This window comes from Camelus bactrianus, chromosome 21 (assembly GCF_048773025.1).
Source record: "Camelus bactrianus isolate YW-2024 breed Bactrian camel chromosome 21, ASM4877302v1, whole genome shotgun sequence".
NCBI classification, from domain to species: domain Eukaryota; kingdom Metazoa; phylum Chordata; class Mammalia; order Artiodactyla; family Camelidae; genus Camelus; species Camelus bactrianus.
This window is the reverse complement of record NC_133559.1, coordinates 11,942,645-12,014,453: the sequence shown is the minus strand read 5'-3', so window position 1 is coordinate 12,014,453 and position 71,809 is coordinate 11,942,645. Positions and strand designations below refer to the sequence as shown.

Genomic DNA, 71,809 nt, shown 5'->3' with positions numbered 1-71,809 from the left:
AAATTCAAAATATGTATCCAGCACACAGTTTTCAACAAATATTGTGTGTACGGAAATACCCATTTGTTTGATGTTCCATTATGTTCTAATCTATCAATCAGCCAGAATAGCCATCAAAAGTTCCACTGGTTTTTCTTTCCCTCTGTAGAGTCCCTCTGCCTAGATGATATCTGATTCTCACCTTGGTCCCAGACTCAGCAAATTCCCCAAGGGAAGAGAACAGCTAGCAATCTCAGCTTACCTGAGACTATTCACCTCTATAATTTTAGTTCATCTAGTCCTCTTTGCCTCACAGCACTCTAATAACTTTTTAAAGTGTTAAATTTACAGTTTATAGTATTATATAAACTATATATGATTTATATATTATATTTATATTAAAGTACTATACATATTATATATAGTACTAAATATTGTATTATGTGTGTATTTTTAAGTGTTCTTTTTTTTTTCATTTGTTGTAGTGAGCAAGATGGTGTGTCATTTCCCACCACAATAAACTCTGAAGCAGAGGTATTTTAGTTATTATTTAAATAAATAATATATGCACACATTACAAAATTTAAAAGGGCAAAGAGTAAAATGTAAGTGTCTCTAACAACCTTTCTTTCAGCAAGGCAGTTATCACCAGAAGCTATTATAGTTACTAGCATATTCTGTATCCTTTCAGATATAGGGTAGGTATGGATGCATCCATGAGATAATTCCTCTTTTGAGGGAATATTTATGTTTTCTTCTGCATTAGAAAGTCTAATATCCAAGTTTCTCCCCTTGTGTCAAAGGCTGTTTGCCAAGATATGTTAAAAGAATGGCAGCTAGCGTCAGTGTAACGATTCACGTTAGAACATACTTCTCTATGGTTTCATCATTTAGTCTCCAGAACTGTAAGCAATATATTTCTGCTGTTTAACCACCACCCAGTCCGTGGTATTTTGTTAATAGCAGCCCAAACAGACTAAGACAAGCAGCAAGGGGAAGTTCCACATGAAGATGGAACCTTAGTAAAACAACAGTATGAGATTTTAAAGAGACACAAACCACAGAGATGGGGAGAGCAAGGGAACAGAGGCTATCAGTTTGGGGAAACCAGTCAAGTACAGTGCAGGGTAGCCTGTCTCAAGATACTGCCCTCTCCAGAGTGAATAAATAACTTGTAAAAGTCAGTGGTACTGTCACTTTCTTGACAAGATCCATGTTGCATAAGTGAATCGAGCATAAATTAATCTATGTTTTAGTGACAGACATCTGGATTGCCTCCCATTCTCACTGTCACACCCAATCCTGTCCTGAATATCCTGATACAAGTCTCCTAATAGACCTAGGTGTTAGTTTCTCTGTGCTGTTTAGCCGGGAGGATTGCTGGGTCATAGAGTATACAGTTTCTTAAGTACTTCCAGGCTGCTTTCCATATGCTGTATCTGTTCGAACTCCTACCCACAAGTCATGAGCATTCCCATTTCTCTATATTTTGGCCAAGACGTATTAACTATTTAATGTTTCCCTATCAAAGATGTAAAGTGGTATCTCACTGTTTTGTTTTCATTTCTCAGATTACTAATGAGGTTCACCATCTCTTCGTATTTTTAGCCGCCTAGCTTTCCCCTTCTGTGAACTGGCTAGTCACATTCTTTGACTGTTTTTCCCTATTGGTTTCCAGTTCGGTTGTTTATTATTACTGTGGTTGCTAATTTCAGAAGTTCCTCATATGTCCATTATATTTCAATTTTAAAAGAAAGAAGTTCTTTGTATATTCTAGAATCTAGATATTAATACCTTATTTAGATATTGTAAATATCTTGTCCCTATCTGTTACTGTTAACTTTGCCCATGAAGAGCCTTGTTGAAGTCTTTCATATCAATTTGCTTAGATTCACGTATTTTTTCCCTCTGTGCTTTGGGCTTCTAGGATCTTATATTAAAAAAATTTTTTCCCACCCCAAGGTAACAAAAACATTGTTCTACATATTCTCCTATTAACTCTATAGTTTAATCTTTCACTTTTTGATATTTAATCTATTGGAAATTTGTAATTGTGTGAGTTAGAATCCAATTTCATTTTTATAGCATACAGTAAGTCACTTTTCCCAAGATTACTTACTAAACAACTCATTAATTCATAATGCCATCTCTATCATATGCCAAATTCCCATTTGCTCTTGGGTCTGTTTCTAGATTCTTTATTCTGTTCCATGAGTCGCCTTGCCTTTTCTTGTGTCAGTACTATTCAGTTTTTATTACTATGGCTTTCTATTATCTTTTGATAGTAAGTACAGTGAGTCTTCACTCATTCTTCTTTTACAAAATTGCCTTAATTATCCATAGACTTATGCATTCACATAAATTTTAAAATCAAGTTATCAGGTTATAAAACCCACCCTGTTGGTATATTGATATTGTGTGGATTTTGTAGGAAAATTTGGGGGAAACTGTCATCTTTATAATACCAGGTTACCTCATTTGTGACTAATGTAGATATCATCAGTTAACTAGTTCTCCTTTTGTCCTTCAGTAATTTTAAATATTTCTCCATACAAAGATTATGTGCATTTGTTTTATGGTTTGTTCCTAAGGACTTTATGATTTTATTCTATTGTGAATGATGTATTATATTCTCTTATATTTCCTAGGTGATTACTGCTGATGTAGTGGAACAGTATTGATTTTTATATGTTGATTTTGTAGCCAACAACCTTTTTGAACTCTCTTATTCTAATAGTTCATTGACTCTGCCTCATTTCCTATGTAGTAAATCAAAACAACTGTGCCTCTTTGAGAGGCTGTATAGCATCCTGGTTAAGAGAGTGAAATCTGGAAGCCATAAAAGCTCATTTCAAAACTGGAGTTAACTTCTCTACTTCCTCTCCAGATTACAAATTTAATATGTAGGGGTTTTTTCCCAGAGACTATAACTCTTCTACTGAAAACTAGTTTTATAACATTCTTTGCCACCTCATCACCATCACCAGCATCCACACCGCAAAGAAATCTTTTGCCCATTGTCTCCTACTGCCAAACCCTTAAATTACATAAGTATCAGAGTCATGAGAAGGAGCATGTGATGGAAGATATTAAGCAATGGGATAGCCAAGTGTCAGGGACACAGTCAAGTTTAAAAGGAAGTGGGGACATGACAGACATGAGAGGCTCTAAGAGCCAAGAAAATTTTGGTCACTCAGCTCAGAGTGGGGCAGGAACTTCAGCTTCCTATTGGAGGATTGCCACCACCTCTGCCCAGCTCTATACCAGTGTCACTGTGTACTCAGTGAAATAGCTCCCCCCAAGGCGTTGCTTTAGGGAGAAACCCGAGTGAGAAATAGTGATGGGTAGGAGATGAAGAGTGATTCTCCTGAGCCAGATAAAGTGTGACAGGGTGAACTCCAGGCATCTCCCACCCCTCAGGACTCCCCCAGAGTCCCACAGACCACTGAGGTCAGATGCGTGAAAGCTGCCTTCTCAGAAAACTGACGGTTGGGAAAGGTACTGGCACAGTCTCTTCAGTTCCTGGCAGGGAGAGGAGAGTCAGAGATGAGCCCACACTGAAAAGTGGCCTCTAAGGGTATGACGGGAGGGTCTTTGTGTGCTGGGCTACCCTGGGTCTCATCTGACCTCACATAGTGGAAACTACTCAGAGGAAACTCCTTTAGAGTAGATCCTCTCCTAACGTCCACTCCAGTTTCTAAAAGTTTGTATCATTCTTCCCCACTCCCTGTCACACTGTGGTCTCTCCCTCTGTAGAGGATGCTTGGGGGTTGCCACTTCAGCATTTCCACCTCCTTTTCCCCTCTTAGGAATACCCTAAATTTGTCAGCCATAGAGTTTAAGTGGGGTTAATTCTACCCGTGACTTGCGGCGTAGGCTCTGATTGGCTTACACTAATAAGCACCTCCCAGCCCCTTTAGAGTACAATTACTGTTCAGTAATGAGTTCTGTGAGAAATGAACACTTTTTCCTGCTAGATATGGACAAGGAAACCTGTAGTCCAAGTTGCTGATGGTGGTATTTTGAGAACATGGGTAGATAGCCTACGTAGGAATGGAGTCCACATTGAGTAAGAATGATCAAGAGAAACTGGAGTTTTTTGAGCCTTGTATGAAAACTTGCCTGGAGCCCAGATTTACCTAGGGCTGTGAGGCAATATTTCCCCTTTATTATTAAGCCGATTTATGAACTTTCTGTTAAAGTGACTTGACCTGATAGACTCTCTACTTTCCACTGAGAATTCAGTCCATTAGCCATTTCTTTTCTTTTTTTTTTTTAAATTGAGTTATAGTCAGTTTACAATGTTGTGTCAATTTCTGGTGTACAGCACAAATCTTCAGTCATACGTGAATATACATATATTCATTTTCATATTCTTCTTCACCATGAGCTACTACAAGATACTGAATATATTTCCTTGTGCTATACAGTATAAACGTGTTTACCTATTTTATATATACCAATCAGTATCTGCAAATCTCAAAATCCCAGATTATTCCTTCCTACCCCCTCCCCCTGGCAACCACAAGTCTGTATTCTATGTCTGTGAGTCTGTTTCTGTTTTATATATAAGTTCATTTGTCTTTTTTTTTTTTTTTTTAGATTCCACATATGAGTGATATTATATGATATTTCTCTTTCTCTTTCTGGCTTACTTCACTTAGAATGACATTTCCAGGGACATCCATGTTGCTGCCATTAGCCATTTCTGATGTCTTTTCACATTCCACATATCCTCAACCCATAGCCATCTAATCTCCTGGTGCTCTCACACTTCTGGTCCCAGCTCCTTAACCCTCCTTCTCCTTTGCTTATTTTATCCCACAGCTACTTTCTCTCTAGGCTCTTGCCAGATTAGAGTTTCTGGAGCAGTCAGCCAACACAGTGTCATTCTAGTCCCCTAGCCATTGTATCACCCAACAACAGGAAATTCTCCACTGCTCTTTTGGCAATTCTCCCACCTTTCTCTTAATTTCCTGATGCCTTTCTCCCATGGCATCCCCAAACTGTTTCTACTCCTTACTCCCCAGATAATTCAACCCCCCACACCATTGAGAAGATGAGGTCACTTAACCTCAGCTGTCTTTTTACACAAGGTATTTTAGGGTCCACAGAGATTTCTTGAACCCCTCCAGGCACATTCTCTCACTCTAGCCTCTATAATCTTTAGATCTCCACTCTCTTTCCTGCTTCCTCAAATTATAAGGTATAGTTCTGATAAGACCAGATAAAACTTGAGACTATCAGGGTCACAGACTCTTTTTTGATGTTTAACATTAATTGGCTGTTCCATCTTTTATTTTAAATGTTTTCCTTTTTAAAAAAGTTTTTTTTAATGGGGGATTAATTTTAGGTTTATTTATTTGTTTTTATTTTTACTTTTTATACAGAAGTACTGGGAATTGAACCCAGGACGTTGTGCATACCAGGTTTGCACTCTACCACTGAGCTATACTCTCTCCCCACCACCATCTTAAGCAAGTCAGATTTTCTTAGCTCAGTCTCATTATCTTGAAACATTTAAAACATCTTTAATACTTCCCTCATAGCTGTGTTATAAAAACTAATTAAATGTGAGAAAGTATGAAAGTACTAAAAAGGGGAAATCTCAGTTCTTCTATGTAGGGAAAAACCCAGTTCTTCCCCACTGTACGTTTCATTCCCTGTGAGTCTCCTTTACTTCTTACACAGCACTTCATTCTGGTCACCAAATGCTTGGAGATATTCCCCCACACCAAGCAGTTCTCTGTTTGACACTGTGTAGTGTCAGAATTGCATTAAATTGTAGGACACCCAGCTGATGTCACAGACAGAGAATTGGTGTGGGGGCGACCTCCACACATTTGGTGACCAGAGTAAAGTGTTTGTGTGAGTAATAAAGGAGACTTAGTTTCAAAAGAAAGACACAGGAAAGAAAAAACTGAGGTTTTTCAAAATTGCAGTTGGTGTAAGTGAAGTGGGAATTGCTAGAACCGCCCTGGCTCATGGAAACGTGGTCTGGGAAGGGAAAGGATGAGTGGGTGGTGAATGAGGAACTTTTGGTCCTTGGATGGCTACCTAGTCACTCATGGAATTAAACTGCAGCTGCACTTCAGTTACTAAAGGTAAAAGTTACCAATGGAATTTAGAGATGGGGATAAGCCTAACTACTGAGGAGCTGGCTTATTGAATATGTAAGGAAATGCATAAGAAGAAGAAGCATGCTAAACACACGGTCTCTTGGTGATTATTATCTGTAATAGCTAAAATAAAGTGCTGGTTCGGACCTTGATGCTCATCCAACTTCAGATTTGGGTTGGTCTGAGTTTTAGTCACTAGCTTCAAAGCTGCCCACAAAGGGAAAATTTTTTCCAGGGCAACAGAAAGTACCTTTAAGGTCTCTGGTTAGCAAGAAGGTAGTCAGTGTGGAGGGAGGGCAAAACCAAAGCTGAAACCAGGGGGTATAGTGTGAAGGGTTTGTCTCAGATCAGTGTCATCAGCTTCCTGAAGAACCTTTACTAAAATGGATAGTGAGAATGGCTAGTTTAGGGGCTCTGTCTTTGGTTTTGAATATGGCAGAATGGAAGAGGATGTTTTTGTTGATACAGCACCCACAGCTTAGTATTAAACAATCACAGATGACAATGCATGATCCAGGCACAGCAGAGGTTATTCCTGAGGGAACAGCCAGCCTGAGAATAGGGACTGCCCAACTTCCCCTACAAATGCTAAATGGGGCACCCCAGGTAAAGAAGTTGGTATGCTTCACACGTAAGCCATGCATGACTGATTTTATGATGACAGGGATATTCACATGCTGAATAATGCCTGTTTACCTAGGTTATGGTAAATTCTGTAATTAAGGTGGCCCCTGTTGCATGGACACTCCATGTAACGTTACTTCTGCAAAACTGAACACGAGTTCAAGAAGCCTTATCAGATTTGCTGCCTCAGCTTCCTCTTGTGGGTCCTACTGAAATCAAGGACAATAAGTAATTAAAAAGCCAAAGAACTCTACAGCTCTCTTCAGCAGGGTGGAAATCTTTAGATGGTTATTGAAAAATGAGACGAATATGGCCATTGATGATTTTGAAACAAAGGTGTTGATGCAGCACTGAAGAAGATTGGGTGGATCAGTGGGACCCATGCTGGTCTCCCAACATTAAAAGGCCCCAAATGAGTCTGCTCCATTTACCCCAGTTTGGAGGAATTTTAAAAGCTGGAAGGCAAAGATTTTGTTGAGAAACCCCACTCAGAATTGCCTGGGACTGTAGTCAGGCAGATCAATCAAGTTAAAAACTGATGAAAAGGACCAGAGTCCCTTGGCTCAACCATTCACTGGGGACCTAAAGCCTTTTGCACACAAGTCAGGGGTGGAAAACAGAAGTTTCCAGGACCCTTTGATATGGAGCCCCATGCACTAGGGGACCAAAACTTACTGGTGAACCCTGACCTGGGCTACAACTAGATTGAGAGAACATAAAAGTGTGAGCACTGATAAGATTATGAAAGTGGGAATGTTTAAACAAGTTTTATGTAAACATTCTATGTAGTATTGTAAAACAGAAGGTATGTAAGTCCACCCTTCAAGCAATGCTAATTAGACAGGCTAAATAGGATTGAGAAAGATTGCCCAAGCCCACACAGCATAGAATAGGAGCTGGAGTGCAGTAGCCCTGTGTGGAATGTAGCCTGGGGCTTTATGAGAAGAGCCTGTGAGTGCCTCCCAGTAACAATTGCTGGTCCTTTGGACTAGAGAATTTCCATTTGAGGGGCATTTATCACCTTGCTATCAGACACTAATTGAGGTTATCCCTATGACTAAAGGACATAAAAATGATCCTGAGACCTGAAATACAATCAATGTCTTGGGTGATGTCAGAGAAGTGCTCTAATGTGTTCCATAATAATATAGAAATGGTTTATACAGGATCATGCTGCCTGGGGAATGCAAGCGTAATTGAGCAGGATCCTATGGAGCTTTCCTGGGACAGAACCCCCCACCGACACCCCTAATGTCCTCCGCCTGCCTCTTGTTTGTAGAAAAACTTTAGCTTGCTCTACCTGCCCTGAGTTCCAAAGAATGAATTTAATCAGAGAAGTGAAAAAATGCAGAAACAAAGGAAAACAGTCAAACAAGATAAAATTATAATAATTTAGCCATTATACAAAGTCAAGGACTTTAATTCCTTCTTAAGTGCTATAGATAATATTCTGAACCATATCCTTTGAGCTGTTTTGCAGCTACTGATACTCCCACTGGGTGAAAGAAGTTAACTGCATGCTGACCACAAGCATGTAGACCCCAGACCGGTTGGAACCAGAACTGGGTGACTCCCAATTACCTCACCACCAACCAATCAGAAAAATATCCACAAGCTGATCACACACCCTATAACCCTCTCCCTCACCCAGTCTTTAAAAACCTTTCCCTGAAAGCCATCGGGGAGTTCAGGTCTTCAGAGCTTTAGCTGCCTGGACTTCTTGCTTGATGCCCTGAAATGAATGCTGCACTATCCTTCACCACAACCTGATGTCAGGAGATTGGCTTTACTGTGCTTGGGCAAGTGGACCCAAGTTTGGTTTGGTAACACAAGGTACTCACAAGCAAGGAGCTTCTGTTCCCTTAGGACTGACTCTGGGACTGCGTGAAGAGTTGTTAGATTCTATTGTCACTTGGGCAGTGACAACAAACAGCTCTTAACCCACCAACAAAGAGTTGCTTGGTTTCTGGACAGTAGTTCCATGGTGAGTGGACAATATCTTGTTTGGAAGGTCATACTCTGATCAAAGAAGGTGAAAAACAAATCATTCTGGTTATTACAAGCTCCTTTTCTAGCAGTAATGGAAGAACTGAACAGTGGAAAAAGCCCCTATGTTTGAGTCTGACTCATGGGCAGTGGCCAATGACCTGGCCATATGGTCAGCTAGAAGGGTAATAAAAACCTGGCTTATTAGCAGGATGCCCATATGGGACACAGCCCTAGGAAAATTTGAGCAATGCATTAAAGTAGGACATGTTGCCCATCAGAACTCCCTTCCAGGTTCAGAAGGTGATTGGAATCAACAAGCAGATATTTCTTTGTGCTCCATTGATATGACCACCCTGGTTCTTGAAATGAGTGGATATGAGGGTACCAGAGCATTGCAGAGATGGACTCAATCTGGACAAGTCCTCTTGCATCCTCTGAGGCACGCAACACCAATCAGAGCTGCCCTATCTGTCAAAAGAGAGGCAGAGACTGCTGATGACTATGTGACAATTTCCTGGTGGGAAGGCCCTGATCATAGCTGGCAAGTGAGACTGATGCTGGTATCCCTGGGGGGGCTACAGTGACACTAGACTAGACTTTGCTTACTCAGTGGTAGATGTGAATGCTAAGAATACTATGAAAGACCTGGAACAGAAGATATTGCATCAGTTTAGATGGCTGACTGTCATTTCTTTAGACTAAGAAATACAATTTACAGCCTATAATATCCAACAATGGACAGAGAGATATCCTTCTCAGAATACTAGTTTGACAGAGAACTGAAACGGGCAACTAAAACATTGGTTGTCTAGAACAGGGGGAAATAAAGGCACAAAGGGCTGACTTGAACACACCCGTGTGTGTGCTTACACTCAAAATGAGAAAGACTAAAGTAGTGTCCCTACTAGATGGATTTCTCTGTTTTTCTGGTGGATCTGAGGGGTGGGGTGGGGAAGGATGCTAGTATTCATTCTTCTTCACATCATCTCAACTTTTTTTTTCCCTCCTACATGATGCAGTGGTCACAGGACCAGGGCTACAACTAGAGCTGAAAACAAGGATAATACCTAAGCAAAACCTGAAACTGTTTCTGATCTTCATGTCAGAATTCCTAAGGGCCTGGTGGGGCAGGATGTGCCTTCACCCCCTCTGACAAAATTGGGACTAACAATGAAAGCATCTGTATTGCCTGGTGGTTGGTAAAGACAGCCCACTAGTTCTGTACCCTATGTAACTTCATCTGAATAGAAGTGGACTGAGGGGGACACACTTGCTAGACTAGTATTACTGCCTGCAATCTAGACCAGCACAGTGACTGAACCTACTATCGCTTCCAAAGGTGAAAGAGTTTGGGTATAATTGGAGAGAAGGAGGAATGGTTGTAGCTAACAGTAAGGTAATGAATGAATGAGTTATGTGATATGGAAAATCCAATATTACATTAACCCCTCAAAAGAGGCTCAGAACAGGAAGTGATAATTGTCTCTTAGCTTAATTCTATCAGATGCCTGAAAGGGTGAAGCCATATGCTTGCTGGGACCACTCTTTCTTTTGAAACCTGAGTGGCCTTGCCTCAGGAGACAATCTTATACAGCATGATGATGGACTGGAATGATTATTGCTTAGGACTCTAGTAATATGTCAGTATCTTTGGACTTATGTATCATTTTTCTGTAAGGGGTCTGTGGCCAGAGACCAGGGGGTGATGGGCTGTGAGGGAATAGAAAATATATATGTTGGTCTTTGCTCCTTGTTCCTGGCACAGAATGCCTAAAACCCTTGTCATTCCCGAAATGCTAAGAGCACTAGGACCATCTTTTTTCTAAAGAGGAGACTCTGAGTGGGCTCCTGGATGACTGCTAGTTGGAGGCTGGTCACGAGAAAGTCCAAGCCATGATTAAAAGCTTGGAATTTTCAGTGCCATCTCCCATCCCATCAGAGAGGGGAGAGGGCTGAAAATGGAGTTACTGATTGATCATGCCTACTCTATGAAGCCTCCATAAAATTCCAAAAGTATTTGGAGTTTGGAGATCTTCCAGGTTGGCAAATATATCCACACCAGGAGGATGATATACCCCAACTCCACCAGGATAGAAGCTCCTGCACCAGGGAACCTCCTTGCACTATGCATCTCTTTATCTGGCTGTTCATCCAGATCTTTTATCATATCCTTTAATAAATTATTGTAAGTAAGTGCTGCCCTGAGTTCTGTGAGCCACTCTAGCAAATTAATCCAATCTGACAGGAGGATCATTGGAACTTCCAACCCATAGCCAGAGGGTCAGATGTTCAGGTGGTAACAGGCTGGAGACTGGCATTTGAAGGAGATGGAGGCACTCTTGTAGTACTGAAATTTTAAACTGTGAATTAAATTGTAGGGCACCCAGTTGGTGTCAGAGACTGAATTTCTTGGTGTGGAGAAAAACCTCCACAAACTTGGTGACCAGAAGTGAAGTGTTTGTGTGAGACTCACAGGGAAGAGGTACCAAGGAGTAAACTGAGCTTTCCCATTACAAGTGCCTCCTAAACTAAGTGCCGGGCAAAAATAAGGTGTATTTTTATTGTTTCACATGTGAGCTAGTTTTCCTTATCTTATGCGAGTTGTCACCTAAGTCTCTTCCTACCTGTAGTTACTGCACCATTTTTCTCCAGTCCTGATGCAGGGGACACGCCAGCGGGTGACTTGACCTCAGGGCAGCCCCCAGTCCCCGCCAAGCGTTCCTCCGGGACCTGCAGGATGGGAAAACTGCACCAGGAGCATTTGAGGAAGCCTGGATCCCTGACCCACAGACTCAGGTTTTTCAACAGCAACGACACTGGCTGGAGCCCTTCTTGTGCTGGAAGTTTTCCGAGGAGGCAGTATCTAGTTCACTGTGTGCTTGTGGCCACGATGAGGGGTGCGCGTTCGGGCCTTGCCCGCTACCTCCAGGGGCGTGCGTGAGACTGACTGGGCGGTGGTTGACACACCTCGGTTCTTTGGTTACAGGCCAGGGAATACGGTGAGGAGCTGGTATGTTTCAAGGGTAATTTTTGAGAATCCACTCAGCAGTAAGTTTCCGTAGTGTAGTGGTTATCACGTTCGCCTCACACGCGAAAGGTCCCCGGTTCGAAACCGGGCGGAAACAGCAATTGTGCTTTTTCTGCTGGTTGGGCGCTGACATCCATCCCCCAGGTAGTTGCTGATTTGGCTTTGCCAGAACTGTGAGATGTGTTCAGCGGGAAAGTTTGCAGCCAATCGGCCAGTTCAGTTTTTGTTACGTTTTCTGACACTGGAAAGGGAAAGCACTCTTGGCTGCTCAATGAATGAAGTCATGGTTCTGATCTGGATCAGGTCAGACCCTTTTTCAAGCTCTGCTCAGGCTCCAGCCTCTTCAGGTAAGACTGAGACAGGCCATCTCCTGCAGTTAATTTGCAAACCTGTATCAAGACCTAATCCTGTGCCTGACAGTATCTCGTTGATGGCGGGTATCTTTACCCTATAGTCCAGAGGAATGAACAGAACATAGTTGCGGAGCCAGTGTCACAAGTCACTCTCCTCTATCACCCCACCAAACCTGTCTTTACTCCTTCTTTTCTCAACCTAAGTTGCCCTCATGAATTCAGTCCTCAATTGGCAGTTATGGAGATTCTTCATTGCTCCTTCCTCTGAGTTTCCCCACAGGGAATCCTAAAGCCCTTGGTTCTAAGCCAGGTGGAAACCATGTATATTTTCTTTTAATTAAACGTTATTTTCACAATCCCTCACGCCCCGCCACGCCATGGGCAGTTTGCACTGACACTTCTCCAAAGAAGACAGACAGCAAATAATCACATTTAAAGATGTTCCACATCATTAATCATTAGGGAAATGCAAATTTAAAACACAATGAGATATCACTACGCACGTATTAGAACACCTACCATACCAGATTGTCCAGGATGTGCAGGAACTGGAACACTCATATACTACTGGGAGGAACGTAAAATGTTACATCCACTTTGGAACACAGCTTAGAAGTTTCTTTGAAAGTTAAACTACTATAATATGACTTAGCCATTCTAATCCTAGATATTTCCAAGAGAAAATTGAGTGTATGCCCATTGAAAGACTTGTACATGAATGTTCATAGTAGCTTTATTTGTATAACCTAACGCTGGAAACAACCCAAAGGCCACTCAACAGGTGAAGATAAATTATGATTACATTCATACAATTCTGGGCAAAAGAAGTCCAATCAGAAAAAGAGTGTTATATGACTCTATTTATATAAAATTGTAGAAGACGAAAACGATAATGACAGAAAGCCGATCAGTGATTACTTGGTAGGGGGAAGGAGAACGGCAGGCAATAAGGATTAGAAAGGGAAAATTGGGAGGACAATGGATATGTTCACTATCTTAACAGTGGCAGGGCTGCATTATGACTTTCATTGGCCCTAGACACTTTGACCTTTAATGCGACCCTTCATAAAAAATAATTGTTAAATACTAAAATTTTTTAAATTAAAAATTTATATTTATTAATATAGTTTGTTTATATTAAATATAATATATAATTGAATATATAGAATATATGATTACATACTGTATAATTTAAATATATAATTTGTTAATAGAATATTTTACAGCTGCATTGGTATAAAGATGAATGTATTAATATTATATAAAATGTGTAAAATTTTATTTTATTTTGAATTTAAAACAATTTTTTTAAACATTAAAGCATTTTGAATTGAAAATAAAACATTTTTTTATGTGTGCCTAATGGGCAAGTTGGCTCTTCCATTTGAGGATGATTTCACAGATGTATACATGTGTCAAAACTTAGTAAATTATACATTTTAAATATGTACAATTTACTGTATGCCAATTATGCCTTAATACAGCTGTTAAAAATTATTTTAGTATTTCTCAGAAAAAAAATAAACACGTTTGAAGTCTGTTCTGGATACTCACATAAATACATATTTTTAAGTTTCTTATTAAAATTTGAAACTAAAAGTATGAAACTAAAATATTCAGACTGAATAATTTTGGGGTGGCCCTCAGGTATAGTATTAATCTCAATTCATTGTCCTTTATCCACATGGATGGATGCAAGACTCTTCTCTTGCTTTATTTATTTTTGTCTTAGTTTATTATTTTCTTTTATCCTTATTCCATACTTCCACCCCCTCTCTAATATGTTTGATTTATATTTTGAATTTGTATGTATCCTTGTAGACTGTGTAGCTGTTTTTTGTGTAATTGTTTCCTAATTCTTCATGTAAGTTTTTCACTCAGCACTGTGACTTTATGGTCTAACCATGTCACTGTGTGCACATTTAGTCCTTAGTTTCTAACTGCTGTAAATAACTTCATAGTGGGCACCACTCATTTTACTTTTCTTTCCTCCATGATGAATACTAGGTTGTCACCCACTATGAGCTATGACAAACAAAACATTTCTTTATTAAACAAATATTTACAGAGTACCTACTAAGTGCCAGGTACTGTTCTAACATCTAGGGATTCATTAATGACAAATAGAAGCAAAAACAAATCCCTGCCTGCATGGAGTTTACATTCCAGTGGGTGAGACAGATGGTAACAAGATAAAATATATAGTAAGTTTGATGATAATAAGTACTAAAGAGAAATAAAGAGAGCAGCAGGATATTAAATGTGTGGGATGTGTGTGTGAAATTTGAGATAGTGTGGCCAAGGAAGAGCCCCTGAGAAAATAACTGAGTTAAAACCTGAAAGAAGTGAGAGAACTAGCCATGTAGATATCCGGAGAACAAGCTTCCAGGCTGTGGGGCAGCAAGTGCAAAGGTCCTGCAACAGGAGCTAGTTGTTATAGTCCAGAAATGGCAAGAAGACCAGTGTACCTGGGTCAGAATGAGCTAGGAGGAGGTAAAGTGCCTTGTGGGACATTGTAAAGAATTTCATTTTCACTGCATGAAATGGGAGTCTGGGAAATGCATTTCCCTGCAATGCAGAATAGGGCAGAGAATGAATCTAAGGGCAAAAATGCAAATAACCAGCACAACATGGAGCCCATTGATGGTATGGAAGAGAGAAAATACAGCCAAATAGCAACAGGGAAGGAATAACTATAGCTCCCATGATGGCCCTGTTTTCTTCTCTCTTTCTTTTTTTTTTAAATTAAGGCAGGACTTACTTCTTTTTTAGAGGGGGAGGGAAGGTATTAGGTTTATTTATTTGGTGAAGGTACTGGGGATTGAACCCAGGACCTGGAGCATGGTAGGCATGTACCCTACCACTGAGCTACACCTTCCCCTTCTTCTCTAGCTTGAGCCCAAAGTGGTTGATTCCTCTCCCTCACCCTGACCTTGTCCCAGACCAACTACTCTAGCACTCCTAGGTTACCCATCCACTAGCTCCTTTCTGAGTAGATGCCAGTAACCTAGGCAGTGGGGAGGAAGGGCATGGGCAAATTCCTCAGAACTCTGTGACCTTGAAAAGAGTTTATTCCAGTTGGTCAGAGTAATTCAGGGTTTTATGGAGAGCACAAAGAAATAGGGTGATAGGCCCGCCCCACCCAGACTGGCCAGGATCTTCCAGTCTGATCTTCAATGGGACACAAAAGGGAAATCCAGGGGCAGGGAAATAGGCCTTGTTTACAAGAGCAAGACCATGGCTTTCCACGGAGGTTGTGAGGTAAATTTCAGTAAGCATTGGCCCTGAGCTTAGTCAGCGTTTCCCTAAGGTGTTCTTATCACCGTACTCCCTTCCTTGCTGTCATGCAGAGCCCAGGCTGCTGTCATCCCAGGTCTGAGGAATGTATGATGAGCCTTCTGAAGAATTTCAGGATAGAATCAGAGACTTGCCTAAGAAATTAAAAAAAAGAAAAAAAAAAAAAAAAAGAAAAAGGTGGGGGAAGAAGAAAGAAAGAAAAAAAAAAGGCTGGGTCACCTGCACTTTGGGCCTGAAACAAGTAGTCTGCACAACTATTTCCTATTTGGAGAGGCCCCCCGGGGATTTCCCATTGATCCAAAAGCATCCTTGGCTTTCAAAGAGGCCTCTGCACAGGCCAGTAATTCGACCCAGGCTTAGGGACTCAGGTGAGAGCTACACACACTGCTGGGGAAACAGGGTCCATCCAGCTGAGTCAGGAATCTCAGCCATCACCATTTTGCCGAACTTCAGTAAGAATACTGAACAAACTTTCCCCTTTGTTTGGAAAGTAACAGCCAATGTGTGGCAAGGACTGGAAAGGCATCTATAATTCCCATGGTTGGGCCATCTGCCTACACTGGCTAAAAACTGGAAGTGCTTTAGACCCCAGCCGTAGTAGGAGTTTTTAATCATTTTTCATCTTGCATAGCATTCTGCTTTTGGACTTGTTCAAAGACTTCAAGATACATTAATTGAAAAGGACTCAGGTGCAGAGCACTGTGTAAAATATGTAATATTTGGGTAAGGAGAAACGGAGGAAATATATTTATGCACATATAGATATGTGTATACATGTTAAGATTATCTAGGAAAGGCAGACAAGAAGCTGTAACCATGCTTGCTTGTGAGAAAAGTAATGGGACATTGAGGGTAGGGCCGGAAAGGAAACTTAATTTTCCTTGTATACACTTTGTCAAAAGTTCAGAAACAGCAGAAGTAAAACCAATGAATTACCAAAGTAGTAATTAGTAAAAGTTTATTGTGCACACACCAAAAAGACAGTTTACACACCAGAAGCTCTCAAATGAAAACATGGAGGAAGTCTCAGGGGTATACAATCATTCCTCCATATCCGAGGGGGATTGGTTCCTGGCCTCCCTCAAGGACCAAAATCCTTGAATGCTCAAGTCCCTTATATAAAATGGTGTAGTATTTGCATCTAACCTACCCCCATTCTTCTGTATACTTTACACCATCTCTAGATTACTTATAGTATCTAAAACAATGTAAATGATTTGTAAATAGTAGTAAATAAAATGTAAATGCCATGTAAATAGCTGCTGGTTTGTGGCAAATTCAAGTTTTGCTTTATGGAATTTTCCAGAATTTTTTTCACCAAATATTTTGATCTTTGGTTAGTTTAGTCCAAGAATACAAAACCCATGGATACGCAAATAAGCAGCTTATATTAGTGAGGAGTCAGTGACTATTCTTAACAGTGATTGGCTACAACATTAGAATTTTCTTAAATGACAGGCAATTGGTTAGTGGTTACCTCATACCAATTTTGGGGAACAGTTTAAGTTTTGTTTATGACTTCCAGAGGCATAAGCCAGAAGTGACCCAGGTCAAGTTACTCTCCCTGGTCTTGCAAAATAAGCTAAATTAAGCTTTGCTTGCATAATTAAACTGATTTTGCCTGCTCAGGGAATTTTCAAGCCAGTCTTCATTTGTTTTTGCTTTTTTGTAATTTCCTCTTTTTTTCCAATTCCTTTTATTGAGGTATAATTGATATAGAGCACTGTGTAAGTTTAAGGTGTACACCATAATAATGTGACTTATTATATACATCATGAAATGATTACCACAGTAAGTTTAGTGAATATCCATCCTCTCACGTAGATACAAAATAAGAGAAGATTTAAAAAAAAATTTCCTTTGTGATAAGAATTCTTAGGATTTACTTGACTATAACATAGAGCAGTGTTAATAATATTTATTATATTGTACATTATATCCCTCATACTTATTTATCTTATGACTGGCAGTTTGTAGTTTTGACTACCCTTATCCAGTTTTCCCTCTTCCCAGCCCCTACCTCTGGTAACCACAAATCTAACCTTTTTCTATGAAGTTTTTTTTTTTTTTTGAGGGGGAGGCAATTAGGTTTATTTATTTATTTATTTTAATGGAGGTACCAGGGATTGAACCCAGAACCTCATGCATGCTAAGCATGCACTCTACCACTGAGCTATACCCTCCCCTTTCTGTGAGTGTATTTTTTAAGTATAATTGACCTACAACACTATGTTAGTTCCAGATGCACAACATAGTGACTCAACAGTTCTATACATTTCAAAATGATCACCAGGATAAGTCTATTTACCATCCGTCACCATACGAAGATATTGCATTATTATTGATTATATTCCCCATACTGTATATTTCATACCTCTGACTAATTTCCTTTGTAACTAGAAATTTGTATCTTTTAACCTCCCTCACCTATTTCTCTCCTCCTCCCACCCCCTCCCCTCTGGCAACCACCTGTTCTTTGTATTAACAACCTAATTATTGTGTCAATTTATTTTTATTACTTTTATATATTACCTATTCAAAAACTATCAAATGGTTTTTTTCCCAAATGTTTTTAAGATGAAAAAAATGTCATCAAGACTAAATAGAAATAGAGGTATGTGAGCTAACTTTAAGTGAAAATGTCAGTGCAACACAACCTGGAGGGGGCAGAAGACTTCAAGCATGGTAAAGACATTCAACATGAGGAGAAAAGAGCAGTCTAGTTAGGTAAAGGCAAGATTACAGATTTTCATCCCAAAGACAAGGAAGATACGGACTTTAAGGAAATGAGAAAAACGTGCATTTCTCCAAAATTAATTCGTCACATGACGATTTCTCCTTCTTACTCTTGGGGGCGTCCAGGCTGCAGCTAACCCTCCCTTCCTCTTTCTCCGCAAGCTCCGAGGGCCAGCAGCTGGGCAGCGCGTGAGTCACACTGAGACGCCCAGGGATCCCAGAAAGACCTGGGATTCGGGGCCCTGGGCCAGGCTCGCTGACGGTGGACAGCCCGTTCCGGGACACGAACCCTGCACATAGGCCAATGTTGTAGGCCTAACGGTACAACCCCAGAATCCAAATCCAAGGCCGGAAGCCTGAGGCCTGGAAAAGAGGCTGGCCAGGGTTTCCCGAAGTCTGAGGAGGCCCGTTGGGCCCCTGAACCCCGCCCGCCGTCAAGCCACCGCCCGGCCCCGCCTCTCGCCCGCGCCCCGCGCCGTCCTCCTTCCCTCCTCCGCCGTCAAGCCGGCGCCCCGCCCCGCCACCGCCCAGCGCCTTTTCCTGACCCTGCCTCCCCAAGCCGTCAAGCCTGGGGACAGCCCAGTCCCCGTTCCCGTCTGGGCCCGCTAAGATCGAGAGGCTTCCCGCAAGTCAGGCCTGAGTCAGGACCGGAAGGCGGGGAAGGGTTGATCGGTTCCCGACAGTGAGAGCAACACGACACGGTTCTGGCCACACATCGGTGGGAGGGAAGTGGAGCACAAAGCAGGCAGCCTCCTTTTGGCGTCCCCAGTTCGGCCCCAGGATGTGGAAATGACTAGGTCTTGTCCTTGCTCGAGGGGAGCGGCGATCCTGTAGACCTGAACACCTCACAGTTGTGTGCGTGTTCCAGCCGGATCTCGTTCACTCCAGCTGGTCTGTACTAGAAAAGAGTCTTAGTCTAAAGTCATAAAATTAGAGAAGAAATTTGAATTGAGGTGGGATATAGGAAGATTAAGTTTGATTTTGCTACTCAAGTTTTGGACTTGTATCTATCCATCATCTGAGTGCTTGCTGTGACTTAACACTCAAGGTGGGCCAAATGATCAATTGAGACTTTATGCCCAGCTGACTTGCTCTCCATTTCCTTTGCTCTTACCTTGGTTCAGTCTACCATCACCCCTCACCTAAACAACTGCAGAAGACTCCTTATGAGTTTCTGTGCATCTACAGTTGTCATCTTCCAGTACATTCTCCATTTATGTATCTTCAAGTTACATATTTAAACACCAAATCCTAAAGATTCCTTTAATATTTACCAAAAAAAAATTTACCTAACTTTCTTGTTAGAGATTTTGCTATAATATATTTAGATCCCTAAAGCTAAAAAGTAAGTTAGAGACCAACTCTTTCATTTTAAGGATGAGGAAACTGAGTTTCATAGAAGCTAAACAAATTGCTCAAAGGCATACTGGTTAGTAATTGGAGTAGATGGAACATGACTTCCTAATCTAGTGATCTCTTTACCTTTCAAGGGAAGAGGGAAAGCATATAATAATAATAATAATAATAATAATAATAATAATAATAATAATAATAATAATAATAAATAATTAATAATAATAATACCTTACGTTTTTGTAACCCATATTTATACTTAAAAAAATCTGATTTTATCTTTGCAAAACCCTGTGAAGTAACAGAATAGATGTCATTATCCTTCATTTGTAAAATTAAGACAATGAAATACTGAAAGGCTTGGTGACTTGTCCAAGGCCATACGTAGTTATTAATAGAACTGTACCTAAGAATAAGTCTTCAGGCTACTCTTTCAAGGTTTTAAGCTTTTTTTCTTTTTTAAAAAATATTTTTATTACAAAAGAAATGTGTGCTTGTTGTAACCAATCACAACAGAAATGTACAATGAAACTTTCTTAAGCAAGAATGACAAAACAAATGGAGAAGCCATGAAGGAAAAGACATATTTAACTATCTTTTAAAAGATACCATAAATAAAGTAGAAAAACTAGAAACATGCTCCGAGAAATAATTTCAACACATACGGCTGATAAAGTGTATCTCTAATACACAAAGAGTGCCTACAAATTGATAAGAAAAAGAAATACACCAACAGAAAAGTGAGCCAAAGATATGAATAGGCAATTAATTAAAAAAAGGAATTCACTGTAGCCAATAAACATATGAAAAGATGTTGGTAGTCAAGAAACCAAAAATTAAAATAATAGTAATATATCATTTTCACTCATCAGATTGATAAAAAGAAAAAAGAGTAATAGTATTCAGGGACTAAAAGGATGGGAGAAAATGGCACTTTTGTATCTTGCTGGTGGGAATATAAATTACTGTATATTTTAAAAAGTAACCTGGCAGTATATACTAAAGATAAAAATACATGTTCACTTTTATCCAGCAACTCCACTTTTAAGCATACTGAAAAAAAAAAAAATCAGACAGAAGGCCAAATGTATAAAATGTACAAAGATGTCTGTTATAATATTGTGGTAGCAAAAAAGTGGAAATATTTTGAATGCCCATCAACAGGGTAATGACTGAATAAATGTCTCCACTATGGGATGTTAGGCAGCTATTTAAAAGAATGAGATAAATTTATACATACTTTGTGGTTCTGTTTTCTCCAGTATTTGTGTTTCCTTTTGGCTATTGAGCCTCTGAACCTACTTCCTCTGTTTGAGGAATCCCCATTCAACCACCACTGCCTCTGCCTTAAAAGATACCCTTCCTCCCACCATAAAATGCCGGCTATTCACTTTTCTAGCCTCCATTACAGCTGGAAAATCTGCAGATCAGATGCACCAGTCTTGAATTGGAAACAAGTGAGGGGAAGAAGCAGGGAAGGCAGTGACTGCAGCCCAGTGAGGGGCATGGCAACAGGGGCAACAGCTTCAGCCAGTTTCTAGAGGTGGTAGTCAGGGTGACTCTAATAGCAGCACCCTATGTCCAGAATGCGGGACTGGCTACATATTTGTGGGGTCTCTGATACCTGAATGATATATTAAATAAAAAAGGCAAGTTGCAGAGTAATGTGTATAGTACAAGAAAACATACTAGAAGGATACATAGCAAGTACTTAAGATTATTTAGTGCCAGAAAGAGTTCCCTGACATAATTTCTCCTCCAACTCCTACAGTAATGTAATTTTCAGTGGGGCATATAGCCTCTTAAAATAAAAATTATGTATTTCATAGCCTGCTATGTTTTCAGCTAGGTCGGCCAGTGACTCAGTTCAGGCCAATGAGACAAAAATGGAAATATGTTTGTGTGATAGCTTCCAGGATCATTCCTCTGAAGGCAAAATTTGAGAGTGGTTTAAGGCAATGTGTTCTCAGAGAAGAGGTATGAATGACGGTTGAGTGGCTTATGCATGTAAAAAGGAGAGACAGAGAGCTCCAGAAAGAGGTGTTCCTCCTGGTACTTGTTAAAATGAAATATGAGAACTTACCCTAGCATCATTCATCAGTACACAGTTTCATTACTTCTTGGCAGTCTTCAGTAAGGTTCATATTACACGGTACTTTATTTTTCTTCAATTTTTTCTTATTGTGGTAAAACACACATGACATAAAAGTTACTTAACCCTTTTTAAGTGCACAATTCATTTTTAAGTACATTCATATTGTTGTGCAGCCATCACCATTATCCATTTCCGGAATTCTTTTCATCTTGTAAAACTGAAACTCTGTACTGACTAAACAATAACTCCTCATTCCCCCTCTTCCCCGGTAGAATGGCAACCATCATTCTACTTTCTGCCTCTTTGATGTCTGACTACTCTAAGTACCTCATATAATTGGAATCATTCATTATTTGTCTCTTTATGACAGGCTTATTTCATTTAACATAATGTCTTCAAGTTTCATCCAATGTGTCATATGTCACAATGTAGCACATGTCAGAATTTCATGCTTTTTTAAGGCTGAAAGTATTTCATTGTATAAGGTTCACATTACTTTTTGTTACATTAAGAACTATGGCCTTTAGCAACATGTTTCTTGTATTTTGCACACAGGAAGAGTCACCACTCCTAGTTAGGCCAAATTTTTCCCTCCGGGATTTCAGTGTGTCTGGAAATTCACCTTTTAAAGGGAGGAAGTGAAGACAGAACAAAGAAAGGTGTGGGAATTGGCTGAAATAATTCTTCGAATGAGTAATTTCCTGGACAGTATTCTCAAGCTAGATATGTAGATGGGCAGGCCCCCAGACCTGAATTAAGGAGTTCGATTTTTTATAGGACCAGAAAATGAACTTAGGAAACTAGACTGTTTTTGGTGTTCTTTTCTTTTTGTATTCTTATTTAAAACTGAAAGGAGATTGGAGATGTATGCTGAGGTGGCAACCCTTAACTGTTCTCTACGAGGGAGAGACCACAGTGTGACAAGGAGTGGGGAAGAGTGATAAACTTTTAGAAACTGGAGTAGATGTTAGGAGAGGATCTACTCTAAATGAGTTTCCTCTGAGTAGTTTCCACTATGTGAGGTCAGATGAGACCCAGGGTAGCCCAGCACACAAGGACCCTCCCATCATACCTACAGAGGCCACTTTCAGTGTGGGCTCATCTCTAACTCTCCTCTCCCTGCCAGGAACTGAAGAGACTGTGCCAGTACCTTTCCCCACCGTCAGTTTTCTGAGAAGGCAGCTTTCACGCATCTGACCTCAATGGTCTGTGGGACTCTGGGGGAGTCCTGAGGGGTGGGAGATGCCTGGAGTTCACCCTGTCACACTTTATCTGGCTCAGGAGAATCACTCTTCATCTCCTACTCATCACTATTTCTCACTCGGTTTTCTCACTAAAGCAACGCCTTGGGGGGAGCTATTTCACTGAGTACACAGTGACACTGGTATATTAATCACCCTCTTGTTGGGCAGAGGTGGTGGCAATCCTCCAATAGGAAGCTGAAGTTCCTTCCCCACTCTGAGCTGAGTGACCAAAATTTTCTTGGCTCTTAGAGCCTCTCATGTCTCTCATCTCCCCACTTCCTTTTAAACTTGACTGTGTCCCTGACACTTGGCTATCCCATTGCTTAATATCTTCCATCACCCTCCTCCTCATGACTCTGATACTTATGTAATTTAAGGGTTTGGCAGCAGGAGACAATGGGCAAAAGATTTCTTCCTTTGCAGTGTAGGGAATGGGGGACTTGTTGTAAAACTAATGTCCACTAGAGGGAGACTTAGTCTTAAGAAAGAAAACTGGATATGAAATTTGTCATGTTGAGAGGAAGCAGAAATATTAACTCGTTTATATACAGCTTTTGTATTTAGCTAACTAACTCTTTAAAAGAAAAAAAATTTCTTTGTTTTTAAAATAATGAGAATTTGTTTTCTTACTTTAGGAATTACTTTTGTTTTTAACTTAATTTTTATAATTTTGTACAATATTTATACAGTTCTAAAATCAATTTTGCAAAACAGGGTATATTCAAAGTTTATCTTCTACTCCTGTCCTCTCCACCTTATCTCTTCTATCTCCCTAAAGGTAATCACTAATTATACCATTTATTTTTCCATCATTTTTCTATTAGAAACACATATTTATATCTACTTTTTTATGTAAACGATAGCACAGTATTCACATGTCCTACACCATGCTTTATTCACTTAAAAGTATTTCTTGGTGATCACTCCATAGCAGCATCTTCCTTGTTGCTTTTTACAGCTGCATAATATTACATTGTGTGGCAGTATCATAGTATTCTACTGACAGATATGTGGGTTGTTTCCATTCTGTAGCTATTACAAATAATGCTGCATTTAATAGTGCACACTTCTTATTTTTGCCAGAGTATTTTCGGGATAGATTGCTAGAAGTAGGATTACTTAATCAAAAGGCATGATACTGCGGTAGGTATAGCTCAGTGGTGGAGTGTATGCTTAGCATGCACAAGGTCCTGGGTTCCATCCCCAGTACCTCCATTGAATAAATAAATGGAAAAGGCACTGATAATTGTGCTAGCTAGATACTGCCAAATTGTCCACCGCGAGGGTTGTGACATTTTACATTTCCACACCCAACATATTAGAATGCTTGTTTCCTTATAGGCTGACCAACAGAGTATGTTATCAAAGTTTTGGATTTTTGCAGTCTTATGGGTAAGAAATAGTATCTCTGTGTAGTTTTAATTTCCATTTTTAAAAATTATGAGCAATGTTGAACATCTTTTCATATGGTTAACAGTAATTTGTATTTCTTTCCCTGTGATATGCCTGATTATGTATCTCTAACCCAGTTTTCTATAGGGTTATTAGTCTTCTGTATTTTTAGAACTTCTTTAAAAATCAAAGATATTAACTCTTTATAATATAACTTATTTGTCCCAGTTGTCTTTTTACTTTTTGTTGTTGTTGTTGTTATTGTTATGTATTAAAACTTATCAATGCATCTGTGGAGATAAGCACACATTTTTTTTTCACCTTGATATGATGAACTATATTAATGGATTTCCTAATTTGACTATCCATTTCTACATCCATGGAGTACTTTCCACTTGGTCTTAATACAATTTTTTTAATGTACTGTTGGATTCTGCTTACTAATGTTTTATATAAGATTTCTGCATCAATATTAATAAGTGAAATTGATCTGCAGTGTTTTTGTTTAGACTTTGTCATGGTTCCAAAATTCAGGTTTGGGAATCAATGTTATTCTTACTTCATAAAATGAATTTGGGAATTTTTCTTCTTTTGCTATGCTGTAAAATACTTTAAGAAACTTATCTTCTTAAACTTTAAATTTTAATAATATCCTCTGTGAAACTATCTGGGCCTGTTTGGTTTTGTGGGGGAACTCTAGTTTTCTAGTTTCTTTTATGTTTAAATGGTTTGTTTAGACTCTGTCTCCACAAGGATCAATTCTGTTAAATTGTGCTTTTACACAAAATTATACATTAAATGTAGATTTTCAAACATATTTACAAAGAGTATTTTTTAAATTTCCTCTTCTTGTCTCTTCCTAATTACATGTATTTGTGCTGTCTTCTTTTCTTGAGTAGTTTAGCTAAGAATTTACCAATTTAATTTTTTCAGTTTTTGATTTTAGTATAACTTTTTGTTTTCAAACCCATTATTTCTGCCTTTCTTTTAACTAATTTCTTCCTTCTAATTTGGTTTACTTTTTTCCCCTAGTCTTTTGAGTCATAAAGTTCATTCATTTATTTTTACTTTCTAATTTTTATACATATAGGTATTTAATATTATAAAAGTTTCTCTGATAGCTGTTTTAACTATTTCCCATAGATTCTGGTTTTCATTATTACTATTATCAATTTGTTTTACATTTCTCCTTTGGCCCAGATGTGGGTAACAACATATTTTTAAATTTTTCATTTGGAAATTTGAATTTGAGATTTTCCTGTGGCCTAAGACGTGAATGTGCCACATTTTTGTGATTTTTGTGAATCTTTTATATGCATTTGGAAAAAGAAGCATATTCTCTATTATCAAGGTTCAGAGTTTAATATATATTAAATCTTTCCTATTTATTATGTTGTTTAGGTTGTCTGTACCTGGGCTAATTTCCTATTCACTTCATCTTTCTAGATCTGAGAGATTGGTTAAAGTCTCCTATTATCAGTGTGCTTCTATTTTTCTCCATATTAAATGTAATTCTTTCTCTTTTTTAAATTGTGCTAAAAACTTATCTCTTCTAAACCTCTTAAGTCAGAATTCTACTTTCTTGGCTAATTAAAATTGCAACCCCTGCTTAAAGAAAAAAAATCTGGTACATTTTTGTTTTAGTCATTTATTTTTAGCCTTCCTGAATCTCTTCATTTTAGATGTTTCTTTTATAAGCATAGTGTTGAAATTTACTTTTTTAGTCAATGTGAAAATCATTTCTTTTTAACAGATGTGATAAGCCCATTTATGTATTTATGTAATAAATATATTTAATCTTAGATCTGTTTTATGTTATATATTTTTATATATTTAAGTCTCTCATCATGTGATCTATTTCATTTGGTTCCTCCTCTCTGCCACCCTCCTTTTTAAAAAGACATACCTTCTAAGGGACAAGGGACTGATAATCATCCCTTACAATGCTCACCTGGTTCTCAATTATCTATTTCTTTGGACAGATTTCATAATTCAGGAAGCACAGTTCCATTTTCTCCCTAATTCTGACAACCCAGTAGATAGGTATGCTAATGCCATTTTAGATAAGTCTCAAAGAGGTTGTCCAAATATTAGGTATGTGTCCCGCCACCACCACTTCATTCTCCAAATCTGGTGCTTTCCACACTATGTCTTTCTCTCATCATGCCTGCTCAATCCTGCATCACCAGCAATTCATTCCACCTCAGAAAAGCCAGGAGTCATTTAAGGACCAAGGATATGTTTTTCTTTGGGGGAACAAATCTGAGTTAGTGGCTATTCAAAACATCTTTGCTTTGTTATTCTGAGAAAATGTAGTGGACCCTGTAAACTGGGTCTCAGCAGTACTGAGTCCCTACCATGCTATGGCATTATCTAAACACTTTATTCACTTTACCTAATTTATCCTGTAAAGGTTCTACTATCTCTACAATACAAATGACTACAGAAACTCAGTGAAGGGACACCAACTGCTTACTGTCATACAGCTCTTATGTTCCTATGTCGAGTAGGGACTCAAATCCCAGTGTCTGGCTCTGAAGTCTGTGGTACTTAGACCACACTCTCCAATGAACAGAGCTCTTGGCATTCCATAGTTTGTTACCATGGTTAAAGACCCCAGTCAAAGACAACCTATAAATTCTTAAGCAGGGTAAGTTATGCTAGGAAAAAATCAGAGCCACTATTCAGCCAATTTTCTCATGTTTATTTACTCTGTTCCTCACATCTCTAAAATGAAAATGAACCCAGGTTTCAAAGGAAAAGATCAAGGGCAGTGTCAGCCAAGAAAGTGAGTAACAAGAAGGGAAAGGCAGCCCCTCCCTGTTAATTGGGAGGTAGTCCCAGAAGGTCAGCCTTCTGAGGTTGCCAAGCAACAAAGGTAAACAGCAGGAAGTGGCAGGATCATGGCCACTAACTACAGTGCCAACCAGGTAAGTACTCTTTTTCCTTCTCTTTGACTTTTAATTTTGTCTTCCCAGTAAATCCAAAATTAATTCCAACAGTTAATCAATATTTTAAGTTATAATCAGATGTTTATATTCTTGTTTTTTTGCACTAAGTCTTCAAAATCCAGTGTATTTTACATAGTTGACTTTTGAACAAGGTAGGGATTAGGGCAGTTGAAAATCTGCATATAACTTTACAGTAGGCCCTCTGTATCCAGGGTTCCACATCCACAGAGTCAATCAACCATAGATCATGTGGTACTGTAGTACATATTGAAAAAGAAATCTGTAAGTGAACCCACACAGTTCAAACCCATATTGCTCAAGGGCCAACTGTACTTACAAAGCACCTCAATATGGACTAGTCACATTTCAAGTGCTCAATAGCTGTATGTGGCTAGTGGCTCCATGTTGGACAGCATACAGATGAAACAAATGGTGAGTTACACTGAGTTAAAGTGAGTGACTCTATAGTGAGTTATAAGTCTAGCATGGTCATTCATGCCTTTGGTCTTCAACTCTGAAGAACAGTGCCTATTTACTTTCTGGGCTTGGGGACTTTGAGCCTCATAAGGATTCTCATCTCTTTCCACAGTATGAAAAAGCTTTCTCACCCAAGTATCTGCAGAACTGGTCTCTCGCCAAGCCAACAAAAGAGGTACTCCATGTTCAGTGCACCCACGAGGCCGGTTTCTGGTTCTTTATGCTGTACTCTGTGTAATTCACTGACACCTAACGTCTTTCAGCCGTCTTTAAACTCCCATACCCTCCTCTCCCTCAGCCCTTAATTCAAGCCCTTCAGATACTTCCTCTACTTTAAAAAAAAAATTGGGGGGTGGGGTGGGTAATTAGGTTTATTTATTTGAGTACTGGGGATTGAATCCAGGACCTCATGCATACTAAGCATGTACTCCACCACTGGAGCTATACCCTTCCCCCTCTTTTTAAAAAGGATATTGAGATCTTTTGTTTAATTAATTAATTTTGATGGGGAGGTAATTAGGTTTATTTATTTTAACGGAGGTACTGGGGATTGAACCCAGGACTTTTTGCATGCTAACTGCACACTCTACCACTAAGCTATACCCCCTCCCTTCTCCCACTTCTTCACTCCATTTTCACAAGCACTGCTCTTCCCACCTCTACCCCAGAGGATTTCTTCCCATGAAGGCTACACTCAGATTATCGCCAATGATCATGGACATCTGTTGCCTTCAGTGCCCCGTTCCAAGGTGAGATACTCATCTCCATTCTTATCAAGAACAGTAAAGAACTGAGGCATAGAAATGGGAGTACTACAGGGGAAACTTGCAATCTCCTACAGCCACTATTCAGAAAATTTAAGTTCAATCTTGTATGTTCATGTATAACTGAAAAATTGTGCTCTACACTGGAATTTGACACAACATTGTAAAATGACTATAACTCAATAAAAAATTGTTAAAAAAAAAAAAAGTTCAATCTAATTCACATTGTAATACAAGTGCCCTCAAACTTCCAGCCAGTTTATCCAACAGGACAGGATTGTATTTAAAGAATTCCTTAAATTGATGAATGATCTGTATAAACAAACACATTCAGGTGATATTTATGTAGTGGGTATTCTGCCAAACTTAGCCTAAGGATGCAGAATTTAAGCCAGCAGAGGTAAAGGAATGAAAAAATTAGGGAAACCTAAATGGGGGAGCGGGCAGGAAGAGTAGAGAGATTATTCAGTCTTGTTTCACTACCATGCGTTCCCAAAGGTAAAAGATGGAATTAGGACAGAGGCCTTGTCAATAGGTCAGTTACTGGGAGTGAGAAACCGTATTGAGGAACCCCATCTTTTTTCTTTTAGGCAAATCCTTGGGGATCCTTCATGGGCACATGGCAAATGCCTCTGAAGGTACCCCCTGCTCAGGTGACCCTGACCTCCCGTACAGCTGCTGGTGCTGCCTCCCTCACCAAATGGATACAGAAAAATCCTGATTTACTGAAGGCCTCCAATGGGCTGTGTCCTGAAATCTTAGGCAAGGTATCTATTTTTCCCACCTAACCTCAAATCCTATTGTCTTTGTTTCTTTGCAACCTCAAAAATGCCTATTGTTATATCACCACAACCCCAGCAGGGGGAACCTCTGACCAATTCTGCCTTATCCTGTCTGTCCTCAATCAAGTTCTGAGGCCAGAAGGGATAAGCTAAGGATCTTATTCCCACCCTCACCCCCTAACCCCACACAGTACAAAATGATCTAATCTCAAGGAGATGTTAGTGGTATCATATTTAACTTACTTGAAACCTGACCTTTGGTCCATGGTATACACAGAGAAAAAGGGATTTAGAATTTTGAGATGGACAGGGAATGATCTAGGCCTAACCAGAAACAATTGTCTCTTCTATTCCATCCCTGACAGCCACATGATTCAGACAGTCAGAAGAAACTCAGGAAGTCTATCACAAAGACTGTACAACAAGCAACAAGTCCAACCATAATCCCAAACTCCCCAGCCTCAAGTCTCAATACCCTAGATCAACTCCAAAGCTCACATCCCTCGGCAGGTCACACTCCAGGTCCCCAAACCCCAGCTAGCTCTCCTAAGAGCCCACCTGGAAGCCCATGCATGCTAGAACACTGTGCAGGTCCTGATCTAGCCGAGGTCCAGAAATGCAAACCTGGAACTTCATAAAGGACTGGGACCACACTGAGAAAACCTGTCTAGAGACTGAGTGAATGAAGTAAGCAAGACCCTCAGTCGAAAATTATGGGTGGGAATAAAGGCAAATTCAGAAAAAATAAACATCATTTGTTGAATCTTTTACTGATTTGGACTTTATCTTCCTGCTGTAGCTGCCTTTTGTAACCCAAAACTAGGAGAAGGATTGGGGGAAACAGAGCAGGGAAAAGAACAAGACAGTGGCTTGAGGTGGAACACATTTTTACAAGGATTGAGTTAGTTATACTCCAGAAATGACCAAAAGGAGGTTGGTCTGAATCACAGCAAAAGAAACCTCAAATAACCAGTCCCTCACACCTAACCCTTCACTTTTCATCCTAAGCATGAACTATAAAGTCAGAAGTACAATCATTTGGTAGAGCATATGTATGTGTAATCGGAGAAGGTGGGGAAGAAAAGGTATAGGAAGCCAGAGAAGACATGATCCTTGTCTAAGACTTCATATCTGATGAAAGAACACACAGGGAAAACAGATTAGAGTTACAAAAGGAAAACTCAAAAAAAAAGAACAAATATAATTTCAAAACAGAAGATACAGAAGTGATTGGAAGGTGGAGAAGAAAAAAAAGAGAGAGAAGAAAAACAAAGGGATATGGTAAGTAGAAAGAGCAGAATAACAAACATGATGACCACTCTGCCACTCCCCTGACCACTCTAACCCAAATTATAAAAAGACACCAAAAAAGTTCCCTATCCATTTCCCAGCTCCCAATTTGTTTATCATTATTCCCATTCTGCATCTTTCTGGCACTAGCTGTTCAATTTAATGCCCTTGCCAAACCTTTCCCAGTCCCAATGCCCAACTGTTCCCTCATGAACACGTCCCTCACTATAAGGACAAGTACAGAAGACATATGGTGTAAGCTAGAGGAAGGCTACAAAGACTTCCCAGAGCCAATCTAGCAAAAAGGAAAGAAGTGATCATCACTTAAAGCCAAAGACTACTTGGGAGCTGGGATAAAGACTGTTGAGGCAGCTAAGTAAGGTCTTCCTCTCTAAATGACACCAATTACAGTCACTTTCTTCTCTCAAACCCACAGCTAATTTAATTGGTTGGCTAACAACTCAAGAGTGACAGGCAAGATAGATCTGTCATCCCAGAGTTTCCAAAGACTATTAAAACAGCATTCTTGCCAATGGAGTCAGGGACCCAAAAGCCTGGCATATATGAATTATGAAAGTAGCAAGTTTTCTCATTAAATTATAAATGTTTGCCAGGTTTTCAACAATCTCTTCTTTCTTATCTCTACTCTTCTCTCTCCCTGAATCTACAGACTTAGCTCATAGTCCCTTGCCTGTCAGCTCTATTGGTCCACTGGATCATAATTTGCTGAGGCTTAATAATGAGTTCTCAGTGGGATTTTGAAGCCTGCAATAACCCACAAGCTCTCCACATGCTTAATTTTTCTCTTGCCCCCTCCTTTTCTGAGATGCCATGATATTAAACCCCTGGCTACTTGTATTTGATTCCCTGAAAATTTTCTCAGTGGTCCCTTGTAGGAAAAACTGTTTCCCTCCCGGGAAAGGTCAGGCTGGAGGATGTAAATGCCTGAGTCTAAAGGGAGGGGGAGGATATTGGCTCCTTCCCAGTCACCATTCTCTTGGTTTCTCAAGATTTTAAGGAGAATCAAAGACATATGATTACTTTTATTCAGTTTCATAAAAGCTGTCACATAAATTTGGATTAAAAAGTGACAATTAGAGGCTTGGTTTTTCTGGAAATGCAAGGAAGAGAAATAACCTTTAATAGCTTAAATGATAATTTTCTGAATCTTCCTCTTACATCAAAAGCTATACATCTTCTCCCCAAAGCACCTGCTCCAACAGCCAACTTACCCTTTTTATCTCCCTCAAGCTGGGACAGGCTAATTCCCCTCCACCCCCACCCCCACCCTTCTTTCAGTCACACTGTGTGGGTGCTAAAGACCCTGGGTTCTGACCAATGAACAGAACTGTCCTTTAAGCCAGCAACCCACAGGCAGTGGCACCCAAAGCCCCATTCCCAGTCCCCATGGCAGAGGCCACAGAGCTGGCATTGTTTCCACTGTCTCAGGAAGAAGGAGCCAAAAGCTGACCCTCAGCACAAATCAAGGCCCAACATGTGGAGAGAGAATGAGGGCTCCCAGGCCCAAAGTAGGCTGCGAGCTGGGGGCAGGAAAAGGGAGTTTTTGCAGTCATTCCATCTTTAGAAATAAGGGGAAAATTGGATGCTTTTCCACTACTATGGTTCTATAAGGTACTCTAATGCTGAGCTCAAGGGGATCTGCAAGCAAGCACAAAAGGGTCTAAACAAATCAGAACTTTGCTCTGGCTGGAAATAAGAGTGACAAAAAAATAGGTCAATGTAGTAATTTGTAGGAAGATGATGCTGGGGACTTCAGCTCTTCACATGGCTGCCAGCCCTACAGAGGACAACACAGTAAGAACCAAGACAACCACTCCAGACTGGTATAGCTGGGAAACTGTCAGGCCTTTTCCTAAGTCCCACATCTGTAGAAATAAGAAAAGAAAAGAAAGAAAAAAGTTAGTAATCATGGTCCTGGGTGTGAGCACTCTCACAGCTCCTTTCTCACAAAGAAACACCACCTAAGAACAGGCAACTCCTCTCAGCCTGATTCTAGAGAAAAACACTTCTGCCCTTATTCCTGAACTTCACCTTTCTTAAAACCCACAATATAGTACCTACCACCCACTTACCCGAATGACAGAAAAGGATTCCATCCCCAGACCCCTACAGACAAGAACTTCCAGACTGAATAGATAAAACTTCCCCTCGTTACAACGAAACTAGATCAATGTTTCCCAAAGTGTGTTTCTCCAAAAACTAGTTCCTCAGAATGTTAAAAGGCATTACATGGGAGGGAAAAAAAGTCCTGTGGTCAAATAAATTTGGCAAACACTTAACTACAAGACTTCTCAAGATTAATCCACACTATTAATCTTCAAAATGGGGATATAATATACATGATTTCCCAGACAGAGTCAACCACAGAATCCCCTTTGAGAAGAAACATCTGTCCATCAGAGGACTAGAATTTTTTTAAAAAATACTCTTTGGGATCTAGAACACTGTTTCTCAATTTTGTTCTGACTGTGATCCCGATTAAGAAATATCTTTTAATGAGCACCCTGTGTGTGTTACATATCATACATAAAAGTTCACCAAACAATAAGCAATATTTATCATTACTACGTGTGCTATATTCTGTATATTGTATTCTATTTAAATTTCCTTTTTTGTTGGGAGCAAGCTACTAAACTGATTTTCTATCTGTTGAGTCAAAAACCACAACTTAAAAAACACTGGATTGAGACTCTCTTGTGCCCTAGGGATATTAACATACTGTACTCTAAATCACTAAAAAATTCCCTAGGGCAAAAGTAGTCTTCAGGTTCCACTTTCCATACATGACTGCCCCAACACACATACGTCCACACTCTGAATGTAAAACTGACTAAATTAGGAATGCTTCAGAGAAAAAAAGGCAAAAAAATCAAGATGAGAAGATGCCCCCACCTCAGCTCCCAAAGAGCTTCTACCTAGATAAGATTAAGAGTCAAGCAGATTCCACAAAAAGATGTTTCGATTATAAAGGGACAGTGTTTTACCGAAAACTTGAGTCCTACTGGGAAGTGGTAAGGCGGGATATTCTCTAGAATACCAGAGACCCTTCACTTCCTACTCTCTTACATCAGTCCCACTCTCCACTCCTCCATTAGATCTTCTGGCAAGAACCATGGACAGTCACAGAGAACAGACAAAATCCTGTCTGACACTCAGAGCCATTACTTACTAGAACAACAAATAAAAGCAGATTTAAGGGCTTAAGAAAAGCCTTGACTGAGTTCTGACATTTTGTGAAACCTCTTTCCCTTCTCTACCCTCCATATTAAGACAAGAGCAAATTTATGACAAGTCCCTGCCTGAGCCAGGATGCCAGCAGAGAAAGCTGATCAGCTGATTTTCATTAGAGAGCTTTGTTCTGTGGAATAAGAAGTCATTAATGGAAATGCCCTCCCTCTCCATCCCCTCCCCGAGGGAAATGAAGTCATTCTGAATCAAACTGAACACTGCCCTAGGGAACAGTTGATATAGATACATTTAATTTAATAGATCATTTGGTCTCTCACTTTTCTGACTCCATTAAACTGTCTATTGGACCAGACTGAAATTCAGAAAGTGCTTGTCTCTAGGCTCTGATATGGAAGTTGCAAAAGGTCAAATTAAGGCAAAAGGATTCATTTGACAGATGGCTCAGGTTGAGAAATAATGGAAAACCAGGAAGAATGGAACAGTAATTATCTTCCTGGGAAAGGAAGCAAGACTAGAGGTAGGGATACCACAAAATATGAAATCTTAAAATGCTGGAAGAGGGACTGATCTCTGACCCAGGGCAGGTTTGATTAAGCTTTAACTCCTTAATAAAGAGAAGACAACAGTTTGAACTGACCCCAAGGTCATGTAGGAGGCAATATGGATAGTTTCCAGGCTATCAAAAGATTCCTAAAGCCAATATTAAAATCTGGGATCTTCGGCACCCAGTTTCTGTTAAACTTGGCTCCATTCTATCCAATAGTTCAAAACAAACAAAAAAACAAAAGCAGTCAACACAATCCAATGTCAAGATAATAAAAGTTAATATATTTGACTCCATCCAGACGTGTTACTCTGAGTCGATAAGAAGGTTAGACTGAAAGTAGGAACTATGTTTATCTAGCTCATAATTGAATCCGCAATGTCAACAACAGTGTCTGACACAACAGGTAACAATTATTTGATAAGTATGCCTTCTGTGCCAGATGTATGAGCTGGCTTCAAGGGTCTCTTAGTAACATCCCTCTTAAAACTGGAAAAGTTCACATTGAGACCCTGAAAGTATCTGCCAGGCCTACATCCAGTGCTCAGCTACATCAACAGCTGGGCTGCCAACCAATGCCCAGGCATCTAGTTTAGCTTTCCCCAAGAGGCCCTTGGGCAAAGGTCCAAGCACAACTAACTTTAACAACAGCGCTAAACCCAGACCATAAATGACAGAATCCTCCCAGCCTCTCCATTCCTTTCACCCAGCAAATGTACAAATCCACAGTTAACTTACCAAGTGTCGGATCCCATTCCAGGTGTGATACATGAGAGGGAAGACAAGTGCAAATTTGACTGTGTGGATCAGTGCTGGCCCCAAACACAGGGACTTCACAAGTTCCAAATGAGACTCAAAGTTCCCAGGGACCAACAAGGCTGACAAACCAAAAAGGGAGACCCCTGAGGAGAAAACAAAGTAAGTCCATCACAGCTGCTCACCAGCCACAATAAACATAACACATAAAACTGGATTCTACGACAGTCCCTGGCACTTCATACAATTCTAAACCATTCTGAAATGGGGAAGATTTAAACTAATGTTCATATTTGCAGTAGAAGAAAGACTACTTGGAATCTTACTCTAATCTCTTAAATTTGCCATACATTTTAGCATATTATTCCTTAGCTCAACATCCCTCTCTATAAAAACTTCATCTGCCATTTTAGAAGTCACCCTCTGGCTACATCTATATCATCATCTCAGTAAGAAAAAGTAAAAACAGTACACTCAGTCCAAGGGAAAATCTGAGAAAAAAATTTAAATCATTCAAATCAAAAATGTAACTCAAAATGGATCAAAGACCTAAACGGAAGAACTAAAACCAGGAAAGCATAGGAGTAAATCTTTATGACCTTGGATTAGGCAGTAGTTTCTTAGATATAACACCAAAATGAGAAGAAACAAAAAAAATAAATTGGACTTCATCAAAATTAAAAACTTTTGTGCTGCAAACAATGCCATGAAGAAAGTAAAAAGACAACACATACAATAAGGAACATATTTCTAAATTATACTTCTGATAAGGGACCTATACCTAGAATATATTAAAGACTCTAACAACTCAATAAAAAGACAATCCAATTTAAGATAGGCAAAAGATACGAACAGGTATCTTCCCAAAGAAGATAAAGGATCAATAAGTGTATGAAAAGATGCTCAATACCATTAGCCATCAGGGAAATGCAAACCAAAACCATAATAAAAGGCCACGTAACACCCACTAGGATGCTATATAGTTGGTGCTCCATATCTACAGGTTCTGAATCTATGAATTTGGATGGAAAACATTCAGGAAAAAATTCCAGGAAGTTCCAAAAACCAAAACTTGAATTTGCCACAAACTGGCAACTATTTACATAGCACTTACAATGTATTAGGTATTATAATTAATCTAGAGATGATTTAAAGTACAGCAGAGGATGTGCACAGGTTATATACAAACACCATGCCATTTTATATAAGACTTTAGCATCTACATATTTTGGTATCTGCAGGGGGGTCCTGGAACCAATCCCGAGGGACAACTATAATATATCTAAATATAAAACTCTCTATACATTTACCTAGAGTATACACATTTACATAAGTATCAAATATATTTAACTTATATTTAATAACACAACAAAGGCAAAGTTATATATATATAAAATATAAAAAGATACATAATAACAAGTGTTGGCAAGGATATAGAGAAATCAGAACCCTCCTATGTTGCTGGTAGGAATCTGAAATAGCGCAGCCACTTTGAAAACAATCTGGCAGTTCCTCAAAATGTTTAGTTATTGTATGACCCAGCAATTCCACTCTTAGGTGTACAACCAAAAGAAATGAAACAGAAGCCCACACAAAAACCTGTACACAAATATTAACAGTAGCATTATTCACAAAAGTCCCAAAGTGGAAACAATGCAAATTTCATCAATTGATGAATGGCTAAATTAAACATGGTGTATACATACAATGGAATATTCAGCAATAAAAAGAAATGAAGTACTGATACATGCTACAACATGTCAGAACTTTGAAAACATTATGCGAAGCAAAAGACACCAGTCACAAAAGACCACATATTGTATGATTTCATTTGTATGAAACGTTCAGTATAGATAAGTCTATAAGAGACAAAGGAGATAAGTGGTTACCTTCAGCTGGAGGGCTGGTGGGGAAATGGGGAGTGACTGCTAACAGACATGGGGTTTTCTTTTGGGATGATGAAAATATTCTAAAATTGATTATGGTAATTGTTGCACAACTCTGAATATACTAAAACCACTGAAATGTAAACTCTGAATATGTGAACAGCAAGGTATATGAATTGTTTCAATAAAGCTGTTAAAAGAAACAATCTCTACCACAATAGTTGTTACCTACTTTCAATTCCTACACATTTCCATCAATAGCTGTGGCTCATCATACAGTAATTCTATAGCAGGGTGAAAAAGCACACCTGTTGAAAATATACTGGATTGTTTTAGCAAGCATTTAACTCTCCATTTCTACTCAAGGCAGGAGTGGTTAAAATCATGACAATTAAACAATAGAAGGAATATTCTAACAGTAAGGTTATTGATTGAGATGGTTATGCCAACCCTTTCCCAGATCTTAAAGAACATGAAACAACTATAGAAACAGGTAATGGAAAACAGCATGCAGAGAGTATAACGTCTAGAGGTCCATTCTATTCTACTGCTGTCAAATGCAGCAAACATGCACTCACATTTCCTTCACAGACATTTATTGAAAGCATCCTATGTGCTAAACCTGTGCTAAACTTATGGCAAGAAAAACCAAGACATGGCATCTGCCTAAGAAACTTAGAGTCTAGCAGCAGACATTTAAGTAACTCAATCCACAGTACAGGGTATGGTGCTAGAGAGCACCAGCACCATAACAGCACTGTAACAAAGGTACACGTGTACACAGGATGCTAAGGAACACAAAACAGAAGAATCAAAATCCATCTAGTAAGAGGGGTAGAGGATCCTGAAAAGACTTTTCTGAGTTGTATTTAAACTGAATTTTGAGGATAGAGATTAGGGGTCAGGGAAGTGTAGAGTGGCAGGACACAAGGCTCAATCATAAAGGACCTTATATGCTAAACTAGAGTTTAAACTTGATCCTGTTGGTCAGGGATGACAGACTTCATCTCAGTGCCAATCCATATCAATTAATAATGGTTACCTAAAGTGTTAATAGTGAGAAGGATTCTTAGGCCACATCTTATACAGAAAAAATGATCTGCCGTGGCCTCAGAAGGAGGGGAGGGTTACTTGGGCCTAATGCCATTCTTTTTGTTTGTTTGTTTTGCTTTTTTGGTTTTTTTGTTTGTTTGTTTGTTTGTTTTGAGGGGGGAGGTAATTAGGTTTCTTCCTTTCTTTCTAGAGGAGGTACTGGGGATTGAGCCCAGGAACTTGTGCACACTAGGCATGTGCTCTACCACTTGAGCTATATCCTCCCCCATGCCATTCTTAATAGAACTGGAGAGTTATTAAAGAGTTTTTAAACTAGAGGGTGGTATGATCAGATATGCCCCTTAAAAAAATCAACCTGGCAGCAATAAGGGGATGGGCTGGATGAGGAGTCAGAATGGAGGCAGGAAGTCTGAATAGGAGGCCATGTTGATTCCAAGTCTCCAGTTGGTAAAACAGTACTAGCTTGACCAAAGATAATAACTGGGTGGGGGGAAAAGATGAGAGAGAACAGAGAAGGGACAACCAAGAAAGATATAAAGGAGGTAAAATTTGAGGGTAGCAAGTAAATGAGGTAAGTCAAGGATGGTAGTCTACATGAGCTACTGAATAGATAATGCCCTTCACCCACACAGAGAACAAAGGAAATGCAGGCTGTTTTTAGTTTAGATCAGTTTTGATTTGTTGGGAGATTGATGTTGATATTTTGGGAGGAAGGAAAGTTAAGTTCAATTTAAAGTATACATATTTGAATTCAAGGTGCCTAAAGAAGATCAAAGTAAAGATATTCAATAAGCAGCTGGATAAAGGTCTAAAGCTAGCTGAGTTCTGATTTATCATTTACATTAATATTTGGAATATTTAATCTTTACCTCTCAGAAAATGTCTGATCATTTGTAGCTAAAAATCTCATCCTCATCCCTTCCTACCTCATGACTGCTATATCTTAGTCCTTGAATTGCCAAGATGGGATGACCTGGAAAATCTAATTGTCACCAGAAGAGAAAATCCTTCTCAGAAATGCTTTATTTTCCCTCAATGCATGAATACTTCTGACCTCTCCCATTCCTGCTCCCCAGTCCAGGCTGCAGAGAAGCAGTCTAGCAGAATACATCATGAGATTAGTTTGACAACATTTTAGATTAAAAGAGCAATCAAGTGCTGTCAACTTGAGTTTTAATCATCATTTGGAACAGCTCCACCAAGGCCCTTTTAGATGTTTTTATTTTCTTCTGCAGTGACATCTGCAGGGGTTTTTTTGCTAGAAGAAGTTGTCTAAAAGAGCTTATTTAGCTTCTGGAAGTGGCACTAGGACTTACTGACAATCTGCACAGTTCTTATATAGCACTTAACTGCAGTGGAGCAGGCTGAGGCTAGTCTTGGCAGCCAAGTGAAAACACCATTTAATTTTTCTTAGTGATTAGGTGGGACAGCTTCAGTGGCTTTGTTTTCCTAATTTAAATTGTTCAGCTATTAGGAGTCCCTCCTCAGGTGCTCAGGTTCTAAAAGGAGAGGCTATTTCCTGCTACCCAATACACTATACATCAGAGGAGGACTTAGGAAATGTCATATTTAATTTCCTCTCATATATTTTTCATTTGTAATGAGGAAAGCTTTGGCCAAAGTCACTTCTGACTGACTGACTTCTGATATTCCTCGTTTGAAGATGTGATACAATAAAAAGTACACATTTGGTCTTTTCCCCCAATTCCTAGCACACAGCTCCTAAAAACCCTTGGAATCTCTGGAGTGTTAAGAGTGGTTTTCTGTATGCTAATGAGATGACTGGTAGCTTTGGGGTTGGAATGGGTGACTGGACAGCTTCAGGATGGGGGCTAGTTGTGTGAAAGACCAAGGCATGATCTGAGGACTGGAACTTTCAGTCCTATACCTCCCCTCCCTTTCTTATCCTCATCCACCCCCCCACACCTCTGGGGGAGGAGAGTGGCCAGTGATTGAGCTAATCAACAATAGCCAATGATTTAATCAATCCTACCCAGGCAATGAAGCTGCTATAAAAACCTCTAAACTCCAGGGTTCGGACAGTTTACAGGTTACCGAATGCAAAGATGTGCTGGGAGGGTGGTGTGACGAGAGAGGGCATGGAAGCTCCATACACACTCCCCTCTCTACTTGCCCATACCTTGCCCTATGTATCTCCTCCACTTGGTTTTTAAAATAAAGGAGATGCATCCTTTATTTTTAAAACCAGTGTGTGTAAATAAAGTGTTTTCCTGAGTGCTGGCAAATTATCAAACCTAAGGAAGGGGTCGTGGGAACCCTGATTTATAGCTGGAACTTTACATGTAGTATTTAATTTAATTCTCACAATCCTAACTAGACATTATCATAAGCAGAAAAGGAAGTGATGGATGATATAGTAACTAGTTAGTGACAGAGATGGAACTGGACTCGGATCTATCTAACTTCAAAATTTGTGCTCTTTTCAGTTTCTCTACACTGCCTCAGTCTGGAATGACCAGGATTCCTAATGTATAACACATCATATTTGAGAATCAAAAACTCATGTGCCATCTCACGAAAAGCTCTGAAAGAAAAAGAAAAAGCAGCCATTTCAATGTTTCATCAGTTACTTTATAAATATATAAGTCCTTTGGCATTTCTAGAAAAGCAGCTGACTGCCTGAGTAGTAGGTTTGCCTATACATTCAGGTAATCTCTCACTGAAGTTCTGATTCTCCAATCTGACCTGTTTTTAAAGGTCAGCCAAAATATTCAGGACTATTCTTATACCCATTCAAGTTAATATACACTGCATTCCTCTAAAATATCTGTTGTTTAGCACTCGTATTTTTTCTAATCTCATTTTTTATTGTTATATGGTTGCATGTTGATTACCCTAACCCAGCCCCATTCAAACTGCAACTTCAGCTATCTACCTTCTCAAAGAATTTGCCTAATTTAATCTAGATTTTTATACGATCCATCACTATGAAAAATCATGAGTATTTTAATCTCTACAGAACAGAAGAATGTTACTAGTCACCTCCTTCCAACTTTTAAAGGATTATTTGCAAACTTCTTTTTCAGTAAATTCTACCAATGTCAAACTATGCTTTTTATTTTTTAGTTCAACATGTTTTTTGGAATTTATATGTTGGCCACAAAATCTTAACAGTCTGAATGAACATCTAATCATGGATTTGTCTAGGCCAGCTCGTTCTGTTACTGAAACAAATGAGAACATGAATCTTTTAGGACTTTCCATGGTCTACGGGATGAAGTTCCAACTTCTCAGCACAGCAAAGTCCTTTACTTTCTGGTGCACTTTCCAGTCTGATCTTTTGCCACTTCTCCAATAACACTACTCTTAAACAAGCAGACCTAGTTATCATTATCCAGGACTCTAGGTGCTTTCCAAACCCTGTGCCTCTGCATAAGATAGTTTCAATGTTGGAATGTCTTCCTCCACCTCCTTTTCATGAACTCTCCTACCCATCCTTCTTTCCAGCTCTCCAACTCCTTCAGAGTTGGTCTCTCCTCTGGGACCTCCTATCTTTATTAAAAAGTTATCACGGTGTATTATAAATATCTATTTGTCTTACTCCATAGACTCTTGTACCCTTAAAGGTAGAGGCTATTATTACCACTATCCAATTTCAAATGCATAACAGGAGGTTAATTAGAAGTTAGGAGGAATGAACATTTCTGAAATGACCACTATGGGAAAAATGAATTACATGGGTGTATTCATTTAGTAAATAAAGATTTACTAAGCACCTACTGGATGCTAGAGGGTATGAATAAGATAGGTGCAGCTCCCACTCTCTGAAGAGCTTACAGTCTAATAAAAGAGACAGACTTATAAAAAGCAAACAAAATAACTACAAATTATGTAATAAAAGCTATGATAGAAACAATCAGTACAAAAAGAACTATGAAGGAATAGTGCTGTGAAATAGAAAATTAACAAGATAATTAACAATTGAACTAGAAACAGAAACAGGAGCTACTACTTTAGATATGGGGGCAAGCAAAGTACTCTCCGAGTTGACAGTTTTCTTAAGATCTAAGGGATAAGAAGGAACTAACATGCACTGCGCAGCAAGAGCTACGGGTGGACATTTCAAATCAAGGGAACGAAATATGCAATGGCTCTGGGGTGAGAAAGCATTTTACCTGTTTCAAGGAATTCAAAGAGCAGTGTGGCTAAAGCAGAGTAAGCAAGGGGAGGAATGGCAGGAGGGGCAGGGAAAGGGCAAGTTCAGGAAGAGCACGGTAGAGATTTGAATTTTAATCTAAGTGTAAAGGCAAATACAGTAATAGGAATATTCTAAGCATAACCTGATACAATTTCTTTTCCAAAGATTTTTATTTTTCTTGCTGTTGTGTGAAAACCAGATCGGAGGAGAACCACAAGAATGCAAAGATCACAGTTGCTGGAACTGACTGCACTTTAGGTAAAACAATGATCCAATTCTTGCCATTTGGTCCAGGGCACATCATCGTCTAAGAGACTGTTGCTATTAAATTTATCATACTTCTCATCCCTGTTTTTATAACTCAACAACAGAGTGTAGTTTTTTTGAAATCCCATCAATTCTGGAATAGGCATTATTAATATTCCCATTTTTCAAGGAATAAACTGAGGTTTAGAGTGGTAACTAAGTTGCCTGAGTCATCTACCCAGGAAAAACCTGTTCCCTTCCAGTTTTGAGGTAGGGACCTTCAGTATTTGAGGGAAATATGATTACTACTACCACAAAAACAGATACTATGTTCTATTATGGAATTAAGGGAGAAGGTTTGGGAAGAAAAGGATACATGCTAATCAACATAAGGTCATTCAAAGGGGTAAAGATGGAAAAAAGAAAGAGTCAACATCCTTTTTTTTTCATTCAGTGGTGATAAATATACTGACATAACAATAGAAACCATAGCCTAATAAATAAACTGCTCTTTTCCTTCCAATGATTTTTAGGACTAAATCTGCTTCTTATTACTACCAAACTAAGCAAAAAGCTTCAATCAAAAATTATAAGATTCTAAGTAAGCAGAAATAAAGTAACTATGAATTTACATTAGAATAGACTAATCTAGAAATTTACCCTATTATTTCAGTGAAAGTAGGTTAAAATTCAGAAACTATATAGATTCCTAGGCAATACCAATCCAGCATTCCATCATCCCTTTACCAAACAAAGGAATGATAACATAGGAATGATAATATTAGATCTTACATAGGAGCTCCTATCCTTACTTGATTATCAACAAAACCAGTCTAGTTGTGAATAGCAGAGACTTAGTTCTAGATAATTTCTCCAATGTCTCAGCAGCAGCTCCCTAAATACAGGATACCAATATTTAAGCCACCAGTCCGGCTGATGACATACTCTACAGAAGCCTAGGAGGGGCCCTGAAGGAGATTATGAAAAACAAAAATATGTCCATGACTCCAGCACTAGCCAGAGAAAAAAATTTAAATATAGCTGATCCTCTTATAAACTATCTCCCTACTATGGAAAGAGCCATCAGATCCTAGAAACCTGATTATAATCTTTACTTCTACCTGTAATAAATCTTACCACCCAAAAAGGATATACTAAGAACAGCAATTCACTCTGCAGCTGTATTTCATATTATATAAATAAATAAATAGACACTCTTGTTTTTAAGCCAGATTTTTTGAGACTGGAGAATGAGTTAAGCTTTTTGCGCAGGATCAATTCTAAGTGATAAAATATAGGCGCTAAAACTTGAGTTTCTGAAAGAATAAGATTGGTGACTAATCTTGGACTGGGTCTGGTCAGTGTTCAGTCAGCGAGCCCATCTCCAATACATTTCTATCTCTGTTCTCTGTAATGCCAATAAATACAGTATCAGGATGTGCTAGGGATGATTTAAAAATTGGCTAAGAAAAGAACCTGAGCATAGTGGGAACTCATAACTAATTGTTAAAGAAACAAATTAACAGTAAGTATAAGTGGCCTTATCATTTTCTCTAAATCAAGTTGCTGAGTTGCAAAGGAGGCATTGCCAAGAGCCACAGAAATAGCAACTTTCTTCAAAGAAGTGTGTGTGTGCATGTATTCATGTTCACGTAAAAAGACAAATACATACCTGCACTCAAGGCAACACCAGTGCCACGGTGGCAAATGGACATCACCATGGGAAGAGACCAACTGCAAAGAAATACACCAAGGCAATTAAAAACAGAAACAGATGACACCATAGGAGATTCCATTTTGGCAAAGAAAATAGACACTACTTCAGAAATAGGCACTGTTTATCACAAAACAAAAACAAACAGCTTTCACATTCCTGTGTTTTCACTTTCTAATTTGAAAATAAGAAAACTAATTTATTTAAGGAGATGCGTCCCTTCCTGTTACCAGACCGCATCACTAACAGAGCTGAGAGGAGGAATCAATAAAAACTCAAACTCCTCCTTTCATATAAGAAACAACATGGGTCAAAGACACCAATTAAAGTTGCATTCAGTTAAAAAACAGAATACAACCACCTGGGTCCTTCTGTTTTTCCAGTCATAAGACAGAAGTAGGAGAAAACCTAAGTGAGCTTTATTTACCCAATTTCATATAACATAAGTCATTCTTTAACTCTCTTACTATGTACCCCAAAATAACCGAATTGAGCATACCATTCATTCCCTAATAAATTACCTATCCCAAATTTTAAATCTGATTTTGCTGGATTTAGTATATGTTTCTTAATCCACAATAGTTTTGAAATACTTTGTTATCAAACTCCTTTTAAATCATGTTCTGATCTGTCAATCTGCCAAAGCATTTCCATAGAAGGACAACCAACACTGCTATATTCTGGACCTAGTTCTCATGATCAAGAGCAAACTGGTTAGTGAAATAGAAAGAACAGGAGTCTTTGGATAAAGTTAACATTCATCCTGGAAAGTCAGCTCATATAGAGAATGCTGAGCATAATCAGACCACATACTCCACACACTATAAAGAGAAGCAACCCAAGTAGGTTGAAAAGATCTCAGAAAGAAGTTCTATGTAAAAATAGTCACAGTAAGAAAGGAGTAATGTCCAAAGAAACCAAAAAAACTGGCTAGACACCACCACTCTGATTAACTCAGATTTAACAGGATAAATATAAAAGGCAGAAGAAGAGCCACATAACAAAAGACAAGCAGAGAACAATGGCATAATTTGCTTAGAAGAATCAGGAGACTAAACCCCAGAATGAGCTGAGGCTTGCAAAAATGTCAAGGACAACAAAAAGGGGCTTTTAAAATTGTATTCAGGGAAAGAAAGCCTCCTAACTAGGACTGACAATTTTATGTTAATGGATGACAGAGTGCAAAGCAGATTGCTCAACTATTTTATTTGTTAAAGAGAATGATTATCAGACTGAAAAAGACAGAACAAATATTGACTTAGGAGAACTGGAAAAAAAAAAAAAGTGGGGAAATTATAAGACATTGCTTAGTATTCCAAATGCACTCAGGGCTCCTGGCCAGATGAATTAAATCCCATGACGGAAAGAGCTAACACATGAAACATATGTACTGTTCTCATAATCTTCAAGAAAGAATACAATGGAAAATGGAAGTGATACAAAGTCAAATGTTACCCTAATTTTTTAAAAAATGGTTAAAAACATAGCCTGGTTAACCTATTACTGAGAAGGTAAGGGAGATTTTATTTTCCAATAACCATGATATTATTTCCAGTCCCACATGATCTTCCAAAATCTTGTCACTCCTTATCAGGTAAGTTTTTATATTTAGCCCCTTGAATCTGGGCAGGACTTCATGACTGACTGCCTCAAGATAGAGAATGCAGCAGAACTGACACTGCACAATTTCCAAATCACTTTCCGTCCCTCCATCCCTCTGTCCCTTCATCTATTCCTCCCTCTATCATGCTATAATTGAGAAACAGCCTATTTAGAAAGATTATGTTGAAAGACCCATGTAGAGAGAAAATGAAGGCCCTTCTAATAGCCAGAATCAACCCAAAACATGCGAGTAAATGGATCTTCAGATTATTTCAGCCTCCAGCCTTCATGTTTTCTGGCTGAGGCCTCAAACATCACAGAGCAGAGACAGGTCATCTCCACTATTTCCTGTTTGAACATTAGTTAAGAGTCTAGCATAGAAAATCAAAATTGCTTTAATTCACTTACAGAAAAGATGATCACTAGGAGCCAGTATGAATTCCCTTAGGAAAATTTTTTTCAGGAAATACAGAGATCCTTTTGAACATATCTTTTATATGCATATATATAATATATAATTCATCTTTGTATTTCCGACTCCTAAGAGAACCAGGCACACTGTGAGCAATTAACAAGCATCTACTGATTTGAAGTGTATTAATTTTTTTTCCTTTTTTGATCGTTAGTAGATTGTTAATCAAGGAAAAGCTAGAGACATAAGATATACGAATTTTAGCAAATGATCTAAAAATCATGTTGCAAACAATACCACCAGGGAAGTAAAAAGCAAAGAATATATATAAATGGCCAATAAGTATATGAAAAGATGCTCAACATCACTAATCATCAGAAAAATGCCAGTCAAAACCACAATGAGATACCTCTTCATATCCATTTGGATGACTATTACTAAAACAACAACAAAAACAGCAAATCACAACTACTGGGGCGGATATGGAGAAATTGGAACCCCCATGCCCTGCTGGTAGAAGTGTAAACAGTGCAGCTGCTGTGGAGAATAGTATGTTGGTTCCTCCAAAAATTAAATATAGAATTACCGTATGATCCAGCAATTCCACTTCTAGGATATACCCCAAAAAATTGAAAGCAGGAGACTCAAAGAGGTATCTGTACACCTATGCTCATAGTAGCACTATTCATAATAGCCAAAAGGTGGAAACAAGCCAAATGTCCATGGACAGATGAATGGATAAGCAAAATGTGATATATACATACAATAAGATATTATTCAGCTTTAAAAAGAAATGAAATTCTAATACATTCTTCAATATGAATGAACCTTGAAGATACTACGCCAAGTGAAATAGGCCAGACACAAAAGGACAAACATTGTACAACTCTACTTTATTAAGTACCTAGAGTAGTCAAATTTATAGAGACAGAAACTTGAATGGCTGTTGCCAGGGGCTGGGGGCAGAGGGGAATGGGAATTATTGTTTAATGGGTATTGAGTTTCAGTTTGGGAAGATGAAAGGATTCTGGAAATGGATAGTGGTGATGGGTGCACAACAATGTAAATGTACTTAATGTCACTGACTGTACACTTAAAAATGGCTAAACTGACAAATTTTATGTTATGTATACTTTACCACAATTTTTTAAAAAGTTAAAAATAGTTAACAGACAACCCAATTTAATAAAGAACATAGGACATGAATATACATTTCTCCAAAGAAGATATACAAATGGCCTATAAACAAATGAAAAGATGTTCAATATCAATAAAGGTTGTCAGAAAAAAACTGGGCTTAGATCCATTTTATATGGTTCAAGGTAGAACTAGAGCCACTGTATAGAAGATATGAGCTGTAATAAGCTCAATAAAATAAGGGTCCTTCTGACAAGAGAAATTCCCAAATTGGAAAAGGGTGATAGCCAGTTCCTTGTCACTGGAGGTATGCAGGCATAGGCAGACAACTATTTATGAAATTCACCCATTAGGTACAATAGTGGCTTTTAAACTTTTTTTTTTTTTTTGAGCAGCACTCTTTCTTCAAATGCAAAATCCCAATATATAAAACACATAAAAGTCAAGTTGCTTTGGTTATCCAGGGCTTGAGGGCCTGCAGTGTCATCTGCATGTTGGCCAGCCCCACACAACTATCCACAGAAACTCAATGGAATATCAAAGACCCAAGTAGTACTCTTAAAAGCCAATGAGGCTGAAGATTAAATAATATTTTAAGAACCCCTCCAACTCTAAGTTTTTAAAAATTTTTTCTAATGTTATTTTGAATGACTTGTTTTCTTAATAACTTAATTCTTATATACACTTTTGCTTTGATAAACATATAATTTATTAAGAGAAAAAGAATACTTCAGAAAATGCTAACTTAACCATGTACTCCCATGCTACCTCCAAAAAACTGTAAGAGTTAGTAAAAGAAAATACATGATTCCAGATATCTCAAACATCTTTCCTAGACATGTCACTTCGGAAACAGCTCCATGTTCCCTTTTTCTTTTTCTCACAAGTATATCTAAAGTTTCATAACCAGAAAAGAAAACAAGGTGAAGACTCACTCACCAGGTTATTACCATTTGTTATATGACCTATGAAAAAAAGGCTTGGGCTTTAAGTATAAATTCAAAATAATTTAAGAAGTTCTTTATCATTATAATCCTCCCTCAAATCTTTCATCTCTTAAAAAAAAAAAAGTTTTACCATAAAGTAGCAAGGATTGAGATCACTTATTAGTCTTCTGTTGTAGTAGAATGTCCAATTTCTGCAATCATAATTATTTCTGGAATCTGGCTTGGAAAAAATATGAAGGGTTGTGGTATTTGTGGAGGTGGTTAAAAAATGGAGAGCCTTCCTGGCAAGAACCCAAGTAAAGACGACAGCAGAGTTCAAGATGCTTTGCTGGGTTAGCTAGAAAGGAGCAGATCTACAAGGGTTTTTTTGGAAAACACCAGCATAGCAGCCATCAATGCTACTTTTGAGAACAACAGATTAACGGAAATAGATGTATGTATGTATATACTCACATATAGACATGTACATGTGTGTGTTTGCGTACACACATATCCTAGCTCTACCTACTGAAAGGGACTCGGAGCAATGATATCCAGGCAGCAATGAGCACATCTAGCACCCAGATCTGGATTTCACAGGAGCCATCTTGAAGAACTCCCACTAGCTAAGTCTGGCACAAGCAACATCAAAATAAATCAGAGCAACAGTGTTAACTCTTGGGGCAAAATAAGAATTGTGAAATAAAAGGAAAAAAAATACATATATATATGTTCCCAGTTCTTGACACAGTCCTTCTAAAACCCTTATTTAATCTCCTGAGTGACAGGGGTGCTAGGAGTATCTTTCTACTTGGTCTTTGACTCTGGTTCAAACACAGTTCCTATATCCCTTGGCATTTCCTAGGTGATAAGAGCAATCTTTGTTCTAATGAGGTGACTCTGGATGGCGGCTGGTCACCTAAGACCAAACCATGACTAGAAACTTGGAACTTTCAGCCCCACCCCCACCTTTTCCTGAGGAGGGGGAGAAGGGCTAAAAATTGAGTTAATAATTGATCCTGCTTACGTGACGAAGCTTCTATACAAATCCCAAAAGTACAGGGTTCGGGATGTTTTCAGGTTGGTAAACACATTGACATGTCAGGAGGGTAATAAACCCCAACTTCATGGGGACAAAAGCTCCTGTGGTCAGGATCCTTCCAGATGTGACATAGAGGTACCTAAAAGGGTGCCTGGCTATTCATCTGTATCATTTGTAACATCCTTTGTAATAAACTAGTAAATTTAAGTAAATGTTTCCAAGTTCTTTGAGCCATTCCAGCAAATTATTGAATCCAAAGAGAGGGTTGTGAGAACTTTTGATTTATAGTTGATCAGTTAAAAGTACAGGTGACAATGTGGGACTTGGGATTGGCATCTAAAGTAGGAGGCAGTCTTGAGAGACTGAGCCCCTAACCTGTGGGGTTTGTGCTAACTCCAGGTAGTTAGTGTCATAAACAAATTGTAGGACTCCCAGTTGGTGTCTGGAGAGTTGAAAAACTGGTGGATGTGATACCCCTACACATTCGGTATCAGAAGTATTGAGAGTAGAGAGGAAACATTAGTGTCTTTCCTTTAGTTGGTGTCATAAAAGTAGAGGAGAAACAAGCTTTTCCTTTTAGAAATCCTTGAGTCTATACTGATAAAGAAAGAAAGCTTTACCCTATAGTAATAAATGAGGTATGATGGAATTAGAAAAACCACAATTTGGCAATCATCATAGTAATAACTGATTCAGGCAAGTACCATCAACAGATGTTGATGGGTAAACATCTGACAAGAAATAGATTATTTATAGTCTCAGAGTATCTTCCCACAACATAAGTATTAATAAATAAATATAATATCTTTATTCAATAACTTTATAGTGGAGAAACCTAGCAGACACATCTTAACCAGTGATAAGTTATATCACCACCAAAAGATAAATCATCCTGTGCAGCCTCCTGATACAATGCACCAAGAAGAACACGGAATCACTTCAGAGGTACTCCTGCCAAAGACAACATCAGAAAAATCCAAAATTGGGAAACATTCTAAAAATGGCAAGACCATAAAAGATAAGGAAAGACTAAAAAATTGTTCCATGCTGAACAGATTAGAGAGACAACTAAATGTAATATATGATCCTGAGTTGGCTCTTGGACCCATAAAGGACATTACTGGGACAACTGGTAAAATCTGAATGGAATCTGAGGATTAGATGGGTAACACTGGATCAATGTTAATTTTCTCTGACTGTGATGTTGTAGTATGGAGTTCCCTTAAATCAAGGAAATATACACTCAAGAATTAAGAGATTACGGTAGGCAAAAAAAGTCCCCATTCTAACCCCTGGAACCTATATACCTTAAATGACAAAGGGGAATTAAGGTTGAAAATGAAATTACGGTTGCTAATAAGCTCACTTAAGATAAGGAAACTATGCCAGGTTATCCGGATGGGCCCAATATAATACAAAGGGTCTTTAAAAGAGGAAGAGGCTGGCAGAAGGAGGGAGTCAGAAAAGAAATGTGACAATGAAGCAGGGTCAAAGAGATGGGATGAGAGAACTTGACTTATCATTAATGGTTTTGAAGATGGAGGAAGGAGGCCACAAGCCAAGGAATTCAGAGCAGCCTCCAGAAGCTAGAAAATGCAAGGAAACAGATTCTCCCCTAGAGCTTCCAGAAGGGAATGATGCCCTGTCAACACGTTAATTTTAGCCCTGGAACACCTGAGTCAGACTCTGACCTACAGGACTGTAAGATAATAAATGTGTTCTTTCAAGCCACAAAATTTGTGATAACTTGTGACAGCAGCAATAGAAAACTAATGCAGGAGTAACACAGCATCATCATCTCTGCACTTGTTCTTAAATCATTCAAACATGTTAACACGTTGGGAATCTGTACAAAGATATGTAGGAACACTGTACACTATTTCTACATTTATCTAAATTTGAAATTGTTTCAAAATGATTTTTTTAATTAATAAGAACTACATTCTGACTTACCAGAATTTTCCAAATAGTAGTTTTGCAGGCAAATTACCCTTCTAAGGCCAGAAGACAGAATGTAGTTATCTTGTTATTAAAAAAAAGGCCTAAGGGAAATAATCAGGGAGGCTATGGGCCAACCTCCAGAACTTTCATCCACTACTACTAGATATTCCAGAGCCCTTAGTGGGGAAGGTATAGCCCAAGTGGTAGAGTGCACGCTTAGAGGTCCTGGGTTCAATTCCCAGTACCTCCTCTAAAAATACATAAATAAATAAACCTAATTACTTCTCTCCCTCAACAAAAAAATTAAATAAATAAAATAAATTTTCAAGATCTCACACACACACACACACACACAAAAACAGACCAAGATAATACAGAGCCTTTACCTGTAGATAGTGATATGAGGAGATAAAGGACGGTTTGAACCAGTGTTCTTACTCCAGAATCTCTCCATCTCTTCTTTGGCTGTGGTTCCCAAAGGAACAGCACTAAAATAAAACCAAAAGGTTTCAAAATGATTAAAAGTAAACTCGGCTGTAATTTTTACACAACAAAAAATTAAAATAAAAAAAGGTAAGCTGGACTAGATGAACCCATCTATTAGGAAAACATGTTCGTCCACTCATCTTTATGCCAAATTTGTTTCAGTTATTAGCGACCTCAATCACCCAATGAGGTCATACCAAAGGATAACACTTCTTTCTAATCCCCCAACATAGGCCCTGTAATGGAAGCCAAACTTCTTTCTTGTTGAGCAGCAGGGCAAATACAGTATTTCAAACCTATTTACATAAATGGGTTACCCTTTTCCCAGGCCACGGGTGGTATCTCATACATTATCACTGCTGTCATCTGATTCTTTCAGGTTCTCAAAAATCAAGAATTGGGGGGAGGGTGTAGCTCAGTGGTAGAGTGCGTGCTTAGCATGCACAAGGTCCTGAGTTCAATCCCCCGTAACTCCATTGAAAATAAGTAAGTAAATAAACCTAATTACCTCCCTTCTGGAAAAAAAAAAACTTTAAAAAAAGGGTGGGAGGGTATAGCTCAAGTGGTAGAGCGTGTGCTTAAGCATGCACAAGATCCTGGGTTCAATCTCCAGTACCTCCTCTAAAAGTATATAAATAAATAAACCTAAATACCTGCCCCCAAATAAAAGAAACCAAAAAAAAAAAAAAAAAAAAATCAAGAATTGGATCCAGCTCAGGACCTCTGAATAATTCTTGGTTTTCCTTGTCACTGGGCTAGGCTGAAGCCAATTGGTTTGTTTTGTTTGTTTTGTTTTGTTTTGTTTTTTGAAGCCAATTGTTAAACAGCTATCTTCAACAATTTAACTTATTATGTGCCTATACAAAACATGATTCCATCCCCCTCAAGAAAATATCTCCCCATGGATTACTTATTAATTAAAAGTTAAAAGTTAAAAACAGTAACTCCATAGTGGGGAAAAAACTTAGCACACATTTCTGTATTCAAATGATCAAAGTTAAAATCACTGATAATGAGGCAAACAGCATCAAATGCCTCTGATGTGACATACTAAGGGTGTAACATCATTTACACATTACTCCTGCCAAAAATGGATAACCTGAATCTAATCATTAGAAAACAATCAAACAAACATAATTTGAGAGGCACTCTACAAAACAACTGACCAGTATTCTTCAAAAATGTCAATGTCATAAGAGACACAGGAAGGCTAAGAACATTCCAGATTAAAAGATACTAGAGAAACATGACAATTAAATGTAATATGTGAGCCAAATTAGATCCTGGATGGAGAACAGGTGGACTGTATTTCTTTAAAGTACATTATTTGGAACAAATGGAAAACCTGAAAATTGACTATATATCAGATAAGATTACATCAATGTTAAATTTCCTGAATTCGATAATTGCATTTGTATAATTATACTGTGTTTCATAACGTTCTTGTTCTCAGAAGCATTTAGAAGTAAAAAAAAAAAAAAAAAAAAAGTTTTTAGAAGCAAAGTGCCATGATGTCTACAACTTAATCTCAAAGAAGTCAGAAAAATAATAACAATAATTATACATATATTAGGCTGAGCCACACTAAACTGTCAATATTAGGCCAGTTTTGACCTACAAGAATAACTATTTCATATGGCACAAACTAAAATATATAGAATGATAAGTAAACACAGCAAAAATGTTAACAACTGATGAATCCAGGTGGAAGGCATACAGAACTTCCTTGCACTATTCTTCCAATTATTCTGAAAGTACAAAATATTCCTTAAATTAAAAGTTAAAAAAAAAAAAAAACAGCACGGAGGCAATTGTTGAAGCCAACAGACTAGGAATGAATATTGCAGGAAGAAACAGATTTAAAGATTTACTCCTGGGAGCTGCCCAAAATTAATGGTTACAAAAACATTAAAGGAAGAAAGACTAGACAGGAAGAGAATTAGATACCAAGCAAGGAATCAAGAAATGGAGCAAATCAATGAAGTTAAACATAGCAGAAAAATTGAAAATGAGGAAAATTAATAAAAGACCAAAGAAATACTTATCCTTCCTTCTTCCACTACCAAATAAGAAAAATAGTGACCACAATCACTAAATTTTCAGCCAGCCATCTACAATTATCTGCTTTCATACATATCCTCAAAATCGCAATCAACACTGAGCAGTCAAAACCTGTTGCTTTTCCTTCAGGAAAAAAAAAAAGTTAAATAATAATAATAATCTCCACAGATTCAGGAACTTACTTTCTGATACAGAATTGAGGACTAAGGTGGGCACGGAGGCAATGACGGCCAACATGTCTGCAAGATAAGAGAACCAAGAGTCAATACACATTTAGAGACCAACTTCAGTACATCAACTTCTCTGTTTTTTACCCTACTAGACATAGAGGTAGAGGGGAAAATTAGGAATAAGATGAAAACAATGACAGTATCAGGGTCCTTGGGATATTTTCTAGTTGAAAAGCTACAACTTTAAATAATTTGAGATTATTATCACAAATACTATTTATAAATGCAAAATAAAATTCTAGCTGAACACAAATAATACAAGGTAAAAGAATAATTAGAGTTGGCAATGTTTAATGAGAAATACAGAAAATGATTTTAAGCTAGGTCTTAATGGAGGTGAAGGTTAAAAGACAGAGGTTAAAAAAAAAAACCAACAGAATAAGTCACAGGCAACATCAAGTATGATACAGCTTAGCTATAGTAGACACCTGCTGCAACTGGAAGAATTTAAAAGGTTTGAAGAACAAGGGGTTTGTGGAGGGAGGGTCCTAAATATTAAGCTGTCATTTTAGGAACTCCCATCAAGTTCCAGACAATCTGGATGAACTTCAAGTCAAAAAGGTTGTCATGTAACACTGCAAAAAACATGAGAATGCAAAGATTTCTCTACTACCTATATGAAAAGGTACTTGAAGAGGGAACATGTTTTCGACTAAAAAATTGCTATTTTTGAAATGTACACATCAATACCAGAACTGCTTTTCAAGTCTAAGATGAAAATATGCCCAGGCATTCTACCTTAAGAGAATTTAACTGATTCAGAATTTATATGGTATTATGAAAAACACATGATCATCACACCCCTTTACTCACATTATATCAAATCTTCCCAAAAGTATTTAAGAAAGTTATCAGAGTGAAGCTCTGGGACTAAAATTTAAAAGGGAAGGATATAGCTCAGTTGTAAAGTGCATGCTTATCATGATGAGATCCTGGGTTCAATCTCCAGTACCTCCATTAAAAAATAAATAAACCTAATTACTTCTCCCCACCAAAAAAAAAAAAAAAAAGCATTAATCAGAAGTGAAGCTAGAAGTCGGTTTAGAAAAATACACTGAGATTTTACAAAAGTTTATTGTATATTCACTATGTGCACTGTGGGGCTATAAGATCATGGATCACTAAGATCCAATGATCTTCTAGAAAAGCTCATTTAAAAAAAAAGCTCATGATGTCCCTCACACCATTGATATTAGATGCAGAAACATTTTGAACATTATGCTTTACACTAGGACACTAGAAGGGCCCACTATCTGAAGGAAAAATAATCCAACCAACACTTCCTTCAGCTCTTCCTTCTTTCCAGCTTCAGAGGCAAGAGGTGAATACAGACATTGTGTATCCAGAGCTCCCAGAAAGAAGTGGGAAGAAATCTCTTTAAATCAATCGAAGTAATTGTGACTCTGACTGAAGTTGCAGGGCATGCATTCCTCACACCAGGCCAGGTCCCGTCACTCAGCTACCCAGCAAGAGTTTGCAGATGTGGGTTGGAATCTACAGCGTTCTCTGTCTAGTGCTATTGTTTCCCGGACAAATACCAATGTAAACTTTCCACAAGACCCTAACAGAAACTAGTTGCATAACCTTATTTGAAATACGACAAGAGCAGATATCTAATCTATCCTTGCCTTTCATGTGAAATCAGGAACCCTCAAAAGATTTCTTGTTTCCACCCAGGAATAGTGCTTTATATATTACAGCTAGAAAGTAATAGTACTTTCTTTGTTTTATTTTTAATTAACAAGTCAGAACTTAACATTTCTAGTTAGTGCTGTCCCCTTCCCCCCTTTTTTTGTAAAGTGAAAGCAAGTTTATTTAGAGATACACACACTCCATAGACAGTGTGGCCCATCTCACTCAGAAGGAAAAGCGGCTTAGGAGATACATACTCCATAGGCAGAAAGGGGGCCATCCCAAAACGCAAGAGGAAGAAAGACCAAGAGGAGTGGGGGTGTTTAGTCTGAAGTAAAAGTAGATACACATTCCAAGTGTTGTCCCCTTCTAAATGCATTATACGTGTCTCCCCAAAAATGTAATAGTTGCTCAAATTGTTTTTGAAACTCTTCTCAGTATTGGGACAACAACAGTAATGTAGAAAGAACACTGGACAATGTAAAAGTTAGACTGGAGATCTAGATCAACATAAATTGTGTAGCTTCACTGAGTCACTGAGCTTCAGCTTTCTTGTTTATAAAATGGGACTGATAACACTTGTTTTATTTGTTGCTGGGAGGATTATATGAGAAAATGTACAGGAAAGCATTCTCTAAACTGCAATGTATCACATATATGTAAAATATTAATATTTCATTGGCTTCCTCAAGGTCTTCAGAATTTGCATCACATTCTTTTAAAATCTCTTTGTGGTATAAAAATATTCATCTGCTGAAACTGGATTTGACTTTTGGAAAAAACAAGTTATTCAAAGCCAAGTGTATGTGATTGAACTGAATAAAAAACCATTTTGGTCCAAAACAAGATGTGACTGTAATATAATGAGTTTCTCTTAAATGTCCTCTAAATTTGATCAGATGGTATGCCAAAAATTTAGTTTCATAAATGTCTGAGGTAACAACAACACTAAAATATTTATATAACCTTGAAAGACATGATCAAGAGCAATCATTTATGTACAAAAGTTCTGATTAATGGTATGAGCACTCAACTAACTACAAAGCTACAATGTAAATCATCCTTGACTTTTCTCTCAACACCTCCCCCGCCTATATACACATACACACACACACACAAGGCATCACCCAATCCTACCAATATTATCTAGGAAATTGCAGTCCATTGTTTTAGTCCAAATGTTCACCTCATCTCTCACTAGGAGGAGTATAACAGGAGCTCTTGAACTGATCTCCCTAAGCACTAATCTCTTCCCCTATCATTCAATGTTATCAGAGTTAACCTACTGAAAAATAAAGTTAATTTCATCACTCTTCTGCCTAAAGTCTTACCAGTTCATTACTTATAGTATAAGGTTCAACGTGACCCAATCCAACTCTCCTACAAGTGGGAGATTCATTCTCCTACAAGTTCCCTTCAGCCCCCTATACCTCTATCATACTGAATGTTACAATTTATGCCCAGGCAGAGTAAGCCCTCTTATAACCACATGCCTTTGCTCAGGTTGTTCTCCAACTGGACCTCTCTCACAGCCTGACAAAATCAACCTTCAAGACCCAACTACTCCCAAATGGCAACTTCACCACTCCCTTAGCTTTACTTGCTACACCTGCCATGCTCCCATACCACTTGTTCATATCTCTCAATCAACATTATACTGCTTAATAATTAATCCATTTATCTCTTTTGCTAAACTTTGAGCTCAAGAATAGGACCGGAATACTTTGCATCTATGGCACCTATAATAACGTCTGGCACATAGAAGAGGCTCACAACACATGGCTTGAGAATAAGTATGCTTATTTTTAAAAGCAGTTTTAGGACTTTAGAATTAACTCTTATTTTTAGAGGTGTTTCATAGGTAGCATTTAATATGATGAGCAATGTCCAGAGGGTTAATGACTCTTGGTGACTTTGTGCTTAAGCTGCATGAACATTACTAGACAGAAGCCTAGCTGTTCTTCGTTTAGTTTTATATCTCCGTCTTGGCTTTGGCAAGTCATTCCTTGACTGAGTGCCAATGGAGTTTGTGCTACTCAGTTGGTTATTCATCCCCAGCTAGTACATAACTATTTAGAGAGTATATAAAATATAGAGCACTATTCAAAAACTATGACATATAGTACCGTGATAACTAATAATTTTTAGTTAGCTAAGTATTAAAAATGTTTAGCCAATATTTCTCTTAAGTGGGTTCAAGTTATTACTGTTTTCATTCAAAGGAAGAAATCACAATAATGCAATCAGCCTTGACTTGTCCAAAACAAATGTAATTAGTGGTAATGCTAGAACTAGAAATCAGCCCCTAAAATTTTTTAGACAGTATTTTCCTTTGAGGCTAAATCAGCACATTATAAATAGCTCCAAATCCCTCTAGCGAAATGGAATTAGACCTGGAACTTCCATAAGGAATTTTTTTTTCTTAAATTCCCTATTTCTCTTCCTAAAAAAGCCCTTGTGAGAAATGAATAGAGAGGTACCATTCCCATGAGAGTTTCTACCACTAACGAATCCTAATGGTGACAGTCCTACATAGCACAAAATGATAGACTGGACATACTTAGTAAGTATGGTGACCCTTGGCTTCTAAGCACTAATCATGAAACTCCTAAAATGAACCGTTTTAGAACCAATACAATCATTTCAACCTAAATGTTAATTCCACCAAAAGCCTGTGGCATCTACCAAAATTTGATACATCAAAGAATTCAAAGCACTCAATTATGTAATATCTGTAATGAAGGAGGTAGTCCAGCAAGACTAGTCTTGGTACACTTTAGAAAAATGACACCTTTGGAGATGAGAGGCAGAGAGAAAAAACGAAGGATTAAGATAAACCATTCCTGATCTCAACTCCAGGGGGAGTTCTGCCACAGAGAAACTCTATATAAAGTCCCTCTATTTTTATATTGGGTGACTGAAGTGGAAAGAGAAATGAGAAGATATTTGGGGAAATCAGGAATTAAATCTCAACAGCATTAAAGCTAACTTTCCATAACAAACAGTTTCCAAAAATAGTGCTGGCACGAAACTATGCTGGGATTTGTACCAAGAGCGTCTAAAATCATTAAAGTCGCTATAGCTAGAAAGGTTCTGAGCAGAGAACGAGGCCTTGTAAACAGAGGGTAGTTCAGAATGGAAGAAAATCTAGGGTATTTCTCTGGACGGTGAACTGACACTGTACAGAAAAACTAGGACATCCACTCCTCCCGCCCTCTAAGTAAAACAACAAAGTAAAACTTAATTTTCTGCGCTGCTTTGGGGCAGGAGAGGAACCGCGACAGGCGCTTTTAATCGTTAGGCTGGTTAAGTGTCCAGACCTACCACTCTCTGCTAGGAGCCCGTTACGAACTCGGACAGTGCCCCCTCATTGTCAGCAACTGGTGTCTGCAGGAGTAAGACACAAAGGCAAAGTACAGTAAGAATCCTCTCCTTGAAGCCCAATCTCTAAAGAGAAAACAGAGCTATTTCTTTTCACGGAGCTTGGCTCTGAGCGCAGCCTTAAGAGCCACCTGGGAAAGAGTATTAGAAGTGGGGCAAGCAGAGGGGAGAGAAAAAAAAAGGGGGGTGGGGGTAGGGTTGGCGAGAGCAGCGCGACCCGGCCGTAAGGAGTGTGAAAGATAACCCGCCAGTGACCCTGAAACCCTAGCGGGTGCACAGGAGCGGCTGGGGGAGGGGAAGGGTCTCAAGGATTCCAGAGCGCCTGGCCTCCACCCACAGGTCCTTTCCTTGCCCAGGCACAGGTAAACATCTGTCAGCAAGGCGTGAGGGGCCAGTACAGAACTCCCGACGGCCGCCGGCACCGACTCCCAGACCCGCAGTAAAGTCACCTCAACAAGAGCGCAGCCATCTTGGGTTCCGGCCTGGACGGAAGTGACGCCAGACGGCCCCACCACCTCTGGGAGGGGAGGGCGAGGAGGGCGTGGCCTCTGTCACGTGACGACCCGGCTCTTAACGAAGATTCGTAGCTCTCCGTCTCAGGCCGGTTTAGAGGACTTGCTGATTTTCTTGTACGTTTGGTCTCTGCCCTCGCGTCCCTTAGCTGGCGTCTACCAGAATTTGCGAAGATTTCCCAGAATTGTCGCTGATTCAGGCTCTTCGGTCTACATTTTACCTACGTGTATACAAATTTTGTTTCGCACCACCAAACGGAGGACTAGCCCAGATTCTTCACTGCCCACTTCTCGGTCTAGTTTCACTCCCTCTCCCTTCCAGGTGGAACTAAAAACGTCTTGGTAGGGCTCCTGAGACACCCAGGGAAAAAGATACTTTGGGTTCCCTGCCATTGTAAAGTGAACCTTCTCTAATACAGAGGTGCAGTGCGCAAATTGAGATCCGTAGGGGAGTGAACCTCACAAATCAGGATTCCCAAGGGCTGGGAGCCTCCTCTAACCACCTCAGTTAGCTTTTGCCCCACAATTCCTGGCCTTTGAGCTGCTGCATGAACTAGACGCCCACTAACCAAAGACAACTCTCCCTTGTTTCTTGTTTCTATGTGGGTGATACCCACTGCCAGAAGAACCTTGGGGGTGGGGGTGAGGAAAACTCGCTTTGATTTATATACATAAAAACAGTTTTGAGAAACCTAAGCACAGCAACCAGAGCGCTTACAACTTAACAGAGAAAACAAGCAAGTGAGAAAGGAACGAAAGGGAGCAAAAGTTCTTGAGTCTCTTTTGAAGAGGGAAGAGGAGGAGGAGTGAAGGAGACAGCCCAGAGCAACTCTTGTTCTACAATAAAACATTCATTACATTAATATTCAGATCTTATTTATATTTAGCATTCCTGCACTTTTCCTTTCAGGACTTAAATAGCACAGATTCACTTACTTCTGCATCAAGTGAAAATGATATTTTGCATTTCTATAATGCTGGCAAAGAAAGCACTTTAATAGACTTCTAGATTGGAAAGGACCTTAGAGGCTCTCCAACTGGATTTTCTATCCTGTGGATGGAACTCCTCTGCAACACTGCTGACAGCTGAGCTTCAAGACTCTGCTCTAACACATTCAGTAATGAGTACCTCAAAAAACAAGTTTCATTGACTAAAAACTCAGTCATTAGAAAGTTGTTACATTACATACAGTTTTCTGCCATTGATTCTTTCCAGTCATTGATCCTACTTTGGCCCTCTGAAGCTTCACATTAACAAATCCAATGAATACCTCTTTCACTAAATGCTTTAGTTTCACTTAACATGTGTATTGACTTTTTCCCAGAGTCTGTAGAAGGGGATTCAAAGATACATACGTGTATGTTGTCCTCCAGAAGCCTTAGGTAGATAAAAAAAAAAAGTAGCACATAGATAAAGAAAGAAATACAACAAAGAAAGTAGCAGCCCTTGAAAGGGGTATAGGTTAAAGGGGTGGTAGATGAAAGGAGAAAGTGATTACTTGTAACTGGGGAGACAGGGTTAGGCAGGAATGTTGACTACAACATCCTATAAACATTTATTGATGATGATTTTGCCTGTGGAGTTTATGATCAAGCCTCCTATTTAGAGCTCCACAACCCAAATCCAATACTAATCGCTAAATCCACCAAGACTGTGGTATAAGGAGATGCCAGGAAGGTACCAGGAGCCCACAGCTTTACAGGTGAGCCTGTGGTGGTCCCAAAGCAGGAATGAACATTGACCTTTCCCTTCAGTTAACCTCTACAGCCTGTAATTGATGGAAATGAATCATATTAAAATTCAAACCAAGGGTTAAGGCAAGCCCCTTACCACCAGGACTTATCTTAAAAATAAGCAGAAGGGAGAAGCAGGGTCTAGTCCAGGCCTGAGGTGAAAGAAGGGATGGGGAAGAGGTGTAAGAAGGGATGGGGAAGAGGGAAAATCATTCCAGATAGGAGTCTGAGAGGTTCAGCGAAAAGCTAAATTATTTCAGATGATCCCAAGGAGAGAAACAAAGGTGGCAACAATCAGGAGATCTCTGATCTGAATGATTTTTCTGGCCAGATTTGTCTTAAAACTCTGCTCTGACCATGTAGACGTTCCCATTCCTAACCTCAAATACCACCCTAAAACCTTCAGGAAATTCTTATGATGTACCCACTTTAGTCTGTCATTTAAGGCTCTTCACAAACTGGCTTCAACTTTCTTGTACAGACTCCTTTTCTACAATGCCCCTTCAAGATCCCCCAAATCAAGTTAAAGCAGAGGACACCAGATCTGCCTTGAATATGCCCAATACTGTGCAAAATTAACCCCCAACACACACACTTGTTTGTCTCTTTGTCTTTGTTTTTTCTGTTCTATCTGCCTAGATACCTTCACTACTCATTTCTCCTTTTCAAAATGGCATGCATCCCTCAAGATGGATACACATCTAATATTGCCTTCTAGACATGACTCCCTCTTCCTCTGAACTTCATTTATTAAATGAAAGTTATTTTTGTATTTAATCTCTGTTACATAATATAATCTTCCTAATATAGCTCTGTGTGCCCTTCTTTATATTCTCAGCACTTTGTTCATCACTCTACTATATCAAGCATCATGGTTTATTGTATTTGCTTGTTAATGGGTTTGTCCTCTGATCCTCTCTGCCTCCCCAGACTAGATTTTGAACTCCTTGAAGGAGGATCTTAATTTTTATTCCTCTTTCCATTACCCACAAACCTGTGACTCTATATGTAGCTAGCACTCAATATAACTTTGTTGCTTTGCTCTAAACTGAAATGGGCTTAAACTGCAGCATGCGGCAGTGAAAAAATTCCTGAAAAAGAAGGAAACATCAGGGGATTCTTCCCTGGATATTTTCCCATGGAGAAAACTTCTTATCTGGGAAGAATCACCCAGGATGCAGGGAGATGGGGGGAAAAAAAAGACTCCCAAAGGACCTGGTCATCTCAGGAAGCCTATAATTCAGCCCATGGTAGTCAAGATAACAAGGAATGTCCTGTTTCCAAATTCTCTGGGGAAGACCTGCCTCTAGCTCCTAAGCTCTTGGGGAGCCACTTTCAGGTAAGGAGGCTAGGGAGGAAACTCTCTTCATAGCCTTAGGATTCAGGTTCCCCTGCCCATCTATCCCTCAGAGAAATGTGTTTGTGTCCTTTTTTCTGTCCCCCCCACCACCACCACATTCCAGCCTAGGGCAGGGGTAGGCCAACAGACACAAAGCCCTCAGTGTATGGGGTGGTATGTGTGCCCCCCCACTCCACCCAGAGGACACAATACCCGTTCTGCTTCCTGCACTCTGCCTCCCTCCCCACCACCTCTCAACTGCACATGCCAGGCTGCAATTGGTTACTAGCTCAGGACAGCCCCCTCATACTGGGGCCCCGGGGGATTTTAAGCGGGTTCCAGGAGCCCCCGCTCAGTTCCTTTTCCCCCACTCTCCCAACCCCGCAGACGCTCCAGGCCCCAGCCCCTGCCCCAGCTATGGCTCCTGGGGCTCCCTCGTCCAGCCCTAGTCCTGTCCTGGCTGCGCTACTCTTCTCCTCTTTGGGTAAGTGGAGTGACCACAGTCTGGGGTACCTGGGGCTCAGGTTGTCTCTCAGCAACCTTCCCATGGCCTTCACTGCACTCCCCACTGCAATCAAAGAAAGAGTGAGCAAGAGCAGGAATATATATATATATATGGTTTGGAGGGAGGCAGTAAAGGTAAAGGTACTCTGTGAAGGGAGAAGGTAAAAGAGTGTAGAGAGCTTCCCTGAGGTGGACCTGTCTGGAGCTAGGTTGGAAACTAGTAACATGCCGTCAGAGCCATGCTGAGGGCCTAGTAGGAAGCAATGTTAGAGCTTGATAAGAACACAGGTTCAGACGTTTCAGACATCTGGTTCTGGTCCCTACTCCTCCCCTAGTTGTGCAGGAGGTACCTAACCTTAGTTTCCCAGAAAAGTAGTCAGAGAAAGTGATCTAAGGAAGGAGCCCAAGATTTGTGGTCCCAACTCCTCAGATCCTTTTTCTCTTGGTGCCTCAGTTTCTCTCTGTGGATCAGTTACCCATTATGTGGATGAATGGGAGGTTCCAGGATATTCTAGAATCTTGTCCATCTAAAATTGTCTTCCACCTGAGTTGACCCGCTCCTTCTTTGCCACGTGGCAGATGTTGGGTGAGAAAGAGAAGTTCAGAGTAGAATTATTTGAATGGATCCTTCCCTTTTCCAAAATGCCCCGAAGCCTAATGCAATGGGTGAGCAGTAGGCAAATGGGGGACTGGGGAGCTGGTTAGAATGTCTGATTCTCTGTTGTCTCCTTGAGTCCTAAACTCAGAACCTAGACTCTTTTGGGCTGTACTGCACCATTCAGAGGTACTCTGAGAAAATGTTAAGGATAAGGAGTTGGAGAAGAGCATAGGGAGGGAAATGGGGAGAGGGAATCTTGGAGTATAAGGAGGAGAGTTCTGTCTCAGCACCTGACCCACTCATAGAATCATTGAACAGAGCTGAAGGGCAGTGGCTGAAATTTGAACAGGAGGAATAGAAGTTAGATCCAATGAATAACCTTCCTTGTTACATTTGGGATTCCCAAGAAGGCTCTAAGGCTGAATCCCAGGAGGTGAGTCACTGATATTGCATTCTAAGGTGGGGGATTTGGGACTATGGAGCCCAAGGGGGAGAGAAGGGGGGAGGTATGAACCCTCAGCATTGGTCAGACAATAGGTCTCTGTTTATTTGGTTGCTTCCTCCCCCTCCCATAGAACAAAAGGGTCTACAGTTGCCCCCAGCCAGGGCCAGCCCACACACATAATCCCTCTGGAATGGCTTTCCTTGTGTGGGTGAGTCTTGGGAGTGGCACTGGGCCAGAATGGCCAAGAGGAGGGTGAGGAGGGTCAAACCAGAACCACAGAGGGCTCACATGCAGAGTCATCTGAATTCTGGGCTTGGGGGTCCTGCTCTGCATCAGCTTCCCCTGAGTGGGGTATGAGTTCCTTCCCTCCCTGACCTGCCCACCCCACCCCCCACACAAGAGCAGCTGTATGGAAACCAGCAATGAAGACAGCTGGGCCAGGGAAGAAGACTTACTTTCTCCAGTGTCTTCTTCTTTTTTTTTTTTTTTTTTTTTTTTTTTGCAAGAAATTTGAGTTTGCCATACTGTGAAATACTATGCAGCTGTTAAAAATAAGATTGATCTCTATGAATCAACATGAAACACTCCCTCAGATACATATATTCTTAAGCAAAAAAAGAAGTAGAATATAATTCAATGTATGTTAAAAAGGAAAGCTCCACAGAACAAAACTATTTCTTACATGTACATGTATATATTGAGTTTGATACATAGAAAACGGTTACACATTAAACTGATAACATTGGTTATGTATGGGAGGGGACTAAAAGAAAGAAATTGGTTGGGGCATTTCAAGAAAGAATTTAGCTTTCTTTATTTCTATTGCTTGAATAGTTTAAGAAGAATGCTATATGTGTTATCTGTATAATTTATAATGTTTTAAAATTGTAAAGGTTACATCTAAGGGATAGCTTAAGAATTAGATACTGACCCAAAGGGAAAGTAAGACTTGGAGACAGAATCCAACTTCTAAAAATTGGAGAATTCTGTTACTGCTGATTTCATTTCCTCTATCAAACATGCTGAAGAGCTTGAGCCAACATGGTATTTCTATTCATTTATTCAATTAGTCCAGACTGACTTGGGCCTCAGTATTCATCATTTCTGCCCCAGTCTTTGCTATGGCCTGTGACTAAGCCTTGACTTCCTGTTGATCTCACTTCCTCTATATCCCTCATTGGGCTCACATGTGCATCTGTTTCCCTCTCTGTTTGCAGTGCTCTTCCCGGCCCAGGCCATTGTGGTTTACACAGATAGGGAGGTCCACGGTGCTGTGGGCTCCCAGGTGACCTTGCATTGCTCCTTCTGGTCCAGCGAGTGGGTCTCAGATGACATCTCCTTCACCTGGCGCTACCAACCTGAAGGTGGCCGGGATGCCATCTCGGTGAGTGCCTGGGAGAATCCTGGGATTGGATAACAGAAAGGGTGCTTCAGAGAACAACAGAAAAGAGATCTTGGGCTAAGGAAGGGGGAATCCTTTATGACCCATAACCCCAACTTTGGCAAGGTAAGTGGCAATCTTTGTCATCCTGACTAGGTCCTGTCGACACTAATGCCCCCTCCCCAGCACCATGCTCTCCATCCCAGAATCCCTCACTCTGAGGCTAAAGCTACATGCTTCTCCTCATTCCTCATAGATCTTTCACTATGCCAAGGGACAACCCTACATCGATGAGGTGGGGACCTTCAAAGAGCGCATCCAGTGGGTAGGAGACCCTTACTGGAAGGATGGTTCCATTGTCATACACAACCTGGACTATAGCGACAACGGCACTTTCACCTGTGACGTCAAAAACCCACCAGACATAGTGGGCAAGACCTCTCAGGTCACACTCTATGTCTTTGAAAAAGGTGTGAGAGGAAGTGGGACGGGGTAGGGGGAATGGGAGGCAGTTCAGAGAGGGGATCATGCCTCCCCGAGAGGCTGGGGGAAGGGGCAAAATGCCCGGGCTTATGCCCTTCTGGCACTGGGAGAGTGGGCAAAAGGCAGACTTGGTCGGAAAGTCTTACATTCCTCAACTGCAGGGAATAGGTGCGGAGCTAGGAACGAAAGATGCTTGTCCCTGCTCATTCCTCGACTTCTCTTCCTCCCCTCCTAGTGCCTACTAGGTATGGGGTAGTGCTGGGAGCTGTGATCGGGGGTGTCTTGGGGATAGTGCTATTGTCGCTGCTGCTTTTCTACCTGGTTCGGTACTGCTGGCTACGCAGGCAGGCGGCCCTGCAGAGGAGGCTCAGGTAAGGGGCGGAGCCTGACTCCCCTCCCCCACTCCGACTACTCCCCATCTGGGCACAGACTACTCTGGTGGGTGGGAGGGCCAAAGGGGAGAGGAAGCCTTGACTGCTCTGCCAGGGGTTCCGGAGGGGCCAAATCCGTTGCACCTCCCCGCCCCCCCCTTTCTCTGTAGTGCCATGGAGAAGGGGAAATTGCACAAGCCTTCGAAGGACTCGTCGAAGCGCGGCCGGCAGGTTAGAGGGACTTGGGGAGCCGCCTGGCAGCAGTTAGGCGGGGGGATGGGAACAGTCCAGCCCCACCAGATCGATGACTGATGTGTGCACCCCTCCCCACAGACGCCAGTGCTATATGCCATGCTGGACCACAGCAGAAGCACCAAAGCTGTCAGTGAGAAGAAGACTAAGGGGTTGGGGGAGTCTCGCAAGGATAAGAAATAGCGGTTAGCGGGCCGGGCGGGGGATCGGGGGCCAGGGGCAGAGGTCTCCAAAGGCGCTCGGGTGGTGGTCATCGAGATGGAGCTTCGAAAGGATGAGCAGAACTCGGAGCTCCGGCCTGCTGTCAAGTCCCCCAGCAGAACCAGCCTCAAGAACGCCCTCAAGAACATGATAGGCCTGGACTCAGAAAAGTGATCACCCCCCGCCCCCAGGCCCTGCCAGAGCAGGGGGACCTAGGCTCCTCCATCCCCTGTCTAGGTGCTTTCCTCCTTCGCTCCCCAGCCCTGCCCTGCCGGCACCTCCCTTTGAGATGTAAGTTTCATTCCAAAATTCATTCCCCAGGCACTTCATATTCTCTCCTGCCTTTACCCCTTGGCTTTCTGGGATCCCGGGGCCCCATCCTACCCTTCACCTGCCCCAAGGACTGCGTGTTTGGTGCCTGTTTCTCTGGCGCCGAGAAGAAAGGGACCTTGATACCCTGTGCCTCAATTCCAGGCCACCTGGTATCCCATCCCCTGCACCACCTAGCCTATCCCTCTGGCTCTTTTCTTTCTGACCTTCCCTCCCTTCCATCAGGTGGCCCAGTTCCCTGCTCTTTTGTCCCAGTTAACACCCAGATCACCCAGATCAAACTCTCCTTCAGGGTTTATTTAGATTGTTAGTTATTTTTTATTTTTTAATCCATTCTTGTTTGTTTGTTTGTTTGTTTATCTGTGCCTATGCTCCACCCTCCCCCCATGACTGAGTACCAATGACGTCATGTGGCTTTTGCAATTCCTTAACCCCCATCAAATCCTTAACTGAGTCTAGCAGAGGGGCCCCTGATCCTCAAACCTCAGCTATAGGAATGGTGCCCCCTGACCACTTTGGAGCACTATTCTGAGAGTCATGGGAAAGGAGACAGAGACAAAGGATCCTCATAGGTCAGGGGGCTGAGGAGGGGGGCACATGAGCCTAAGAAACAGCTTTTAAATAACCAAAGAGAAAGCAGAAAAAAACAAATGAGAGGTGGGGGGAGAGGGAAGAGGCTACACTCCCAGCCACAGGGGATTCTTAGGATTTTTCTACATTCTGTACATTTCTTCTCAAACCCCCAAATGTCCTTAAATGTTTAATAAACACTGACATTTCCAGAAGCTGCTGCCTCCATCTCCAATTTCCTCATTCTCCTGGGAACAATCCCTGTCCCTTATCCCATCCCTAACTTCCCACCTTCCCTATCCCTCTCCTCCCCAACCCATTCTCCTCCCCATCTGGTTTCAGTTGTTAAGAATTTAATTTTATAGTATGGGATTACATAGTATAGTGGAAAGAACTCTGAAATAGGTTCATAAGACAAATTCGTACATTCAGCAGATACCCAGTGAGTTCGTACTGTGTGCTAAACTGTGTGTCAGGCTCTGCATTTACATGGGTTATAACAGACTCCCTCTTCACCAAGATCTGAATCCTTAAAACGTCTCAGCCACTCACTAACTGTGTGATCCAGGGCTAGTTACTTGACTTAGGTGACCCTGTTTTAACATTTGTAAACAACTGAAATAATGATATCTGTACTGCTTAATTCCCGGGAGTTTTGTAAGAATCACATGCAATCCTGTGTATGGAAATCTTTGTAAACTATAAATTGATATACAACTAAGATATTAAGAATCAGTCCTTTTAAGAGGTTTCTTAATCTTGCCTAAAGGATTACACTTTATAAACTAGCACTAATCTCATTTACCCCTACAAACACATTCACATACAACTTTGTTTCCTTGGTGCGCTATTTTAGGTGTACTATTAATAACTTATCAGCTAGTTTGTGGGTATGCCAGTTTAGGCACACCATTAATATCCTGGAATCCTTAAATAATTGTGGAAAAACATACATGTGTCTTTTTCCTCTGGGAGTTACTGATGGTAGAAAAACAAGCTTCCCACAGTCATTTCTTTACCTTGGTAAGAGGTTAAAGATAAGATTTTTAACAGCAGATTTACCAAAATCCAGAGTGCTTCCATTTATTTCAAGGGATGTCTTCCACTTCTCTTAAAAGAAAGCTTAACCCAAATTAATTTAATTAAAAAACTAATAGATTCCACTAAGTAAATACAAATCAAAACTACAGTGAGATACCTACCATGTCACATCCATTAGGATGGCTACTATCAAAACCAAAACAAAACAAAGTGTTAACATGGATGTGGAGAAGTTGGAACCCTTGTGCACTGTCGGTGAGAGTGTAAAATGGTACTGCCCCTGTGGAAAGTATGAAGATTCCTCAAAAAGTTAAATATAAAATTACCATATGATCCAGCAGTTCCACTTCTGGGTATTTATCCAAAAAAATTAAAAGCAGTGTCTTGAAGAAATATTTGTACACCCTTGCTCATTGCAGCATTATTCACAATAGCTAAAATGTGGAAGCAACCCAAATTCCAACTGATGATTGGATAAAGAAAATGTGGTATATCTATACATACAATGGGATACTATTCAGATGTAAAGGGAAGGTATAGCTTAAGTGGTAGAGTGCATGCTTAGCATGCAGGAGGTCCTGGGTTCAATCCCCAGTACCTCCTCTAAAAATAAATAAACCTAGTTACCTCCTCCACCCCATGCCAACATAAAATAATTCAATATTCAACTGTAAAAAGAAAGAAAATTCTGATATATTCTACAACATGAACTTGAGGATGTTAAGCATTAGCAAGTGAAACAAGCCAGCCATTCAAAGACAAATCCTGTGTGATTCCACTGTATGAGGTTCTTAAGTAGTCATAATCATAGAGACAGAAAGTAGAAAGTAGTTGTCAGGAGCTGGGGAAATGGGAGAATGGGCATTTATTGTTTAATAGGTATAGAGTCAGTCTCAGTTTTACAAGATGAAGCGTTACAGAGATGGATAATGGTGATGGTTGCACAACATTATGAATGTACTTAATATCACTGAAATATATAGAATTTAAAAAGATTGAGGTAAATTTTATGTTAAGCGTATTTTACCACAATTTTTTTTAATTGGAAAATAAAAGCTAATAGAGTCTATATAGCTTTTTCAGGGTGGGAGAGGAAGCTTAGTCACAACTCAGTAAAGTTGGGAATATCAGGCGGTGCAGAATAGCTCAGTGGTAGAGGGCATGCTTAGCATGCACAAGGTCCTGGGTTCAAATGCCAGTACCTCCAATTAAAAAAAAAAAGTTGGGAATACCTAAGTAAAGATTAGATTATCAGTGGATCAGAATATAGAGTTGGGAAATGCAAGTAAGTGTGAGAACATATTATATCATAAAAATAACACTTCAGTTCAGTGATAAATGAATGGATTATTTAATAAGACATATTGATGCAATTGACTTTTATGTCTGGGAGAAAATAAAGTAAGATCTCACATCACATAGAAAAATAAAATCTAAATGTTAAGAAATAAAATACAAATATCAGAAGGAAATAAGAATTTTTGTTTAATCTTCAAATGGGAAAGCCTTTTAAACAAGACAGGAAATCCAGAAATCCTAAAGAGGTACATAAAATCTTGCACCCCTTTAATGGCAGAATATAAACAAAACCAAAAGGTAATCATGGAGAAAAATACAACACAAATGAATTATCTTTCTACACATAACAGGCTAACAACTCCTTTATTCGCATCTTCAGCTACTGTCCCATTTCTCAGGTTCCCTCTATAGCAAAACTTCTTAAGTAAGTCTGGGGCACTATTCTTCCATTTTCTCTTCAACTCACTCACTCCATCGCTCTACTGAAACTGCTCCTGTCAAAGGGCATCAACGATGTCCATTTAGCCAAATTTGAAGGTCACTTTTCAGTCCTCATCTTTTCAGCAGCATTTAACATTATTGGCCACTTCCTCTTTCTAATAACACTTTATCTCTTGGCTTCCTGGAAACACATTATTATGGATTTTCTCTTACCTATTTGAGAAATGTATGACAATTTTAAAGTAGAGATTGAAACAACCAGGAAGACATCTTTTGTTTGTCCCATGGGATGCGTGTTTGTTTATTCAAATTAAAGGTTCATTTGATTATCACAGAGCAACAATTATTTTGAACTGAATGTTGTTTTCCCCCTTTAGATGGGAACTGCATTCTCACTACTCTCACTTCCTTACCTGCCTGACTACTCTTAGCATGAATTTCCTGCTCTACATTAAAACAGCTAAGAAATTGGACATAGTGAACAATGAAATGTGAAAGTGAAGCTGGAGAAGGGAGGTTATAGTCAGACTACAACCCAGAGCTTCTTACAGTTCCTCGAACAGGCCAACAGTCCTGGTGTCCAGCTCTGGCTACATTAGTTACTCCTCAAACTCAGAGTCTCACTGAATATTCTGTTATCTAAAGACTAAATTGTGGAAGTTTACTTCCGACAGGGGTAACAGTGAAGGACAGTGGTGAAGGAAAATTCTCTCAGTGAAAAAAACAAAAACAAAAACAAAATCCTAAAAAGTTATACAAATGTAAGATTAACAAGTTTGATCTAATGAATAACATAGTGAAAATAGTTAACAATACTGTGTCATGTAATTGAATGCTGCTAAGAGAGTAGATCTTAGGCCTCTCGTTCCCTCACCTTCCCAGATGGCCTTCACTCTGTCTATGGAGTGTGTACATACTTTTACTTCAATCCTTCTCCCCCACCCCATGCCTTGTGGCCTCTCTGGCCTGGAGACGGCCTATACTCTGTCTATGCAGTGGGCATCTCTCTGAATAGATCTTTTACGAAAAAAAAAATGTAGATCTTAAATTTTCTCACCACAAAAAAGAAATGGTAACTACATGATAAGATGGAGGTGGTAGCTAATACTATGGTGGTAATCATTTTGTGATTTATAAATGTATCTAATAAGCAATTGTATATCTTAAACTGAACACAATATGTGTCAATTATAGCTCAATAAAGCAGCAGGGGAGGAAGGGAGTTATACCAAAATCTATGTTCTATATTCCTTCCCAGAAGACAGTTTTCATGTATAGAAATAAATGGGACATGCAAAGTTCTTTTGAGAAATTACTGCTAAAGAGCAGAGAGTGTCTTGTCCATTGAGCCAGGCTCCACTGAGATAGTGGAGTTTTCATTGTATCTCCTCCCTCCTGGTTAGTCACACTCAGGAAA

General features: G+C 39.5%; 3 protein-coding genes and 2 non-coding genes across 6 annotated transcripts; 3 read left to right on the top strand and 2 right to left on the bottom strand.

The window, feature by feature from the left end:
- The first annotated feature begins 11,763 nt into the window (after nt 1–11,763).
- On the top strand, nt 11,764–11,836 carry TRNAV-CAC (transfer RNA valine (anticodon CAC)). Its single transcript has one exon. It is a non-coding gene; the product is annotated as a tRNA-Val (tRNA).
- A 15,221-nt stretch (nt 11,837–27,057) lies between these two features.
- On the top strand, nt 27,058–29,821 carry CFAP126 (cilia and flagella associated protein 126). Its single transcript, XM_074349975.1, has 5 exons — nt 27,058–27,139; nt 27,750–27,812; nt 28,306–28,386; nt 28,992–29,168; nt 29,549–29,821. The coding sequence occupies exons 1-5, from the start codon at nt 27,113–27,115 to the stop codon at nt 29,819–29,821; spliced, it is 621 nt and encodes a 206-aa protein (XP_074206076.1). The 5' UTR covers nt 27,058–27,112.
- TRNAL-UAG (transfer RNA leucine (anticodon UAG)) lies at nt 28,173–28,244 on the bottom strand. The gene has a single exon. It is a non-coding gene; the product is annotated as a tRNA-Leu (tRNA).
- A 1,680-nt stretch (nt 29,822–31,501) lies between the features above and the next one.
- On the bottom strand, nt 31,502–59,439 carry SDHC (succinate dehydrogenase complex subunit C). 2 transcript variants are annotated; one of them, XM_010955705.3, is made up of 6 exons: nt 59,341–59,439; nt 53,831–53,887; nt 51,488–51,589; nt 44,000–44,061; nt 34,966–35,129; nt 31,502–32,359 (listed from the first exon to the last, which is right to left on the bottom strand). In XM_010955705.3, exons 1-6 carry the CDS (start codon nt 59,358–59,360, stop codon nt 32,255–32,257), a joined length of 510 nt encoding a protein of 169 aa, XP_010954007.3. In that variant the 5' UTR covers nt 59,361–59,439; the 3' UTR covers nt 31,502–32,254. The 2 variants fall into 2 exon arrangements, with proteins under 2 accessions (XP_010954007.3, XP_074205812.1); XM_074349711.1 differs by lacking the exon at nt 59,341–59,439 and adding an exon at nt 58,835–58,858.
- A 3,364-nt stretch (nt 59,440–62,803) lies between these two features.
- Nucleotides 62,804–67,826, top strand: MPZ (myelin protein zero). The gene is made up of 6 exons (XM_010955704.3): nt 62,804–62,960; nt 65,241–65,407; nt 65,661–65,874; nt 66,123–66,258; nt 66,429–66,489; nt 66,592–67,826. The coding sequence occupies exons 1-6, from the start codon at nt 62,894–62,896 to the stop codon at nt 66,691–66,693; spliced, it is 747 nt and encodes a 248-aa protein (XP_010954006.3). The 5' UTR covers nt 62,804–62,893; the 3' UTR covers nt 66,694–67,826.
- The last annotated feature ends 3,983 nt before the right edge of the window (nt 67,827–71,809 follow it).

What these genes read in the sequence shown, in the direction of transcription:
- MPZ (XM_010955704.3), top strand. Translation starts at nt 62,894, where the DNA reads ATGGCTCCTGGGGCTCCCTCGTCCAGCCCTAGTCCTGTCCTGGCTGCG. An exon ending in GCTACTCTTCTCCTCTTTGG is followed by an intron (nt 62,961 to 65,240) that starts GTAAGTGGAGTG and finishes CTCTGTTTGCAG; the next exon opens with TGCTCTTCCCGGCCCAGGCC. An exon ending in ACTCTATGTCTTTGAAAAAG is followed by an intron (nt 65,875 to 66,122) that starts GTGTGAGAGGAA and finishes CTCCCCTCCTAG; the next exon opens with TGCCTACTAGGTATGGGGTA.
- SDHC (XM_010955705.3), bottom strand. Translation starts at nt 59,360, where the DNA reads ATGGCTGCGCTCTTGTTGAG. An exon ending in CCTCAATTCTGTATCAGAAA is followed by an intron (nt 51,590 to 53,830) that starts GTAAGTTCCTGA and finishes GTTTTATTTTAG; the next exon opens with TGCTGTTCCTTTGGGAACCA. An exon ending in GGAATGGGATCCGACACTTG is followed by an intron (nt 32,360 to 34,965) that starts GTAAGTTAACTG and finishes TTATTTCTACAG; the next exon opens with ATGTGGGACTTAGGAAAAGG.
- CFAP126 (XM_074349975.1), top strand. Translation starts at nt 27,113, where the DNA reads ATGGCCACTAACTACAGTGCCAACCAG. An exon ending in CTAACTACAGTGCCAACCAG is followed by an intron (nt 27,140 to 27,749) that starts GTAAGTACTCTT and finishes CTCTTTCCACAG; the next exon opens with TATGAAAAAGCTTTCTCACC. An exon ending in CTTCAGTGCCCCGTTCCAAG is followed by an intron (nt 28,387 to 28,991) that starts GTGAGATACTCA and finishes TTTTTCTTTTAG; the next exon opens with GCAAATCCTTGGGGATCCTT.